Source organism: Mustela lutreola, chromosome 1 (assembly GCF_030435805.1).
Source record: "Mustela lutreola isolate mMusLut2 chromosome 1, mMusLut2.pri, whole genome shotgun sequence".
In the NCBI taxonomy this organism is placed as follows: domain Eukaryota; kingdom Metazoa; phylum Chordata; class Mammalia; order Carnivora; family Mustelidae; genus Mustela; species Mustela lutreola.
Window position 1 is genome coordinate 283,415,774 of NC_081290.1, and position 60,948 is coordinate 283,476,721.

Genomic DNA, 60,948 nt, shown 5'->3' on the forward strand with positions numbered 1-60,948 from the left:
CTGACTTGGGCTGTGACAGTGGACTCCAGGGCCCTCCCATCCGCCATCTCTCCCAGCTCAGCTGGGCACAGCCCACACGACTTCCCAGGGCCCCGGCCTCTCCCAGTTCAGAGAGGCCCAAAGAGCAGAGTCCAGCCTCCTCCTCCAGGTCACTGAAGCCCTGCCAGCGCTCACTCCTGTCTCCCTTTGGTGCCCCCCCCTGCTTTCTAGTGAGTTCCGGTGCCCTAATGAGCCTCAGGGCCTATTCTAGCTCCATCACCATTGGCTCCCCTGTCCCATGAGCGTCAGAGAAGGACCTGCAAGGCCACAGGCTTCTGCTTTCACCTGGCCTGTGCTGAAAAATACACCTCAGGAGAAGTTCCTGGGACAGGGTGACCTCTGCCCCCTTGTTCCACAGAACCTGTCTTTCTGGGGGGCAGGCCACAGCTGTGCAGAGGACGAAGGGCACACCCAGTGTGCGTGTGTGCGGGTACAGGCGGAAGGTGTGAAATGTTTAACAAGCATCGTGCTGGGTATGCGGTGTGGACCCAAACACCCGCCTGGGGCCTCAGGCCGGTGACTGCATAGATCAGAGACCCGAGAACGTGGACAGACTCCTCGTTCCTTCAGGCTGTTTCTGAAGGTCCACAGGACAGGCCTCAGGGGCTGAGTAAGCAGAGATCCCAGCATGGATGAGGCTTGACTGGGGCCTCCCAGGGTGGTGGGTCACACACACGGGAGCAACAGGGAGGCCCGAGCCTTTGGCGCTGCTCCCCTCGCTCTGGAGCCTGAGTGTTCAGCAGGCGCTCCCTGGAGAGAGACCAAAGGTGGCCTCTGGGTTTCTTCCCTGTGGCTTTGTCTGTCAGGAAGTTCCCCGAAGAGGGAAGTGGGTCCCGGTTTCTTCCTGCTGCCCACAACTGCACCGCACCCGATGGGCATTCTTGTCTCTGTCAATTCCAGACGCCATTTTCCCTCTCACAGCACGTTGTGTCTCATCCCTTCTTGCTTCCTTCCTAACACCCCTCCCCTCCGCACTCGCACAGCGGAACTAACTGCTGGAAGCCTCACAGGGTGACTGAGCTTATTTTTCACAAGTGACTCTGGCTGGGGTGTTCCAGGTCTGGGACCCCTTGGTCCTTCACAGCCTGTCCTGGGCTTGGTGGTCAGTCAGTCAGTCAGTTCAGCTCTTGCTGAACATGGGCCACACGTGCCCCTTCCCTACTCCGTTGGGGTTTTAACTCCAAAAGAGATGTTTTCAGATGCATTCATGTAGTCATTGCTCAGGAGACACACATGGAGCTTCTGTTGTGTGTCAGGCACTAGTGGTGGCGAGGGAGACGTTCTGGGCCTCAGTTTCCTCCTTAGTCTCAGGGGCCGCAGCAGCGTCTCCCTCACAGGGAAATGGGGTGAGAACTAGAAGGTCATGGAAAGTGTGCAGCCCAGCGCTCAGTAGGAGTCACAGAACAAAAAGCCGTGTGCTGTGGTTACCATCCTGCGGACATATCCGGGACAACGAGGGGACCACGGAGAGCACAGCAGACTGTTCTCGGCCCAGCAGAGGTGGTCCGAGGAAAATCTCCCCTGAGGATTAACTGGGACAAGAGGAGTGGCCAGAGGAAGGAGGACAGTGTCGGGAGAGAAGGTCTAGACACGCTGGGGGTGAAGCCTGTGAGGGGCCCCGCGGAGCTCTTAAATTAGGGAGATGAAGCTGAAGCAGCCCCCTCAGAGAGCCATGTTCTGCCCTTTGTTGTCACTCTGTCCTCCAACAGCCCGTGGTGCTACAGCTGGTGGGCTTCCATTGCCAGGCCTTCCAGAAAGATCTGCAAACAGGCTGCCGGGCCCGAGTGCCAAGGACATTATGTGGCGAATAAACTAAAGAAGGGAACGAGCAGCAGGGAGCTCATGGGCTGGGGGTGGGAGAAATGTCCTTCCAAGATACCTTCTTTGTTCCCCTCAGAGAGGGGATTCTATCTCAAACGGAATCTTCTACGTCTACATCGTAGAGGAGGGTACAGAGAGATGATGGAGGCTTCTCTCAGGAAGACAGCAGGAGAGCGTTTCCCTTACTTTTCTGTCTTCGGGTGTTCAGTGCCTGAGAGGGAAGAGCCCGGGGCTGCCTCTTCTGACAGCTTTCTGGGGAAGGCCAATGACATGGCTGCCTGTAGTTTTGCTAACTTGTTTTTGCTGGAATTGCCCTCAGCTCTCTGCAGGGTAATAGTGTGTCTGGCGGGTGTCAGGGGTTGGTTTCATACCTTCTCCGCTGTACGTTTCTAGCTGTTCAAAATCCCCTAGAAAACAGCGATCTCTCTTCCCTTCGATGGAACCCTGAGCTGTGTCACCTCTGTGCGACCTCCCAGCGGCCGGAGCTGACCACTGTGCAAAAACCGCCAAACGTTTGCACCATCATTGTTCCAGAGATCAGCCCAGGGAAAGTGGGGGGGGGGGGCAGCAGGAGGGGGCCAGGAACTGCAAATTCCTAGAGTCTTTAGGGGAAAAAAAAAAAGTTGTTTTTTGGGGACTCCCCTTGCCTTTTCTTTTTGATCTGCATTTCCAGAGCAGTCTTGGGTAACGCAGTATTAGATAAAAATCACAGGATTAGATAAAATCGAACAAAAGAGGTGTAGGGGGAGTCTTACCCGGACTGAACCCTGGACCCCAGACCCAGAAATGAAGGCCATTGATAGCTTCTCTCTTGAGTAAGCGTCACTGGCCTTGCTTAAAAGGGGAGGAGGTGGAGTGGATTCCAGCATTCTCTGGAGATTTCTGGCCTGACGTGAGTCTGGAGGAATAGATCCGGCCTTGCTGAGGACAGGCCTGGAGGCCGAACCTTAAATTTTTGCTCCTTTAGTCCTTTGCAGTGCCCCGCCTCCTTGAAGGCCCAGCCAGGAGGCCTCAAACCTTTGCGACTCCCTTCTTTCCTCTGTTTACTGCGTTTTACAGAATTAGCATCATCACTCCTTTCATCTAACCTCCTCATTTTACACTGGAGGAAACTGCCACTGCGAAGGTATTTGGGTGAGTGCCCAAGGTCACACGGGTGTTTGTCAGTGGAGTGACTGCCACAAACAGACCAAGGGCCACCTATTTTTAGCCAGGGCTTTTATGAGGGCGGGGGCATGAAACCACTCGCTAAAATGGAGTTGCCCTCTTATATTTGAGTCCTTAGGCCCAGATGAAGGCTAGATTTCAGATGGCGGTGATGCAGGATATGGAAGCATCAGTGGAGAGAGCAGCTGCCATCAGACGTTCTGACTAAAAGGAACAGGAATGCAGGCCAGAGAAGAGGTGCTTTGAAAATAGGCAGTTTTGGGGTGCCTGGGTGGCTTTAGTTATTGGGCATCTGCCTTCGGCTGTGGTCAGGATCCTGGGATCAAGCCCCACATTGGGTGCCCTGTTCTGCAGGAAGCCGGCTTCTCCCTCTCCCACTCCCTGTGCTTGTGTGCTCTCTCTCTGTCAAATAAATAAAATCTTAAAAAAAAAAAAAAGAAAAAAAGAAAAAATGCAGTTTTATGTTAAAGGAATCCTCAAGGAGTTGAAGGGCACATAATCAAATGTATTATTAATATCCTCACCAAGGAACATGGTGCTTTGGGGCCAATTTGTTTATTTATTATCATTATTTTTAAAGATCTTATTTTTTATCTGATATATAGAGAGACCACAAGGAGGTGGACCGGAGGAGCAGGCCGAGGGAGAGGGAGAAGCAGGCTCCCCATTGAGGAAGGAGCCCATTGTGGGGCTCCATCCCAGGACCCTGGGATCATAACCTGAGCCGAAGGCAGATGCTTAACCAACTGAGCTACCCAGGCGGTCCCAACTTGTTTAAATACGTTTTCCAGAAAAGAAGGGACTCACTATATAAAGAGGAGAAATGAATGTCAAACAAAAGCTAGGAGAGATGAAGTCAGTAAATGTTTGGGCCTACACAGTAAAAACAAGGGTTAGCATCCGTATTCTCTTCCAAAATATCATTCACTTACTAACTAGTGCAATTTCTTTCTGGCCTTAGCAACTCATCTCTTTCAGTTCAACAGACTCCTGAGTCCTGACCTTTCATTCAAATCTCTATTTCTTTCCCCAAGCCCATGGAGAATTAACCAAATAACACACGGCCATTTTAGAACAGTATGAGGAAAAAGCTGCAATCTGTAAAGAGAATGGAAATGACTAGGTTTGCAACACTGACAGCTTTTTATTTTTTTTTTATTTTTATTTTTATTTTTTAAGATTTTATTTATTTATTTGTAAGAGAGAGAGAGAGAGTGAGAGCAAGCACAGGCAGACAGAGTGGAAGGCAGAGTCAGAGGGAGAAGCAGGCTCCCTGCGGAGCAAGGAGCCCGATGTGGGACTCGATCCCAGGACGCTGGGATCATGACCTGAGCCGAAGGCAGCTGCTTAACCAACTGAGCCACCCAGGCGTCCCCACTGACAGCTTTTTAAAGCACTTTAAAGTTCTTCATCTCTACAGTAGGAGACGCAGAGTGGATGGCACAGGAGGTGGGGGGCGGGGCGCTCTGCCACCCCTGGAGAAAATGGCAGCAGAGGCTGAAAGACACCCGGGGAGAGGGCGCTTCAGGGGAGGGAGGCAGCTCGAGGTCGACTTCGGGGATTCAAGAATAGATTCTGGTACTAATTAGCCGTGTCTGATTTTAGGCAGATCGCAAACTCCCCAGGCTCCCAGCTCCCCGTTTGTAAAATGAGGTGACCCAACTCAGTTTTCCTCCTTCCAGCGCTAAAATCCCACTAAAAATTTTCCAGTCCAGAGCAAACATCAAGCCTGTGTCTGGAGGGAACCATCTGCATCTCAGTAATATTCCGTCCTTAAAAGTGGGGAAGAAGGATTGAAGTCAAACAGCTCATGGCAGGGGTGGGGTGGGAGGGGTGGTGATGGGATGCGGGCGGGGAGGGGGGCGAAAAGGGAGGGCCAGTACCTGCTCCCCGATGCCTTCACAACCACTGTCATTTACAGGAGCCAAAGGGGTTTTGAAAAGTACCAAGTTTCTTCAATTCCCATGTCACTATTTAGCTGCCACTCATTAACCTCCCTTATCCTCTCCGAATTCACTTCCCTTTTGTAGGTTTCACAATAAAGCCCCTGGAAGTCAGAGAGGACGAGTGTGACCACCCAGTCGTGGGGTCCAGGCTTTACTTATTTATTTATTTTTAAGATTTTATTCATTTATTTGACAGAGAAAGACCACAAATAGGCAGAGAGAGGGAGGGAAGCAGGCTCCCTGCTGAGCAGAGAGCCTGATGCGGGGTTCCATCCCAGGACCCTGAAATCATGACCTGAGCCGAAGGCAGCAGCTTAAACCACTGAGCCACCCAGGTGCCCCGGGTCCAGGCTTTAAACCACGGTGTCCCGCCACTCCTCACTGTCTCTGCTTGTTTCCCTTCCAAAAAGTGAGGCATCTGCTAGGTCAGTCTGGGGAGCCCCTCTTCCACCTCGCGCATTCTAGACTAGTAAGACCCGGGGCATGCAAGCACCCCAAGTGTGTTCCAGTAAAGAAAGAGCATTTGATAATTACAAGGGGATCCGGCACGAATTTTCAATTAATGGGTGACTTTGACACAATACGGAGGAATGACAAAGCACAGGAAAGGGGAAAAAAAGGCAGACCTGGGCTGTAAACGGGAGGGAGGGAGGCGAGAAGCCCCCGAAAGGGAAGAGCCGCCCGAGTTAGGTGAAAGAGCGGAGGGACTGCCACGAAGGCCGCGACCCAAACCCAGCTACCCCATCCCCCCACGCCATTCCCTGGCACAGCACAGGGGTTGGGGGCGGGGTGCGCATGCGTGCTGGCGCTCTGCGCCAACCGCCACCGCTCGCGGAGGCGGCCAGGACCGGCTGGATCCGGTTAGAGCCAGCGGTGCCCGCCCGCGAGCCGGCGCCTCACAAAGGGAGGCGGCGGCTCACGGCCCGCGTATTCCTACGCCGGGCGGGTGTGGGGAATGCGCTTATGGCGCACCCTGCCCCCATCCTGCAGCTTCGGGCCGTTTGGGGCCGCCGGGTAGGCGGCTTTCCGCAGCCCTCCCCGCGCCCCGGAGGGTCTGGACGCGGAGCAGAGTTTGGCCGAGCGGAGACGGGGTGGACGCGCCCCCTTTCCCCAACCCACCTCGCCAGATTCCGCTTTAGCCGCGTGGAACCCCGGGTCGGGAATCCCCCGGCGCCATTGTTTCTTAAGTTCTTCCGCCTCGCCCGGCGTCAAATTCCCCCTCCGCCGCCCCGAGAAACGAGGTTTTTCTCAGAAACCCTGTCATCCAGTGCTTAGTCAGCTTTCCCTGTAGTTGGGAGACTCCAGGGGGTGCTTTGGAAGCAAAACTACAGAACTACAGAAGGGAAAAGCTTTGGGTTTGGAGAAGAGCTTTTGTTCCCCTGCAACTCCAGTTTGAAACACCTCGGGAGTGGAGCCAAGCCAGAGATCATTAATACGGACCCTAAAAACACAAACTGTAGAAAAGCAAACCCATAAGGAGAGTTTCATGGCTAATTCAGGAAGTGTTGCAGGACAGGCTGCCTAAGGTCGTTGTGTCTTTGGAGGCAAAACCTTTGGCGTTTGGGGATCAAAGAGGACCCTTAAACTTGGTTTTGACAGATTGGAATTTTGAGAACTTTAATGAGAAGAATTGAGAAGAATCTTAGTTTAGAAACGTTCACTATGGACAGAACAGAAAATGTAAGCATGGTCTGAAAAAGGCAACCAAAAATGTGGGGGGTCTAGCTAGTGACTGCAAAGACGGGGACATTCAGCGCACAAAGTAACTAACACAAGTCGTGTCCCCCCCCCCCCCCATGCGTCGTCAGGTCGCAGCAAGCCCCCAAGTTAGCCCTCCAGCTCCGATGCAGGGGACAGCCGTGCATTGTGGCTTCTTGAGCCATTTTCTAGAAGTGGATTTCCCCATTTAGTACAATTCTTGAGCAGATAACCCGGAACATTTGGGCTTCTCCTAGAACAGGAAAACCAGAACTTGTCCAGTATAACCTGAGAACCAGCTCTCAGGACCTGAGGCGGTTTGAGAGGGACAGACGGACGCTTTGCTTAGCTAAGATGGCTGCGGTCTGTTGGTCAGGCTGATGCTCGGTTATATAATGGCAACGAAGGCCGTCCGCAAACCCATTTTCACCTCCATTCAAAAAGCACTAACTAGTACCTCCTGCACTCCCGAGAAATTATAAAAGGTATTTGAAAAGCTACTAAAAAAAAATTCCCAAGTAATGGCTGAGTTTAGGGGAGCCGTTTGCTCTACTTCAATGTGACTTTTGTTTTTGCTTAGATCTTCAGCTGACATCTGGCTACCAACTTTTGAATATTTCCGGGTACACAGTCGGTAATCAGGCTGCCTGAACTGTCACGAAAAATCTAGAAAGCCTTGTAAAGCTTGATTCTATTTTTAACCCGTCCGAGGAACTATTTTTGCTTCCCTCACAAAGGCGGCGGAGGGTTATTGAGATTGCGGCGTGAGGCGACCATGGGCTATAAATACGCCTCTCGGGAGCGGTGCGGCAGGCATTCAGGCAGCGAGAGCAGGAGCGCCTGGGCAGGCAGGAGGCACAGCTTGAGGAGACTGCAGATAAGTTTTTCTCTTAAATAAAAGCTAGGAATGACTAGGATTCTTAAGGAAATGTAAATAGCGATAATACTGAGATACTGCTTAGTTTTAAATTCTTAGATTAATTTTTTAAAAACGTAAACGGAAGATCTTAAAGAACAGTTTTAGAAATAAAAAGCTCTTTATAGAACCAGACGGAGGTTAGGAGGTGAAGCTTCTTAATGGAGTGGAGTAAACCTAATTTTTTAAAAAAATAGCTAAAAGGACGGCAAAGTCCGACATTCAGAGAATCTTTAAATCGAAGGGCAGCCTTTTAGGTTGAAGTTAAAATGTAAATTATCTAAATAGAGCTTAAATGTTCCTTTAAAAAAGTTATAGACGCTTAAAACTAAAAGATGTCTTTTAAAAAGGTTAAAGGCGTTATAAAAGTCCTTCATGGCGCCGCGAGCTCGGTTGCGTCATTTGAAACGTACATGTTAAGGTATGGCTTGCTAAAAACTAGCGGCAGGATGGATGGAAATTTGGAGATTAGAAAATTGGAGACCTCAGAAGACAGAAGTACAGGAAGGTGAAGACATACAGAACTACAGGAAGGTGAAGAAATTTAGAGAAGATAGGAAAATTGGAAGAAAAACGTCTTTTAGAAGACAGAAAAATAGACCTTGAAGGCAGGAAGAAGAAGAAAAGGAAACTAGAAAAAGAAGGCATCTCAGGTCTCAGTTACAAGTTGAGAAGTAAGGTGGAAAATACGGTCAGGAAAGGTATTTCAGGTAGAAAAAGGAAAATAAGCTAGGACAGCTACTGAATACAAGCGCACGAGATAGACGTCAAAAAGAAGATAGAAAAGGTTAATCCAGAAAATTCGCTAAAGCTCAAGAACAGGAAAACTAAGGAAATTAGTTTATAAAATTCTTACTGGAATTTCTGCTAAAAGCCCAGGAGTTCGATTTCTGGTGGTGCAGAAGCTAGCTTGGAGAAGATGAGGGGGTCAGTACTGTAGCCCGGGACCGGCTTAGAAGAATTATCCCGAAGCTAGAGGGAAGGTTAAAAAAAACCGCTCTTGACAGCTTTTGCTACTAAAAGGACTGAAGTTACTTAAGAATTCAGGCAGAATATTTTTGGAGAGTTAACGTGAGTTTAAATGCAGTAGCGTTTAGTGTCCTGGCGAATTTAAAGATTCATAACCAGTTAATTCAAGATCAAGAGTAACCAGCAGCTTAACATTTCCCCATTGGACTTGAGCTGAGATGGTCTCAATGCCGAGGACTAGCGTAAATTGGCAGCGGACCCAGGGACTGCGCAGACGTGGAAGCAGTGATCTAGGAAGAGAGGAGCGGCAGACAGGATCCGGGCGCCGGCGCCGGCGAAGCTAGGACTGAGCAGCGAGCAGCAGTTCAGCAGTTCGTGGTGAAGATAGGAAGGAAAGCGGAGTCCGGGAGCCGGTGCGGTTTGGTGAAGGAAGGAAGGAAGGAAGCAAGCTAGGAAGACAGACGGAGCCCGGCCCGTGCGGAGGTGGAGCTAGGCGAGGAGCCCGCGGGGCGGCGGCAGGCCGAGGAGGAGGCTAGCTAGCGCGTCCCAGCGCCGCGCCCGGGGCGCCCGGCCGCAGGGAGAGCCAGTGGTGTGGGGAAAACCCGAGAGGTCGGCTCGCGGGGTGTTTGGATCCGCAGTGTGGTAACCTTTCCTTCGCCTTGACGGTAACGGGGAGTTGCGGCCCGAAGCGCTGAGGGTCGGTGGGGTGTAGGCCGGTCGGGTGTTGCAGGTTTCTCTTTTTTTCAGGCTTGTTTTCTCATCTTGTCTGAAGCTTATGAGGGCAGACTCCTGGCCCGGAGGAATGGTAGATGGCAAGTTTTTGGTCTTAACCAACATGAATGCGATAGAACAAACGAGACAAGTTTCTGAGTTTTTACTTGTAGCTTGGGGTGTGAAGCCTTTCAGTGTGATGACTAGATGACCTATTTCTTCCCTTACCCTGTGAAGTTTACTAAATGCGGAGTTTGGGTGTGTAATTATGGGGGGAAAAGTTTTTTTGTGTGGGCATGGGGGGGGCAAAATATGTTTGAGTTCTTTTCCCCTTAGGTCTGTCTAGAGTCCCAAAGGCAAGTGACTCAAGGTAACAGAAAAAAAGAAAATCCAGTATCAGGATAATCAGAACACCACAGGTTTACAGTTTCTAGAAACTAGAGCACGAGCAGCTCTCTCTTTTCAGTTCTGTGGCGGAGCTGTCCATTGGAGAAATGGCTGGTAGTTACTTTTTTTTTCCACCCCTTTATCAGAATTTTAATATGTAACCCCTTAAATTTGTTACATTATTTTGGGGTGGCCTTTCCAGGGAAGAGGGTGGGGGAGAAATTTTTCTTTCTAAGATTTTCCACAGATGCTCTAGTACTATTGACAAACTGGGGTAGAGGAGGATTATACTGCTATGCTGTTGGCACGAACACCTTCAGGGATTGGAGCTGCTTTTTTCCTTGGAAGAGTATTTCCAGTTGAAGCTGAAATGGTACAGCACAGTGCAGCTTTGGTTCATAATCAGTCTTCTCAGGAGCACTTCAGAAGATGGGCGCCTGGGTGGCTCAGAAGAGCTTGACTAGGCCAAATGTTGAAGTTAAGTTTTCAAGTAACGTGACCTTTACAATTTTATTAAAGGGGAGGGGAGAATTTTGGCAGTTGGCAGTGGCCTGTTAATGGTTGGGATTTGGGAGGGTGGGGGTTAGGTAATTGTTTAGTTTATGATTTCAGATAACTCATGCCAGAGAACTTAAATACTTAGGATGGAAAAACTAAAGAAATCTCAACTTCCAAGTTGGCAAGTAACTCCCAATCCTCTAGTTTTTGTTCCCCCCCAATTTTTTAAATTGGGCAGCTGGGGAAGTTCATGAAGATCCACTGGGTTCAGAGTGTAGGGCCTGGGGGAAGAACAGTAAGGAGGACTTGGGGTTGGTTTAGCCCACTGGCTGACTTAGGGAATATTTTGGGAATTTTTAAAAAAATGGCTAAAGTTGTTTGGATATGGTAGTGTGCGGTTCTCTTTTGGAATTTTTTTCAGGTGATTTAATATAACTTAATACTACTATAGGAGCTTCAGAGCAAAGGAAGTGGCTTAATGATCCTGAAGGGATTTCTTCTGATGGTAGCTTTTATATTCTCAAGTAAGATTCTATTTTCAGTTGTGTATAAGCAAGTGTGTTTTTTTTTTTAGTGTAGGAAAAGTATTTTTCCTTTGTATAACTGCAAACAAGATGTTAAGGTATGCTTCAAAATTACTGTATGTAAATTGTTTAATTTCTGAAAAAGAGGGTGGGGCTTTGTGGATGAGGGAGGGGAAACCTTTTTTTTTCTGTAGACTTTTTTCAGATAACAACTTCTGAGTCATAACCAGCCTGGCAGTATGATGGCCTAGATGAGAGGGATCAATCAGCTCCTTGGTGAATGATAAGTAAAGGCAGAAAAGATTATATTTCATACCTCCATGGGGGAAAAAGCATAACCCTGAGATCCTTACTACTGATGAACGCAATTGTCTGCATATGCAAAAAAAAAAAAATACAAAAAATGAAACTACCAATTTAAAGTTAATGGAAAAAAAAGAAAAAATAAAGTTAATGGAATCTACCACTTAAAAAGTTAATGGCCTATCAAGCTATACCCACAAAAAAGAAATGATGAGAAATAATAAAATGAATTATGAGAAAAACAACGAAGATCAAATGTCCATCTCAAAATACTGCTTTTACAAAAGCAGAATGAAATGAAATGAAACGAAAATAAATCCTGGAATAAAAGAAGCTGAAATAATTCAGAGTGGGATCAAGTGGATTGAAAGGAGGCTGTGCTGTTTGCCAATCTTTCGTTTGCCTCAGACAGGTTTCTCTTCGTTATCAGAAGAGTTGCTTCATTTCATCTGGGAGCAGAAAACAGCAGGCAGCTGTTAACAGATAAGTTTAACTTGAATATGCAGTATTGCATGTTAGGAATAAGTATTTATTCTTAAGAGCTGTGGAGGTCTTCAGTATTGAATGTGGCGGTTTTCCTGACCCTTTCCTAAGGGATTCCAGGATTATGAGGGCTTTTCCCATCTAGCCTTTAACATTAAGCAGGACTTCGACCTGTGGCTTCCACGATGGGATAGCACCCCTCACTCGGGCAAGTAATCGTTAAAAGCCTTGAAAAGTAGTGCCTTAATACGTTTATAAAATTAAATTTGTTGAGCATTAAGTCCTACAAAAGGCTAGCATACTGTGCTGTTAAAAATCTGATGTTGTTAAGCTTGCTAAAATTTAAATGTGTCGTTATGTACGTTGTGCAGAAAACATTAAATCATGCAAAATAAAAACATTTTAATATAGAGAATGTATGTTTTTAGAAAGCGGTCTCCTCATTTAAAGTGTTTGTTTGTTTGTAGTTAGTGTTGGGCAATCTTGGGGGGATTCTTCTCTAATCTTTCAGAAACTTTGTCTGCGAACACTCTTTAATGGACAAGATCAGGAATGAGCGGAAGAACGAATTTAACTTTAAGGCAGGAAAAATCTTTTATCCTTCGTAAAGTGATGAGCATTTAATAATTCCAGGCACATGGCAGTAGAGGCCCTCTAAATAAAGAATAAAATACCTCTTAGACAGGTGGGAGATAATGATCAAAATAACAGGTAACTGCACCTAACACTATTTCCAGAAAGTTAGGGATCTTTCAGTTCACAGTGGTAGAGTAGTAAGTATACTGTCCACATATCCAGAGTTTGCATGTTAACTTTAAATGCTAATAATCTCAGCTGGTGTTAAGCCAGTGTTTATACACAGCTGGCCTTTCCTGTAGGTACTGGTGGGGGGCATGTTGGTTTTTAAAGAATTTTCCTTTGCAGAGGCTTCATTTCATCCATCATGAAGCTGTTCAGGACTTTGACTTGCATATAAGCGCTTGGCTCTGCCTTCTGTTCTCCTAGGGAGTGTGTGAGACCTTGCAGTGTATCAGCATACAACTCAAGTAAACTTTTCCACCTGATTTTGGAGGGAAGGGAGGAGGGGGGGGGCTTACTTGTTTTAGCTTTTTTTTTTACAGACCGCACAGAGAATGCAGTTGTCTTGACCTCAGGTCTGTCTGTTCTGTTGGCAAGTAACGCAGTACTGTTCTGATCTGCTGCTATTAGAATGCATTGTGAAGCGACTGGAGTATGATTAAAAGTTGTTCCCCCCAATGCTTGGAGTAGTGATTGTTGAAGGAAAATCCAGCTGAGTGATAAAGGCTGAGTGTTGAGGAAATTTCTGCAGCTTTAAGCATTCGTGTTTGTGATTGAAGCCAAATACCTTTTGCTGTGCTTTTTAGGTAAAATGCTTTTTGTTCACTTCTGGTAGGGGGGTGGGGAGGGCACTGAAGCCTTTAGTCTTTTCCAGATGGAACCTTAAAATCAGTGACAAGACTAAATTCCAAACAAGCAACAGTCTTCGAGAAATGTAACTGGCAAGTGGAAATGTTTATCAGTTCAGTGGTCTTAGTGCATTGTCTTTGTGTGGGTTTTTTCTCTCCCCTCCCTTGGTCTTAATTCTTATACGCAGGAACATTCAGAACAGCAGACGTATGCGAAGGGCCAGAGAAGCCAGACCAGTAAGGAAAAAAAAATAGCTTACTTATTTAAATAAACATTCCATTGTAAATGTGGGGATTGGGAACCACTAGTTCTTTCAGATGTATTCTTCAGACTATAGAAGGAGCTTCCAGTTGAATTCACCAGTGGACAAAATGAGGACAACAGGTGAACAAGTTTTTTTCTATATTTACATACCAAGTCAGATCCATTACGAATAAATAATTTAGTGTTAAATAGACTTTCGGCTTTATGCTGGAATAAATAGCATGTGAGCAAGCTGTTTGTTGGCCTGGGGGTGGAGGGGTGAGGTGGGCGCTAAGCCTTTTTTTAAGATTTTTCAGGTACCCCTCCCTAAAGGCACCCGAAGGCTTAAAGTAGGACAACCACGGAGCCTTCCTGTGGCAAGAGAGACAACAAAGCGCTATTACACTAAGGTCAATAAAAGTGATGTCGGCCTTATAAACCCCATCTTCTGTTAGAAATGAGGACTTGCCTCAACAGCCTTGGCAGACATGCACTGAGGCTCTCTTCGGGGGTTGGAGCATCTGAAGGGGTGTTTCGAGTACCTTCTGTACCCCTGGGCTTGTTTGTCCTGCCCTTCAATTACGCTGCTTTTACAGCAGCTCTTCGAACAGCGCAGACCTCAAGTGATGGTCGCAGGGGAGGGAAACGGGGAAAGCGGGCAACCACTTCTCCCTAGCTTTTCCAGAAGCCTGGTAAATGCAAGGTCTCCCCTCAAGTGACTTCTCTGCCACATCGCCACTCCCTGCCTTTGGCCTAGCGCAGACCCTTCACCCCTCACCTCGATGCTGCCGGTAGCTTGGATCCTTGAGGGTATGATCCGTAATCGGTTTCCAGGTAACCGTGCTGCTGAGGTCTTCTGGTGGGTCGCAGTACTAGAAAGGCCGTGAATTTGCCTGTAAATGGTTATTAAAACCACAACTAAAACCTTTATGATTAAATACATGACACCATTATCCTGTGATTAAAACACCTAAGCCAGTAAGTGGAGAAATGACGTTTGGAGACTGTGATGCTGGGTGGGAAAGTAACACCGTAAAAACGGAAGAAGTAGGCATTGGAGTGTGGAGGACTGTTGGGGTGGGATTGCAAAAATTCTCTGCTAAGACTTTTTCAGGTGAACATAACAGACTTGGCCAAGCTAGCATCTTAGCTGAAGCAGATTCTCCAGTGTTCTTCAGTAGGGTCGTAAAGGTTTTTCTTTTCCTGAGAAAACAAAATTTTGTTTTCTCAGGTTTTGCTTTTTGGCCTTTTCTTAGCTTTAAAAAAAAAAGCAAAAGATGCTGGTGGTTGGCACTCCTGATTCCCAGGACGGGGTTCAAATCCCTGCGGTGTCTTTGCTTGACTAATCTTGTCTTCAGGCCTCTTCGTTTCCCTCTTCTCTTGAGGTGCTTGGCTTTGGGGTTTGGGGACAGGTGGAAAAGAACATCGCTGAAGTTGTCGGAAACCTAAATCCATTTGTATTTATGTGGGAACCTAATGAGAACTGCTTGTTTCTTAATTTTCAGGTAGTCCCCGTGCATCTAGTGTTTGGAGAAGCCTTGCTATTGCAAACTTTAAAATTTCATGTTAATAAAAGTAAAATTAAATTTCTTCATTGGTGTGATTCTTTTTGTATATAAACCAAACTTCTGTCCATGAGTAGCTGAGGGAAGGCGGGGTGTTTTGCGGTAGGGGGCAGACTGGTTCTGCACCTCCTAGCTAGTTACCATGACATCGGCAAGAGGAACTTGGGAAGTGGTACAGTGTCAGCAACTTAAGGGACTGGGGACTTCCTGCACACAGGAAGTGATCTGCTGTGTACTGAGCAGTTGCCGAGTTGGGCCGGGGTACGAGCACCCCAGAGACCCCGTTGCTTCCAAGAAAGTCCTTGCAGGCCTAGGGGCACTTGGTCCCAGTAAAACAAGGTCTGTATGGTGGTTCTTGGGTTACCCCTGATCACAAAACCTGTTCCCAGTTCGGGAAACAAGCTGGTCCTGTGGTCCTGTCGTGTGGATGTTTCGGATGCCCTCCGTGGCAGCTAGGTTGAGAAGTGTGCGTGCACACTTGGCGGGCAGTGCACACACGGACCTGCAATGCGATACTGGTCTTAGCTGGCAGGTAATCCCTGAAGTGGCCCTGCTTGTACCCCCAACCAGCCGCATTCCACCCAGCCAGACCTAGGAGGGGGGAGCCCATCGGAACAAGGTGCCACACCCAGCAGAGCCCTCCCAGCCGGACACCTGAGGGCCACAGTTAGCCCAGCGCAGGCGCTTCAGTGAACAGCTCTTAGCACTTTTTTTCCTCCTACGTTACAATTCAGGAAGGTGTTACAGAGAAGCAGGCTTTGGGTCTCTGCCAAAGCAGTGGCGCTGGGATTTGATCCCTGGTCTACGTTACAATTCAGGAAGGTGTTACAGAGAAGCAGGCTTTGGGTCTCTGCCAAAGCAGTGGCGCTGGGATTTGATCCCTGGTCTGTCTCCCAACACTTCAACTGTTTCTTCGGCTCATGAACATCTGCCATGAAACCACGGTCCAGGTGGATCAGCAGCACACAGCCCCCGCCCTGCCCATCCTGTGCTGGTGGAGGGGCTTTCTCTTCCCTTAAGTGATCTAACAGGCCGGGGATAGGGAGAGGCTGAGCCTGATTAAGTCCCTCTTCTGCTGTCCTTTTTTTTTTTTTTTTTTTTAAAGATTTTATTTATTTGACAGACAAGAGATCACAAGTCCGCAGAGAGGCAGGCAGAGAGAGAAGAGGAAGCAGGCTCCCTGTTGAGCAGAGAGCCTGATGTGGGGCTCGATCCCAGGACCCTGGGATCATGACCTGAGCCGAAGGCAGAGGCTTTAACCCACTGAGCCACCCAGGCGCCCCTGAACTGCTGTGTTAATGTTGGGAGAAAGGTCTTCCGTGTTCTTCCAGAGTTGAAAGTCTCCCCGGAAGCACAAGACTTCACTGGAGAGCAAAGTAGTAAGACGCCTCGTAGGCAGTTGCTAGCGGCTACGTGGTTCGTGGTGCTGGGCAGGTTTTAAATTGGCCAGGACTGGTAATGTAAAGACCAGAGTCGGTGACAGGAAGGTAGAAAAGCTGCCCAGAAGCCGCTTCTTACCCTCTCTGAGCACGAAACGAATATGCAGAGGCCAACATGATGTTCCCCAAAAGGTTGCGTCCAAGTTAAGGGGCTGGGTCATGATCACAGGCAAACCGCAGGCATTTAGATCCAGCTGTACCAAGGAGTCTCCTACCAGGTGTTTTGGATTTCATCATCTTGGCAATCCTGTTACGGGCTAGAACCCACCTGAGTTCAAGGGGTAGCCCTTACATTTCTCACCCTCACAATCTTCCCCTCAGGCCTCCCAGGCCCAGTGCTAGCTGGTAGGATGCAGGCAGCAGATTTCTGACTTCACTACAGGGGTGATGGTTAGGAGAGAGAGCTCTTGGGGTGGGGGGTAGAGCAGGGGAGGGGGACCGGTCTGCTGACCTAGGTGTGGGAGTATCTCTATGGGTTTTCGATGCAGAAGCCCAGAAAGTCCAGAAAGTGGAGGCCAAATCCTGGGTCCTGGCTCTGGCAGGATGGCAAACTTGTCACCTGCCCTCCCCAGTCCTTTGTTTTCCCACCAGTTAAATGGGGTTAATGCCAAGTCATGGAACTGGAAGTGAGTGGGCTCTTGCTGCCATCTAGTGGATGAATGTAACATTGCAGACACTGTCTTGAAATACTTCCTAACACTTGTGTGTGTGTTCAACAAACATTTTTATTGCTTAATGGAGTAGTATTCCATTGTATGGATATTTGAGTTATTACCACTTTTTTGAAATTAGGAATCAAGCTTCTGTAAGCATTTGTATACAAGTCTGTGTGGATATATGCTTTGCTTTTTCTTGGTATGTTGTTGTATGATAGGTGTATGCAGGAATTTTAAAAAAGGTTTTATTTATTTGAAAGAGAGAGGGAGAGAGAGGAGGGAGGGGCAGAGGGAGAAAGAAGCAGACTCCCTGCTCAGCAAGGAGCCTGACATGGGACTCCATCCCAGGACCCTGAGATCAGGACCTCAGCCGAAGGCAGGTGCCCAACCAACTGAGCCACCCAGGTGAACTTAAATTGCATTTTTCTTTCTTTTTTAAAAAGCTCTTATTTATTTATTTGACAGACAGAGATCACAAGTAGGCAGAGAGGCAGGCAGAGAGAGAGGAGGAAGCAGGCTCCCTGCTGAGCAGAGAGCCGGATGGATGCGGGGCTCCATCCCAGGACCCTGGGATCATGACCCCAGCTGAAGGCAGAGGCTATGTGCTTACTTTCCAATTATACATCTTTTTTGGTTAAGTATTCAGGGTTTTTTTGCCAAAGTAGTTACTAGGTTGTTTATCTTTTTATTGTTGAGTTGTAAGAGCTTCTACACATACTAGATAGGAGTCCTTTGTCTATGTATGTTTTAAATATATTTCTCCCTCTATGTGCTTTGCCTTTTTATTTTTTGTCTTTAAAGAGTAGAAGTCTTAAATCTTACTTGACCCGTTTATTTACACAATAACACAAAGGAATTTCAAAATAACTCTGTTGAGAGAGAAAAGCCAGTTTAAAAAAAAAGATTTTATTTATTAGAGAGAGAAAAAGAGTGAGCAAGCATGAGCTGGGTGAAGGGGAGAGGGAAAAGCAGGCTCTCCATTAAGCAGGGAGTCCGATGCGGGGCTGGATCCTGGAATTCCGGGATCACGACCTGAGCCAAAGGCAGAAGCTCAACCGACTGAGCCACCCAAGTGCCCCCAAAAGCCAGTTTTTAGAAAGTCCATACACTTTGGGAGCATCTGGTGGCTCAGTCAGTTGGGTGTCCAACTCTTGATTTTGGCTCGGGGGGGTCGAGCCCTGCATTGGGGTCTGCACACTTGGGATGGCGTCTACTTGGGATTCTCTCCCTCTCCCTCTGCTCCTCCCCACACGTGCACTGTCTAAACAAACAAACAAACAAATAAAATGCAGTCTTGCTCCATTTACTTAAAATTCTCAAAAAATGAAAACTAACCCTGAAATAACAGCAGATCAGGAGTTGCCGAGGGGCACAAGGAGAGCTTTCCGGCCATGAACATGCTGGTTGCCTTGATTGTGGCGTTAGTTTCATAGATGTGCGCTGATGTCAAAACTCATCAAATTATACACTTCAGATACTTTGTTGTAACAAATAAAGCTGTAAAAGGAAAGATATGCACATACAAGGGGAAGCACCTTTTTTTTTTTTTTTCTAAAGATTTTATTCATTTGACAGAGAGAGAGAGATCACAGGTAGGCAGAGAGGCAGGCAGAGGTGGGGGAGCAGACTGCCTACCAAGCAGAGAGCCGGATGCAGGGCTGGATCCCAGGACCCTGAGCTCATGACCTGAACCAAAGGCAGAGGCTTAACCCACTGAGCCACCCAGGCGCTCCCTGCAGCTCCAAGTCTTAAAGCAGAGCGATTTAAAGAAATGACGAGGGGAGCCTAGGTGGCTCAGTCAGTTAGGCATCTGCCTTTGGTTTGGGTCATGATCTCGGGGTCCTGGGATTGAGCCCTGTATCAGGCTCCCTGCTCACTGGGGATTCTGCTTCTCCCTCTGCCCCTCCCTCACTCGTGCTCTCTTTCTGAAATAAAGAAATAAAATCAAGAAAAGAAAAGATGGTACACCTCCACACAGCAGTGTGAAACTCCAGCTCCAGTCCTGATTCCTGAACCCACTGGCCGTGCACACTTGGGAAAGTTACTCACCCCCTTTAAGCCTTGTTTTATTCTCCTGTCAAATGGCCGTAATAACTAACCCAGGATGCTGTCACGAAGAACAGGCTATGTGTATCACATATCTAGGGCTCCCCGGAGAGCACAGAGGCGGTGCTCTCATCCAGAAGAATTCAGGGAGGGCTGGAGAAGGGCAGGGGCATGTGGGCAGGGCCTCAAAGAATGAATAGGAGTTTGCCGGTTGGACAGAGAAGAGAAACCTTCATCTGGAGAGAGGAGCCCGGTGCTCTAGGGTAGGAAAATGCAGGGCACTGGCAACCCAGTGTGGCTCGTGGGGGAGTCTGGAGGTAGGGGAGAGGGAGAAGCTGGGGTGGCTGGTGGAAAGCTGGTGGTTAAGGCCCTGGAAGGCCCGAGAAGTTCGGGCTTTGCCCTGGGGAACAGATGATGGAACACGATTCTGGCCTCAAGGTCAGTGAGCAGAGACTGGAGGTCTGTGGACCAGGGCGTTGAGGGAGTGAGATGCTTAGGCTGGGACTGAGGGGCACAGCGGTTTTGAGGGTCCTGGTTTCTGGGGACAGATGTGTTGGCCACGAGAGGGACAGAACGGGGCAGGAGGGGAGGTTCTGGGGCAGGTGATGACAAGGAGGCGAGTGTTGCTAGACGGTTCTGTCCGAGGGGCCTGGGGATGTCCGGGGGAAGACTGGGTCCGGGTGGTCAGAGGGGGTGAGCTGGAGTCCAGCTACCAGGGACCGCCCTGCCTGTGACGTCAGAGGGGGTCCCTTGAGGACACGTGCGGGAGGGGCCAGAGAGAGCTTTCTGGCTTCTCTGTGCAGTTCAGTTGGCTTCGGGCTCCGCTTCTCTTCCTCCCGCCTGATGAGGGCAGTTCCGTGAGTTTCCTCCTTCATGCACACAGTCAGCCCTTCCCAGCCGGCTGGGAGCCAGGCCCCGTCCAAGGCCTGGAGACACTGCGAGGAACCAGCCGTCAAGGGCTGTGCCCTCGTGGAGCCAGCACCCCGAGGACCGCCAGCTGACAGGGACTGTTCCACGGTCACCGCCCCCAGAAGGAAAGAAAGCAGGACTGGGGATGGAGCCTTGGGAGGTAGGCAAAGCAGGGCCATTGGACCTCCCCCTCTCTCCCTCCGCCGGAAGCTTGGGCGTGTGATATGTCCCCCTTGGAGAGTCTCGAACCCCCATTTCGGTTCGGGACCGGACACCTCCAGGTGGGTGCTCTCCTCCCCACACCTGTTCCGTTTCTCTCCCTCCGACCCGCGTCCCGGCTTACCCCGCAGTCCCTTCCTGCCCCCTGGGAGAACCATTTTCTCCCCGCACGTAGCCCCTCCCTGACCCCTGTCTGGCCTTCCCTCGTGCCTTTCCCCCCTTCTGGTATCTTTTCCGTCCAGCTTCTCCGGGCGTGTAACTCCCTCTCCTCCTTCCAGGGCCAGCTCAGAGGCTCCCTCGGTGATGGAAACTTTCCTGCCGGTCCCCCGCCCTCGCGTCTCCCATCCTCCTGCGCGCGCCCACCCCCATCTCGGAGCCTCCCGGACACCTGTGTTCCGGTTTCCCACCCAAGCGTTAGCACGGGTCACCCCGCTGGACGGTCACATCCCGCACCTGCTCCTTCTCTCATGGCAGTAGCACACGGATCACCGAGAGTCCGCGCCCGAGACTTGAAGCCCCGCGCCCACACACACTCTCTGCACACATCCGGCCCCTAGTGAAATGTTGGGGCTCACACGTACGGGGCAGATCACCCCAAGGGAGGGGCACAGCATGAGCCCAGAGGGCTATCCGGCTGTGGGGTCACACCCTCAATTCCAGGCGGTCCTCCGTCCTGAGCTGCTCCCCCCCGGCTGAGCTGTAGGTCCCTCCAGCTCCGGCTCTGCCTCCTTCCCCCAACCCCTACCTTCACCTCCTCTTGATTCCTTGGTCTCTTTTCATGGCTTTGAAACTCACACTGTTTCTAATCTTTCCATATCCCCTTGTGTTTGGAAGCAGGGCACTGAGAACCACAGCTATCTGAAGGCTCTGTACCCTTCGCCCAAGCACAAGAACCCCAGCACGTCCCTGACTGCTATTGCTGAGGACCCAGCAACCGCCTTGTCTTCCCATGTCCTCCCCACATGAGTGCTAATCATTGTCCTTTCCGCCTGACCCACTCTGGTCCCTTTCTCTGCTCTGGTCCCTTTGAATCATCTTCCTTCCTTCTGGGCTCAAGACCCTTGCTCATAAGGCACACGTATCTTCTGGAAATTCTTTCAGTGAGGGTTTCTGAGGGGTCAATCCTTGGAGCCTGTATGAGAAACATGTATTCTACCCTCTGTTTTCTTTTTCTTTCTTTCTTTCTTTTTTTTTTTTTTTTTTTAAGATTTTATTTATTTGACAGACAGAGATCACAAGTAGGCAGAGAGGCAGGCAGAGAGAGAGGAGGAAGCAGGCTCCCCGCAGAGCCGAGAGCCCAATGCAGGGCTCAGGGCTCGATCCCAGGACGCTGGGAACATGACCTGAGCTGAAGGCAGTGGCTTTAACCCACTGAGCCACCCAGGCGCCCCCTACCCTCTGTTTTCATTCCTGCCTCTCCACCCCAGGTTCTGCACTGCCCACTACCCCCGCCCAGGCCCAACCCCAGCTCCTCTCGCTGGAGCACCACAACCCCTCCTGACCTGACGGCGCTCTAGAAGATTCTTTTATTCCTTCCAGTCTTTTCCCCAGGATGCAGCCTGATGGATGTTTCTAATGTGCACTCTGTGCCCCTGCCTCAATGGCCCCTGTCTTCTTCCAGGCTGTTAACCATCATAATCGGACTAAGGGGCCTTGAATATCTATCTGTCCACCTCCTGCCTCCATCTTCCCCATCTCAAACCAAGGGTGCCTTCCCCTTCTCCCCGTAGGAATCATTGGTTGGGAAAGATTGTTCTCTACAGACAAGCATCCTCAGAAAATCCAGAAGCAGAGAAGCTGGCACATTGTCAGACACCACAGTCTGCTGCGAGTAGATCCTCTGGGCCGAGTAGATCCGGCTGCTTGTGGGTCCCCTGGTCCGCACTAGGTGTGTACTTTGTCAAGGTTCCACTGTACTTTGGCTTGACTCTTTGAGTCAGGAAGCGTTTTTCTTAAAATAAAAAAAATTCTAACCAGGTATAATTTATTTATTTATTTTTTTAAAAAAGATTTTATTTATTTATTTGTAGGCAGAGAGGCAGGCAGAGGGAGACGGGAAGCAGGCTCCCTGCTGAGCAGGGAGCGCAACGTGGGGCTCGAACCCAGGACCCTGAGATCATGACCTGAGCGAAAGGCAGTTGCTTAACCAACCGAGCCACCCAGGCACCCCACCAGGTATAATTTATATGGAACAGAATTCACAGCTTTTTAGTGGACAGGTAAATGGGTTCTGACAAATGTATGTCCCCACGTAATTACTATCAGAGTCGAGATATTTTAGAACTCTTAATTCTATTCTGTTTCTCTATATGTTTATTATTATTATTATTTTTTAAGTTGTAAGATTTCATTCATTTATTTGAGAGGGAGAGAACATGAAGAGGGGAAGGGGCAGAGGGAGAAGCAGACTCTCGCCTGAGCAGGGGCCCAATGTGGGGTTTGATCTCAAGACCCCGGATCATGACCCAAGTCAAAGGCAGGCGCTTAATCGACTGAGACACACAGGCGACCCTTCCATGTGAATTTAAAAACCAGCTTATCAATTTCCACAAAAGAGCCAGCTGGAATTTTGATAAAGATTGTATTGATCTATAGATCCATTAGGGGGAATATCACCATCTTCATATCAGGTTCTCGATCTGTCAGTGTCGGATGTCTTCCCTTTGACTTAGACACTCTTCAGTGTCACTCAACAATGTTTTTGTACTTATTGGAGTATAAATTTTGTATTTCTTTTGTCAAATTTATTCCCAAATATTTTATTCTTTTGATGCTATTGTAAATGGAATTGTTTTCTTTTATTTTTATTTATTTATTTGACAGAGAGAGACACACAGCGAGAGAGGGAACACAAGCAGTGGGAGAGCGAGAGGGAGAAGCAGGCTTCCCACCGAGCAGGGAGCCTGATGCAGGGCTCGATCCCAGGACCCTGGGATGATGACGTGAGCGCAACCAACTGAGCCACCTAGGTGCCTCTTTTCTATTATCTTTCTTTCTTTTTGAAAGAGTTTATTCATTCATTAGAGAGAGACAGAGACAGAGAGAGCACAAGCAGGGGGAACACCAGAGAGAGAGGAAAAGCAGACTCCTTGCTGAGCATGGAGCCTTATGCCGGGCTCAATCCCAGGACCTTGGGATCATGACCTGAGCCAAAGGCAGTTAGATGCTTAACTGTTTGAGCCACCCAGGCACCCCTGGAATTGTTTTCTTAATTTCTTAAAAAAAATTTTTTTTTAAAAGATTTTGTTTATTTATTTGACAGAGAAAGGCAGGCACAGAGAGAGAGAGGAAGGGAAGCAGGCTCCCTGCTGAGCAGAGAGCCCTATGTGGGGCTCGATCCCAGGACCCTGGCATCAGGACCTGAGCCCTAGGCAGAAACTTTAACCCACTGAGCCACCCAGGTGCCCCCCCCCCTTAGCTTTTTTTTATATACAAGATCATGTCTTCTGCAAATAGAGCTTTACTTCTTCCTTTCCAATATAGATGTTTTTTTTTTTCTTCTGGCTAATTTCCCTGACCCGAATCTCTAGTACAATGTTGAATGGAGGTGGTGAAGTGGACATCTTTGTTTTGTTCCTGACCTTACAAGGAAAGTATTCAATCTTTCACCTTAAGTGTGATACCAGCTGTGAGTTTTTCATAGACGCCCTCTTCAGGGCAAGGAAGTTGCATTCTATTCCTGTGTGTTGAGAGCTTTTTAAATTTTTATTATTTTTAATTTTTAAAAAAGATTTTATTGATTGATTGATTTATCTCAGAGAGAGAGAGCGAGTGAGCACAAGTTGGGGAGGGGGCGGCAGGCAGAGGGAGAAACACGCTCCCCAGTGACCAAGGAGCCCAACGTGGGACTCAATCCCAGGAACCGGGGGTTACAACTTGAGCCAAAGGCAGATGCACAACCGACTGATCCACCCAGGCGTCCCTGTTGAGAATTTTTATTATAAAAGTGTGTTGGATTTTGTCAAATGCTTTTTCTGCATTTATTGAGATGATCATGTGTTTGTTTTTTATTCTATTAATATGAGTATTGTACTGGCACGGTGTTTTTATATTACATATTACATTAATTATCACATGTTAAACCGACTTTGCATCCTTAGGATAAATCCTACTTGGTCATGGTCTTTTTAATGCTGCTAGATTTGGCTTACTGATTTGGCGATTTTTGCATTCATATTCATAGACGTTTTAGTTTATAGTTTTCTTGTGAAAGTTCATAGTTTTTTTTTTTTTAAGATTTTATTTATTTGAGAGAGAGAGAGAGAGAGAGAGTGAGAAAGCACGAGATGGGGAGGGTCAGAGGGAGCAGCAGGCTCCCCGCCAAGCCGCGAGTCCGATGCGGGACTCGATGGTGGGACTTCAGGATCATGACCTGAGCTCAAGGCAGTCGCTTAACCAACTCAGCCACTCAGGCGCCCGTGAAAGTTTATAGCTTTGTCTGATTTTGGTAGAGGGTAATATTGGCCTGATATAATGGGTTGGGAAGTGTTCCCTCCTCTTCTATTTTGTGGAAATATTTGTGAAAAACTGGTATTATTTCTTCTTTAAACGTTTGGTGGCAGTCACCACTGAAGTCTTCTGGGCCAGGACTCTGTGGGTGGTGTTACTGATTACTAATTCAATCTCGTTATGTGTTAGAGACGTATCCAGATGGTCTGTTTCTTCTTGAGTCAGTTTTGGTAGTTTGTATCTTTCTAGGAAGGTGTCCCTTTTATCTAAGTTACCTAGTTTATCAGTGTTCAACTACTTATAGTATTTCTTCCCCCCCCCTTTTTTTTTTAAGATTTTATTTATTTATTTCACAGAGATCACAAGTAGGCAGAGCAGCAGGCAGGGGGTGGGGTGGGGTGGGGGAGCAGACTCCCTGCTGAGCAGAGAGGCTGACCCGGGGCTCGATCCCAGGACCCTGAGATCATGACCTGAGCCGAAGGCAGAGGCTTAACCCTCTGAGCCACCCAGGCACCCCTACTTCTGTACTTGTATATTTACTGAGGTTTAGTTTTTGGCTTGCCAAGTGGCTTATCCTGAACGCCATTCCATGTATATTTGAGAAGAATGTATCTTCTGCTGCGTTTGGTCTCTTTCATTTTCAAGGACTCTTCTAATTAAACCGGGCCCAGCCGGATAATCTAGGACAATCTGTCTTAAACTCAGCCTATTAGTAAACTTAATCCTATCTGCATCCTTTGTTCACAGGTTTTGTGGATTGAGATATGGTCCTTTGGGGGAGGGGTGGGGCCATTATTCTGCTTAACACAACAGGAAAGATCCACGAGAAGCTTCTTCATTGAGTGTCATGTTTGCCAAAACAAAAATAAACCCCCCATAACCATTTTGGGGGAAGGCCTTAGTGTGGAGGCAAAGTAACTTTTGCCTTAAAGTTATTCTCACATTTTTGCAGACAATGAAGTGTCTTCTTTAATTCTCAATATTTGAGTTTTTAAAATTTTAGATTTTATTTATTTGAGACAGACAGAGAATGAGGGAGCATGAAGAGGGGGAGCAGGAAATGGAGAGGGAGAAGCAGTCTCCCCCCTCCCCTCCACCATGAGCAGGGAGCCTGGGGGCTGGATCTTAGAAGCCTGGGATCATGACCTGAGCTGAAAGCAGCTTAACTGGCTGAACCACCAGGTACCCCAATTGTCAATATTTTAGACTTAGAACAAAGCACAATTTAAATCCTTTATTCTCATTTTTTAAAAGATTTTATTTATTTATTTATTTATTTGACCGGGGAGGTGGGGGGAGAGAGAGATCACAAGTAGGCAGAGAGGCAGGCAGAGGGAGAGGGGGAAGCAGGCTCCTGGTCGAGCAGAAAGCCTGATGGTGGGGCTCGATCCCAGGACCCCGGGATCATGACCTGAGCCGAAGGCAGAGGCTTAACGCACTGACTACCCAGGCACCCACAATTTAAATATTTTCTAAAATGAAATGTGATGGGGCGCCTGGGTGGCTCAGTGGGTTAAGCCGCTGCCTTCGGCTCGGGTCATGATCTCGGGGTACTGGGATCGAGTCCCGCATCGGGCTCTCTGCTCAGCGGGAGCCTGCTTCCTCCTCTCTCTCTCTCTGCCTGCCTCTCTGCCTACTCGTGTTCTCTCTCTATCAAATAAATAAATAAAATCTTTAAAAAAAAATGAAATGTGATTAACTGTCACATAAGACCCACCATTGTTTAACAGCAGTTTTTCTGTTTCATGACTTAACTATCGTAAAAGAAGTAGGAAGAACACAAATGACAAGTTCCCCACACGGAAAGTTGTTGAGAAATAAAGGCTGGCGCGCCTGGGGCGGCTCAGTCAGTTGAGTGTCCAGCTCTTGGTCTCCGCTCAGGTTTTGATCTCAGGATTGTGAGTTTCAACCCTGCACTGGGCTCCATGCTGGGCAAGGGACCTACTTAACAAAGAAAAGAAAAAAGAAAAGAAAAGAAATAAAGCTTGAACCATTAGCCAGTAGCTCTTGAAACCACTCAGTAGGTTGAACAACAAATTATTTTCCCCTGAAGTCTTTGGGTCCCTTTTAGCTAAGCTTAAAGTTTCTATTTTATTGAAAGGAAAGATGCCACTGCAGGCAAGACAGCGGAAGGACTTTCCAAAGCACATACATATGTTTACTATGTATATTTATGTGTGTGTGTGTAAGTATATGCGTGCATATGTGTATATATATAATTTTCTGTTTATAAAAGTAATTCACACTCATAAAAACTTCAAACATCACATCACAGAAGTACTATGCTGAGGGGCTCCTGGGTGGCTCAGTTGGTTAAGCATCTGCCTCCAGGTCTGGTCATGATCCCAGGGTCCTGGGATCGAGCCCCAGGTCTCTCCCCCTGCTCAGCTGGGAGCCTGCTTCTCCCTCTCCCTCTGCCTGCTGCTCCCCCTGCTTGTGCTCACTCTCTCTGTCAAGCGAATAAATAAAAATCTTTAAAAAGTACTATGCTGAGTTGTATGAAATTTCAATATTTTACTATTTTTTGACCTACAAACAGCGATTTCTTACTGTTCAACCTAATAATATAGCAGGGAGAATCCCCTGTAATCTGCACGCCCTGGAGGGAACCACTGGCAAGTGGTGTGTATTTCTCCAGGCTGGAGAGTGTGTCTGTGCACGTTCATGGTCAGTGAACTTATCACCACGATGATGAAGCAAGGATGTTGCAACCTGCTTTCTAAACGCTTTGTAGAGCAAAGCAAATCCTCGGACTGCTTGTGCGGCTTCCCCTCTCTGCGGCCTCCATTTCCTTATCTGTAAACATGGAACCCCTGTTCTGTGCCAGTTAGTTATTGCCTCTCAGCTCCAAATTCGTTGTATTTGTCTGCTCTGTGAAAAATGGATCTGGGCCCTTTAAATATTTTCCTTAGCCACGTGGAACAACGCTAAACTTTGCCGGTAGAGGGCGCCGGCAGCCATTTCTTGCGGCAGAGGATTTGGTTTCTGGTAGTGATGAGCTTCTCTCCTCTGGCCCATGCGGCAGGTCCAGCTTCTGCAGCTCAGCTCCAGCCACGGGTACAAGCTCCTTCCTCGCAGGAAGCCTGCAGCACCTACCATCAGCCTCTTCCCCCAGGCCCATCCTGGGAGCAGCGGAATGCCTCTTCCCCAGCCCCTTAAAGCATGACGTTCCAGCAAGTTCCACGGGACCTGCGTGGGACTTTAGCAACGTCTCTACTATCCAATGAGTTACAGCCATTCCCTTTCCAGCCAGGTCTGGAGCTCAGACCCTGGGCTGGATGGAGGTCCTTGGCGAGGGCGGGGTTGGGGGGGGGATGTGGTAGTGGGGTAGTGCTCTATCTCAGCCCTGGGGATGAAGGGTGCTCCCTACATCTGCTATTCCGATATTCTTTTTAGAGCCCTCTTTATTATTTTTATTATTTCTCCTCCTCCTCCTCCTTCTTCTTCAAGATTTTATTTGTTTATTTGACAGAGATTACAAGTAGACAGAGAGAGGAAGGGAAGCAGGCTCCCCGCTGAGCAGAGAGCTCGGTGCGGGGCTTGATCCCAGGACCCTGGGACCATGACCTGAGCCGAAGGCAGAGGCTTAACCCACTGAGCCACCCAGGTGCCCCAGGAGCCCTCTTTACTCCTTACCGGCCAATCCCTTGGTACTCCAATCCCTGTCACAGTTAATAATAATAATAATTATTTTTTTTTAAGATTTTATTTATTTGACAGAGAGAGCACGAGAGGGAGAAGGTCAGAGGGAGAAGCAGACTCCCGCGGAGCTGGGAGCCTGATGCGATGCGGGACTCCATCCGGGAACTCCGGGATCATGACTTGAGCCCAAGGCAGTGGCTTGACCAACGGAGCCACCCAGGAGCCCCCAGTTAATAATTCTTTATGTCAGACTTCTCCAGTCCAAATGGCTTTGTGGTTTCGCTCGGACTGAAAGAGATCCCGCGTATCCTTATGAGGATCAGAAGGAGGGAGAGCGCTTAGCTCAGTGCCTGACGGGCAGGGAGGTTGCAGAAAACAGCAGTGACGTCATCGTCCTCCTCCTGTCCGTGTCACCCGCTGGTCTCCACGCCGATGCCTACGGAACAGCCACTTCTTTATTAGCCATTGCTGTGGCTTCGCGGTATGCATGGAGTTTTGAATCCCTCCACTCCTGCGGACTCCTCCCCGTCGCCCCGATTACCAGCGGCCCTCTGAGCCCCGTCCACCAAGCACCAACTGCGCTAGGCACTGAAGCTGTTACCTACAGTAACTCACAAATTCTCATCCTGTGCCTATTGTATTAATTTCCACAAATTTAGTGGCCTAAAACCACGCTGATTTATTACCTTATGCTTCCGGGTACCGGAGATCTAAAATGAAGGGGTCAGCACTGCCATGTCCCTTCTGAGGGCTGCAGGAGAGAGGCTGAGTTTTCCAGCTTCTAGAAAGCGGCCTCCTTCCTTGGCTCACGACCCCTCCCTCACAAGACACGTGCTCCTGCTGGCACACCTACTACTCACTGTGGTCCGCCTACATCATCGGGCCTACGGGGATAATCCAGGGTGACTTACCCATCTCCAGATCCGTGACTAGATTGCAACAGGGAAGCCCCTTTTACCGTGTAAGGCAACATATTCACAGAGTCCTGGGATTAAGAGGTGGACATAGGTGAGCTTTGTTCAGCCTACCTTCCCCGTGGAATAAATACTATTGCTCTACCCATTTCACAGATGTAAAAACTGAGGTGCAAGGAGAGTAAGTAACTTGCCCACGGTCGCACGACTCATAAGGAACAGAGCTGGGAAACAGGCAGTCTGACTCAGCTACACAGCGTTGTGTAAATCTTTGCATACCAGAATGAGGCTTTGTGTAGCATACATTTCTAGAAGCAGAATTACTGGGGTGAAGTTTAGTCGGTGTTGCTGAGCTGTCCTTTGCTACAGCTGCATCATTTCATGTCCACCAGCAGCACTGAAAATCCAGATGCTTTGAGGGCAGAATAAGACTTGAATACACAAAGGACTTTTACAGCTTATCAACTTGGTGACTGAGAAATGTTTCTCTTTCGTGAAAGGAGAAGAACAGTATTCTCTCACTCATCAAAAAACATTATAGTGGAAATAAGGAGTTCTCAGTTTCCTGGGAAAAAAATTAAAAATTCTTGATTACCTTCATATATTGCGAGACCGAAAACACGGTCCTAACCTTGACTGTGACCCCAGCCTGTCTCCTTCTGCCTCGCCTTGTCAGAGGCACCGTTTTTGAGGGTTTGATTTTCCCACCTTGGTGGATTGCTTTTGTCTCCAGTGACATCTGAAGATCCCTAGTTAATAGATCACTTCCATCGCTTTCCAGTTTCCCCCTCTTTTATTTTGGATCTATGCCACAAAGCTTATCTACAACTTCCTTTTCAACGCCTTCCATGTCCCTTGTCGGCGGCTGTTTATTTGGGGCCAAGTACCCCTGTTAACCGCAGAGGCGAATGTTTCATTACTCTGAGAGTCGTCCATTTACAGGCAAGGAATAAGCATGAAGTGACTTCCCAAGATCCTATAGACGTGGCATTCAACCCGAGGCACCTGCCTCCAGGTTCCCCCTGCTTGACATCCCACTGTACCTGCTGGGGAGCGGCTGGCCCCCTGGTACCCCGCAGAATGCACGTGTGCCTGCCGCACCATTTCTCCAGGTCCTTGCGGGTCCTGGTGGGCTGCTTGGATTTGTCCCAGCTGGGCTGCCACTTTCTTTCTTTCTTTCTTTTTTTAATATTTTATTCATTTATTTAACAGAGAGAGAGAGAGATATCACAAGTAGGCAGAGAGAAAGGCAGAGAGAGAGGGAGAAGCAGGCTCCCCACTGAGCAGAGGGCCTGAGGTGGGGCTTGATCCCAGGACTCTGGGATCATGACCTGAGCCAAAGGCAGAGGCTTAACCCACTGAGCCACCCAGGCGCCCCTGGGCTGCCACTTTCTATGTGTGAGCATTTAGAGCTTGGGTTCCTCACCTGTAAGATGGGAAGAACACCAGTCCTCCCTCATAGGGCAGTGAACTTGTATTACCTCCGCTTTGCAGCTGACGATGTGGAGGCTCAATGTTAGGGCAAGGTGGGCACAAAGAGAACCGGGGAAAGGGATGCTGTCCTCTTCTGAAGACGGTAGCCCCTCCGTGCTGAGTTCCACTGTAGAAGCAGGTTAGTTAACAGAGAATCTGTAAGGAAGCTCCCTTTCCTGATTCTTCATTTGTAACTCTGATTTCTGGTGTGATCTGCTCAGCCTGTGCTAGGCTTGGCTCCTACCTCCCTGCTGTCCCTCTGTGCACTGGGGACTCCCCGATCTCCCCCAGCCCAGTGGCCTTCCCTTTCTGCACCTGTTTCTTCTCCAGGAGAGGCCCCCATGCACTGCACAGACCAAACACTTGGTAGGGGCTAAGACAACAGGCACTGACTGAATGCTAACACATGACTCCTATTTTCTTGAATCATCCCCTTTACCATGGCTCCAAAGTGTCCTATCATTTCAAACTCACAAGCACACAGCTCAGCACTGGCTTACTTACCTCCCTGGTATGAAAAACATTTCTAGGCTCTGTGTTTAGGCATTCAAGACTCCTACTTGCCATTCCCCATCCCCCCACCCTGTGACTTTAACTCCCCACCCTCCAATATTGCAAATTCCATATTCACAGTGTTGTCACTATCTTCCTAACAGAAGCTACACAGGAAAATCTCTAGTATTTACTTCTATTCTGCTCTGAGCAGCCAACACCCTGTCCAACCCTCCCTCTGGGTGACCAACCCTCACAGGTGCTTGGACAAGGAAAGGGAGACAATGAGTGCTGTGCTGAGTGACTGTTCTCTGTCAGGTGGTACTGAACAGAGTACTGTTCATTCCAATTTACAGATAAGGGAAGCAAGGTTTCCAGAGGATAAGGTGGTTCCCACAGCCGGTGATAGGGCCTGACCAGGGATTTGAACCCAGCTCTGCTGACCTTGGCATCCCCCACTCTCCAGTCTGCTCTCAAAGGCCTCCCAACTAACATATAATAGGTTCTAGGATTTCACCCACGCTCCATAGAGATGACTACAGGACTGTCCCCAACCCTGGGTCCCCTGAGACCCTACCTGAAGAGGGGGGTCATTGCCAATCAGTCTCTCCTGGACACTGGACTCCATCCAGCTAAGGGGCTCCATCCACCAACATTGATGCCTCATTGGATCCTGGAGTTGCCTACTGGCAAGTGGGAGAGAACATCTGGCTTGGGGACAATCGTCCTCCCTAAGCCTCTGTCTATACCCCACTTCTCTCCTTCACGTCTGTCTACGACTTACTTCCTCTTCCGTCCCGCTAGCTCTGCTCTTCTATGCCTCGGTTTCTCCATCACTTCTTCCTTCTCAAGTTCTCATCCCCTTAATAACGCAGGGAGGTAGACTCTACTACCACCCACATTTTAGATGTAAGGACACAGAGGCTCAGAGAGTTTGGGTGACCTGCCAGGCCCATACAGTAACTGGTAGGTAACTGGTGGCGCCTGTCCAGCAGGTGCTTGGCCAGGTTGCCAGGAAGCTGGTCTCTGCGCCGCCGGCCCCGCCCCCGATCCCGCCCGCGCCCCGCCCCCATCTGCTCCGCCCACCGACTCAGGCCCCGCCCTCGCCCCGCCCCGCTCGGCGGCCGGAGGATTCGGAGGAGAGGCGTCCCCAGCCTGCGGCGGCGGTGGGGACAATGTGGTTCTTTGCCCGGGACCCGGTCCGGGACTTCCCGTTCGAGCTCAGCCCGGACCCTCCCGAGGGCGGCCCGCCCGGGCCCTGGGTCCTGCACCGCGGCCGCAAGAAGGTGAGCGCCGCCCCGCTCCACAGGCCGCGGCCGACCTCGGCCTCGCCTAGTCAGCGCCGCCGGCCCCGCCGCGTCGCGCCCCGCCTGACGTGGCTGCGGAGCCTCCGGGGCGACGGGCCGGGGGAGGGGGCCGGGCAGTGCCGACGTGGCGGGCGGAAGGACCGAGGGACGACAGGCGGACGGAACCGGGGTCACGTGGGCCCGGCTCCTTGTCGAGGGCTGACCTGGGGAGAGGCCGGCGGTGACCCTTTCCTCCCCGCACTGAGCAGCTCTGCGACCCTCTGGGAGCTGGAGTGGTCGCTGGGGCCCGGCCCACATCCCTCAGGTCCCTCTGCCCTCCCCTCAGGCCACAGGCAGCCCTGTGTCCATCTTCGTGTACGATGTGAAGCCCGGTGCGGACGAGCAGACCCAGGTGGCCAAAGCTGCCTTCAAGCGCCTCAAAACTCTCCGGCACCCCAACATTCTGGCCTACATCGATGGGCTGGAGGTACCTGCCTCCCAGGCTGCCCCATCTCCGCCCCGCGCTTTCTCCCAGTCTCCCCGTTGTGTCTTCTGTCTTCCTGCCCCTCAGTTTCCACCCCTTCTGCCTGGGCACCCCCACATTTGATACCCCTCCTCCACCTGTCTCCCTGGGCCTCTCATCTCCCCTTCCTCTCCTGCCATGTCCCCCCTTCAGACAGAAAAATGCCTCCATGTAGTGACAGAGGCAGTGACCCCACTGAAAATGTACCTCAAGGAGCGAGCCGAGGCCGGTGGCCTGAAGGAGCTGGAGCTCTCCTGGGGGCTACACCAGATTGTGGTGAGGTGGGGGGCAATGGTGATGAGAGCGGGGTGGGGGCCTCGGGTTGCGGGGGTGTGATGGCTCCTTCTGCCCCCAGAAAGCCCTCAGCTTCCTGGTCAATGACTGCAGCCTCATCCACAACAACATCTGCATGGCTGCTGTGTTCGTGGACCGCGCCGGCGAGTGGAAGCTGGGGGGCCTGGACTACATGTACTCGTCCCAGGGCAATGGTGGGGGGCCCCCCCGGAAGGGGGTCCCTGAACTTGAGCAGTATGACCCCCCGGAGTTGGCTGATGGCAGTGGCAGAGCAGTCAGAGAGAAATGGTGGGTGACTGGCCGTGGCATGTCCCAGCCTGCCCTATTCTGGAAGCTCCTGCAGCCTCGGGACCCCTCAGCTAGCTGGCACGCCGCCCCTGTCCCCGGCTGCACAGCTGGGGAGGGCACTGGGGTCCTCCGGGAGGTAGGGCGGTTTAAACACAGGCTTTGAGTGTGTTTTGGTGGTTCTGAGGTTGAAAGGTGTGTGACTTGCTTTCCTGAGCCTCACTTTCTTTATCTGTCCAATGGGACTAATGAACCTGCACCCTGCTTCTCAGGGTTCTCCCTTCCTGATGGGAGGGTCAGCTGAGGGACATAGCTCAGCGTCTGCCATGCAGTGAGGGTCTGGTGCCCAAGGCAGGTAGGAGGCCTGTGCTAGCAGGTGGCAGGGCCTTGAGCAGCTCTGGTCACTGCCCTGCCTCAGGTCGGCTGACATGTGGCGCTTGGGCTGCCTCATCTGGGAAGTCTTCAATGGGTCCCTACCTCGGGCGGCTGCCCTGCGCAATCCTGGGAAGGTGAGTGTCTGACCGAGTCCCAGCTCCTGTCTGCCGGCCAGCCAGCCCTGCCCTGACACTGACCCTTCTCCCACAGATCCCCAAATCGCTGGTCCCCCATTACTGCGAGCTAGTCGGCGCCAACCCCAAGGTGCGTCCCAATCCAGCCCGCTTCCTGCAGAACTGCCGGGCGCCGGGGGGCTTCATGAACAACCGCTTTGTGGAGACCAACCTCTTCTTGGAAGAGATCCAGGTGAACCCCCCAGTCCCCCCGGCCCCCCTCCCCGGGCTTTGTTCCTGTGTTCTTCACCCCGGCCCCCGCTCCCCACTTTCCACAAAGTGGAATTAGACCCTGGGAGACAAGGAGGGACTATGGAGCCAGGCTCTCTGGGCCTGAATCCTGGCTCCAACTCTGCTGTGTGACTTGTCTGACACATGTTACTAATGACAGTCCCTACTTCAGGGGACTCTCACTGGTAGAGAGTGACAAAAAATACATAAAAGGAAATGTGTACTCCCCGGGACAGGGGTAAATACCAGGAAGGAAAATAGTGGGTCAGGGTGCTCAGGGAAGGCCTCTCTCAGGGCTGACATCTGAGCTGAGACCCAAAGACTGGGAGACATGGGGATGGTGACTGGGTAGGAATGTTCCAGGCAGGGGGAACAGCAAATGGAAAAGTGTGAGGAAGGGATTCTTGGCTTAATCTCCTTGAGCCTCAGTTTCCATATCTGTATATTGGGGGCAATAGTAGTCTCTGCGGGCCCATAGGTTGTTGTAGGGAATGAAGGAGAAAGGCTCGGCCTGGATACCTGCTCTGACCCGGCCATGGGGGGGCACACAGAAAGGTGACTGAGAATCTGGAGTTGGGGAGGAGTGACAGACACTGGCACAGACCTTGATGGAGCAGGGGCCGAGGACTCTTCCGAGCATGGGGAACCGGGGCTGTGTCTTGAGGCAGAAGCGCTGGAAACACTGAGCCCTGTGCCTCCTGGACCATTTGGGGGCAGCAGGAACTTTGTTATGAGACATTCTCCTCTCCTCACGGGGCTGACTGGGCCCAGCTGCCCTGCTTAAAATGTGCTCCACAGGCGATGGCTGTTTCTGGCCAGTCCCAGGAGACTGTGGGAGGGCAGGGCCTAGAGGCCCCTCTTCCTGTCACTGGGCAGACTAGGGGAGAGAGCCCAGCTAGGCAGCCTGGAGTGTGGTTGAGTCTTCCTCTGGGCCCCGGTGCCCCATGAGTGCTGTCAGAGCACGAAGCCTGCCTCCTGCGCTCACCTGAGTTGCTCTCGCACCAGCCAGGTCCTCCTCATCCCCAGCCAGAGGTCAGCTCTTCCCGGCCAGGCAGCAGCTTGGGAAACGAAGTTACAGTAGTGACCACAGGAACTTTGGAAGCAGCCTGGACTATGTCATACTCCCTGCCCCATCACTCCTGGCTGGTGACCTTGAACCTCAGCCTCCTTGTCTATACTTGAGGGGGTGAGCACCTCATCCTTGGGGGCAGCACCGTGGAGGGACCAGACCCCTGAGATACACTTTCCCCTGACTGCTTTTTAGCTGTGTGGCTTTGGGCCAATTCCTTGCCCTCTCTGGGCATCAGTTTCCTTGGTGGAGTAAATGCGGATTATGTTAGCACCTGTCTCATAAAGTTGCGGGGGGATGATTTAAGCTGCATAAAGGTTTCGGTATATAACTCTGGCTGGGCTGTTGTCTGTCCTCAGGGAATGTGAATTTGTGCGGATGACGGCCTTAGAGGGAGGTTGGCGGGATCATTGAGCTGGCAGCCTGGTCTGTCCGGCTTCAGTGCGGGGACCAGGTCTGGGGGTCAGCTGTACCTGATCCCTGCCTTCCCCACAGCTTGCCAGGAACGCCCGCCCAGCTGGGGCCCGGGCGATGGGCTAAGCCCCCTCCCCTGTCTGAGCCTTCGTGTCCTCCTCTGTGTGCAGGGGTTAATGGTCCTCACACCTTGGGTTATGGTGAGGAGGAGAGGCAAGGCCGACAAACGGCCTGCTGTCCCCAGCGGCTGCTTCCCCAGCAGCAGGTCGGCGGGTGATGGCAATGACGATGGTGTGTCAGGCTGTGAGCCGACGGGTTTCCTGCGCATGACAGCTCTGTGAGGTGGCATAGTTGTTAGCGCGTCTCACAGATGGAGGCACTCACCCAAGGTCACGTGGCTACTGAAAGGGGGAGCTGGGATTTGAAGGCAGCCCCGTGGGCTCCCGCAGCCACGCGCTTCAGTTGTCTTTCAGGCAGGGTTGGAGGACGACCCCCTGTCCTTGCCTGTAGCTGAGGAATGGCGTGACTAGGCTGATGTCCTACCTGTAACCTGTCCTTGTTCCCCCAGATCAAAGAGCCAGCTGAGAAGCAAAAGTTCTTCCAAGAGCTGAGCAAGAGCCTAGACTCGTTCCCCGAGGACTTCTGCCGGCACAAGGTGCTGCCCCAGCTGCTGACCGCCTTCGAGTTCGGCAGCGCAGGAGCGGTCGTCCTCACACCCCTCTTCAAGGTGGGTGGGGGCGGTGGAGCCCAGACTCTGGCTGGGGGGGGGGTCTGAGTGGCAAAAGAGAGGGCTCTGGGGGAGGGATGGACCGGTGAGGGCAGACCCACACTGACATTCATACACACACTCATACACACACACACGCACACGCACAGCCGCCTGCGTGCTTGAGGAGCTCACCGCCGAGAGTCCCTCGGTTCAGCTCTCCAGGGCCACCTGATCGGCCGTTTGGGAGGCTGCAGGGACTTCTCGTCCTTGGGGGGAGGAAACCCTGTGCCTCTAAATTCTTTTCCCGCAGACCCCTTACTCAGAGCCTGTAGACCTTTTTCCGTTTCCCCAAGACAGCAGCCTTGGTCTGACTTGTGCACCCGGTTTCCAGGGCCCAGGAGATCGCCGGCTCACCGCCCCACTTGGTAGCCTCCCTCCTGACCTCTTGGCACCCTGTTCTTTTGGCAACTAGCGGGTGGATCCTCTCCGCCTTCCCCAGACCCCAGCCTGCCCTTACCTGGGCACCTGCCGTTCCCCACTCTGTCCACTTTTCCACGAAGGGGGAAGACAGCAAGCAAATCCCATATGGCTGGCAATCTCCAGAAGTGATAGAATTATAGTTAGAATTCTGTGTGCACGTGTGTCCATGTGGTGTACTGGGGCCTGATTGTACGGAGGGGCACAGACCTTTCATCGGCCTCCCGAGAGGCTGCCTTGACCCAAAAAGGTGTTACGGGCAGAGGACAGGCAGAAGGGCTGCTGGAGAAGGGCCCTCCTCCCTCCCACATCACCCCATCCCCAGCCTGGGAAATAAGCAGGGAGCCCAAGGAAAATGAATGAGCCCAGTAAGGTCACCCCACTTCCACGGAGGCAGCTGAGCCCCATCTCCTGCTCTTTCCCGAAGGTGGGCAAGTTTCTCAACGCGGAGGAGTACCAGCAGAAGATCATCCCTGTCGTGGTCAAGATGTTCTCGTCCACTGACCGGGCCATGCGCATCCGCCTTCTACAGCAGGTGGGGGCTGTGGTTAGACCCTGTCCCCCTCTACCCAACCCGGACCCCACCTTGGCTGCTGGGGAGACCCCCTGCCTCACCTCCAGTCCCAGGCCGGTGGCAGGAGGTGGCACCCTGGAAACTTCTCCAAACACACACTAGGGCTGGTAATCCTATGCTCTTAGGAAATCGAGACTATCATGGGCCTCAACCGCAGCTTTGAGAAGGTACAGCCCTCCCAGACTGCAGGCCTTCCCCCTGCAACCCAATCTCTTCGCTTGGTCACCAGAGCCGTTTAGAGTGGGGATAGTGTCTCTCCTGCCAACCCCAAGGCAGCCAGGAGCATCAGACATGATCTCTGGGATCATGGCCAGCCCTCCCTGAGCCACTTTCCGGATGGGGGCGATAATCCCTTTTAAAGAAGAGGCAGTGGAGGCTCTAAGAAAGGACGTGGTGCAGGGCCACAGGCCGGACCCTCCCGCTCCCAGTCCTTGGTTCTTCTCAGCACCGTCCTAGCCTCTCATCACTGCATGTGGACCTAAGGCCAGAGAAAGGCCAGCTGTGAGGTAGAGGGCTCAGGAGACTCACCTGGTTGGTCAGTGCCTGTGTAGGGGAAATAACCAAGCCACAAAATGGGCCGGTGACTGTGGTCAGGCAAGGAGGGGCTGACTATGTTCTCACCAACCCCCCCGCCAACACCGGGCCACAGATGGAACAGTTTATTCAGTACCTGGATGAGCCAACAGTCAACACGCAGATCTTTCCCCACGTCGTACACGGCTTCTTGGACACCAACCCTGCCATCCGAGAGCAGACAGTCAAGGTAGGTGTGCCCTGGTTTTCCGAGGCTCGGAGGGGGCTCACACGAGGACAGAGGTCTTGGTTTGGGCCTGTGCGTCTGAGAAGGTTAGGGGAGGGGCAGGCACCATCCTGCATATAGGCCCAGGCCCCGAGTGCAGCTCAATAGCTGGTGGGAGGGCAGCACGGGCATGGCCTATATCCTCCATGCAGTAGACACTGGCTGAGGCTCTCTCAGTGCCCAACCTTGTGGCCTGTGCTTGGATGCAGGGTCTCTCATGGAGCTGCTTTTTGAGGTGATGGAGAGTGGGCTTGCCAGACAGGAAACAGAATTAGAAAAGATATGTTAGGGGGAGCCTGGGTGGCTCAGTAGGTTGACTGAGTCCTGATCTCAGCTCAGGTCATGATCTCAGGGTCCTGGGATCGAGCCCTGAGCGGGTCTCTGCGCTCAGCATGGCGTCTGCTTCTCCCTCTCCCTCTATTCTTCCCCCTGCTCAAGTGCACGCATGACTGCTCTCTTTCTAAAATAAATAAAGTCTTAAAAAAAAAAAAAGAAAAGAAAAACTGTGTTGGAAAGTCACAGAGTGTGAAGAGAAGGGTTTGCAGTTTGAGAACAGCAGTCAGGGAAGCCTTTGCTAGGGAGCTGTCACTAAAGGGAAGGAGGCAAGGGTCGGGCTGCAGGGAGATGGCGAGGAAACGTGCTCTGTGCAGAGGGACTGTGCCCAGAGGTCTGGAGGCCAGCAGGAGGGTTATCGTGGCTGAAGGGGCCCCCCAGTCATGGGGGCTCAGATCTGAAAGGCAGTAGTGGGTGGACAGAAGGGGCCACGTTCCAAAGAGGGTGGGCAGACGGGATGTGCCCGTGGGTGGCTGTGAAGCCAAGTATGGCTCCGAGGTTTCCGGCCTGGGCAGCTGGAAGGTTAAGTTGCCATTTACCGAGAAGACTGGGAGCAGCAGTTTTGCGGGAAGAGGTCGGTCTGCTCTTGGCCACGTCTGTTAGGCAGGTGCAGGTGTCTGTTCGGCCGCTGGTTATACATGTGTATAGTTTAAGGAAGAAGCCGGGGCCGGAGGTGCGCACCTGGGCATTGTCCACTACTCAGGGCATTCAAAGCCACGAAGGGGTAAGGACACCTAGGGTCACCTAGGGCCTGGGGAGCCGCCCTGGGGCTCTGAACAGTGAGATCTCGGCCACAGGAGACTGAGAAGGAGTGGCCAGTGAGGTCTGAGGAGAACCAGGAGAGGGCAGGGGCCTGGAGGACCAGAGATGGAAGTCTCCAGGAGGGAGAGCTTGGGGATGTCACAGCGCTGAGGGGTTGGGTTTGGTTTGATGGAGAATTGGCGGTTGGACTTAGCAACACAGAGGTCCCTGGTGATCTCCCCTCCAGCCAGTTAGTAGAGTGTGGTGGGGGTGTTTCTGTGGACATCTGAGTCGAGCGCACGCAAGAGAGAGCAGAAGGAGAAAGACGGGAGACAGGAGCGTGAGCAAACCTCGGAGGTTATGGGGTGAAGGGGACAGAGAAGTGTCCCATTGCTCAGCATTCCGGGTAGGGGCCAGGACCTGCTGGGGAGGCAGGTTTGGGAGGGCCTCGGCCGGTCCTGTCGGAGCCCAGTGTCTCTGTCGGCCTCCACACCCTCCCAGGAGGCCACTCCTCCCCGTGGTGCTTTGCTGGCTGTGACCCCCCAATTTCCACCCCGCCCTGACCCCCGCAGTCCATGCTGCTCTTGGCCCCGAAGCTGAACGAGGCCAACCTCAACGTGGAGCTGATGAAGCACTTCGCGCGGCTGCAGGCCAAGGACGAGCAGGGCCCCATTCGCTGCAACACCACCGTCTGCCTGGGCAAGATCGGCTCCTACCTCAGTGCCAGTGTGAGTGCCCAGCCGGCCGCCTGGGGCTTCTGTCGCTGCCTTGGGGCCCAGCGTCCTCCAGGGCCAGGCCTCCTTGTGCGGTCATGCTCCCAGCCCCAGCGTCGGTGAGCTGATGGTGCTGGATCTGGGAACCGAACTCCGGCTTGCTTGGCCCCGAGGCCATGGGCAGCCCCTCAGCCAGGGTTTGCAAATGCAGACACATAGCAGGAATGAATGAGTGAGTGAGTGAATGAATGAATGTCAGTGCACAGGTCGGGAGAGAGGTGCAGGCCCTAGCCCCAAGGCAGCTACTGCTCCAGCCCCCGCTGTCTGAGGCAGCAGGAACCCACCGATCTGAGAGGAGAAGCCAAGATTGGGTTTTCAGTAAAAAGTCTCCCCATTTGTCGGTGATTAGCTCACATTTTTCTGACTTGGGGGCGGGAGCATCCGTGGATGGCTCTGCTCTGGGAAGCAGGTCTGGCAGTCCTGGGTCCCAGTATGGACCCTGCACTCAGGAGTGTTCTCCCCCGGCCCTCCCCAGACCAGGCACAGGGTCCTCACCTCTGCCTTCAGCCGGGCCACTAAGGACCCATTCGCACCTTCCCGGGTGGCGGGCGTCCTGGGCTTTGCGGCCACCCACAACCTCTACTCGATGAACGACTGTGCCCATAAGATCCTGCCTGTGCTCTGCGGCCTCACTGTGGATCCCGAGAAATCTGTGCGAGACCAGGTGAGGCACAGCTGGGCCTGGGCTCAAGCTGGGGCTCCGGGGGTTAGCTGGGCCCTGGCTGGCCCCGTGGGGTCACAGGAACCCTGGAGGCCCCAGCTCTGCCCCTTCCTCCCCCACAGGCCTTCAAGGCCATTCGAAGCTTCCTGTCCAAACTGGAGTCTGTGTCCGAGGACCCCACCCAGCTGGCTGAAGTGGGTGAGTGGCCCACACTCCTGTTCTCTTTCCCTCCCACCACATCTTTAACTGTCATCTTTCATGGCCCCCTTGCCCCTCACTGGAGTATCTGGAAGCTAGAACCGCAGGGAGCAGACCTGACACCACGGCTCCCCGCCGCCCCCATCCCGCCCATGGGAGAGCACAGGCCTGGAGAAGGGGGGCCACTACAAGTTGCTCCGTGTTAGTTCCTGCCTTCCTGTCACCTTCCCCATAGAGAGCCTGGGGTGACTGTCCCTGTCTCTGCCTTCTGTCACTGCCCAGAGAAGGATGTCCACGCAGCATCCAGCCCCGGCATGGGAGGGGCGGCAGCCAGCTGGGCAGGCTGGGCTGTGACAGGGGTTTCCTCGCTCACCTCCAAGCTGATCCGTGCACACCCAGCAGCCGCCCCGGCTGAGACCAACGTCCCCCAGAGACCCACGCCTGAGGGTGAGTGTCCCAGAGTGGCCGTGTCGGTGATTCAGAGGGCTCCGGGGTGCCGGCACCCAGGAGCTGTTCTGTCTGGCTTCCCCTGGCGTGGCGGTGGGGATGCACGGTCAGGGCAGAGTCTAGTCCCCTCATGAGCCTTCCCTCCCTACACCTCCCCCCACCCCCCACGACCTCTCCCTGTTTTGAGACCTTCCTGGGTCCCAGTGTATGGGAGCTCAGTGAGCCTCTGCTCCTCAGGACTTCCTGCCCCGGCCCCCACCCTCGTCCCTGCCACGCCCGCACCCCCAGGCGCCTGGGAGACGCAAGAGGAGGGCACAGACCTGGCAGAGGACAGCAGCGCTGCCGACAGACAGGACGACGAAGACTGGGGCAGCCTGGAGGTGAGGGGGGCGCGCGGGCTCTCCCTGGGCGACCCCAGCTCAAAGCTTGAAGCCTGCCTTCAAGGAGCCTGGGTGGCCTTGGCTGGCGTCGCTGGTGAGGCGGCGTCCTGGAGTAGCTCTGGTGGGTAAGAGATGGCAGCGGACACCCACTCAGCTCCAAGGGCTCCGGGGAGCAGGGCTGGGAATGGGAGTCCAGGTGGGCGGTTTGCGGGGCAGCCCCTTGGTCTTCCTCACTCTCTTCTGGTCCCTGTCCTTTGCCCACTGGCTCCACTGGTCAGCGAGGAGCGGCCATTCCCAGGCCCATGGAGAGGGGGTTGCTGAGGATGGAGTGAGGCTACGTGAAGGGAATGGGGCAGGCCTCTGGGCCCGATTTCTCCACCTGCTGCCAGCAGCGTCTGGCCTGGGGCTGTGGGGAGGGGTGTGGACCAGCTCGACCTTACTCCCCAGCCTCAGAGTGATGGCACGTGCACTCTGGATGGGAAACAAGGCTCGAGGAGCAAATGAGATGGAATGCAAAAGAAGAAAGGGTAGAGCCCATGGCTGGGAAGGGGCTAGCAGGCTTCCTGGCCCTTCGGGTGCGGGCTGGCGTGTCTACGGCCGTCCTCTCCTTCCCACACTGCAGCAGGAGGCCGAAGCGGTGTTGGTCCAGCAGGAAGACTGGAGTGCTGGGGGCCAGGCTAGCCGTGCTGGGCAGGTAAACAGAGTGGGACACGGGTGTTTCTGTGGGGGGTGGGGCCAGCTCCCCCACCCCATCGGGCACGACCTCCCCACCTTCTGCAGACCAGCAGCCTGGATGTCAAATCCCCCGAGTCAGACTGGAGCAGCTGGGATGTGGAAGGCTCATGGGAGCCCCGCTGGCAGGACCCAAGTCCCCCAGAGCCGCCCCCTGAGGGCACACGGCTGGCCAGTGAATATAACTGGGGTGGCCCGGAGCCCAGCGACAAAGGCGATCCCTTTGCTGCCCTGTCGGCACGACGGGAGACTGGTGCGCAGGTACGTGGCACCCGTCTGGGGGAGGGTACAGACTGGGGTCGACCTCAGCTGGGAGTCCATGCCCACTCGCCATGCTTTCGTTTCAGCTGAGACCTGATTCGTGGGGCGATGACAACTGGGAGGGTCTGGAGACAGAGAGCCGTAAGTGCTTCCCCTGGGACAGCTGGTGGACTAGGGCTATTGACTTGGGGGCAGGTGCAGGCTGGGCAGCTGAGCCCCCTGTGCTCCTGAAGCCCTCAGCCCACCTCCTCCTGCTCCCAGGGCAAGGGAAGGCCGAGCTGGCCCGGAAGAAGCGTGAGGAGCGTAGGCGGGAGATGGAGGCCAAACGCGCCGAGAAGAAGGCAGCCAAGGGCCCCATGAAGCTGGGCACCCGGAAGCTGGACTGAACTGCAGGTGCGGGCGCTTGTAGCCGCGGAGAGCGGGCCCCGCGGATGTATTTATTGTACAAACCATGCAGCCCGGCCAGTCTGGCCAGGCACATCTCACGTGTACATAATCAGAGCCACAATAAATTCTATTTCACACCCCGGTGCTGGGCTCAGTGTAGCCCCTCCCAGGAGGCTCAGGTCTGGCGCAGCCCTGTGGAGTCCACGCCCACCACAGACATGAACATCAATTTGCTTGGAAAACCAAGAGTAAAGAGGCACGATCTGATTTATCGGTTGCCAGGAAATGCCCTTTGGGAGGAAGGCCGCCAGTGCCAGAGACCCAGTCTCTTCCTGTAAACTGGGCGGCGCTGCTGGGCGCAGGGAGGGGTCCGAGGACCCTGGAGAGTTCCTGGGTCCGAGCCCCGAGTTGGGGCAGGCAGCAGAGGCTGAGCTCGCCCAGAGGCTCAGGCAGAAACCCCACGCTGATGGCCGAGGTCAGGGCTCCGCGTCAGCGGCGGCGCTGGGGCACGCAGGCCCCGTGCGGGCGGCTGCGCGCGAAGCCAGCTTTGCAGACGCAGCGGAAGGAGCCGCTCGTGTTCACGCAGCGCTCGCTCTTGCACAGCAGCCCGCGCTGGTTCAGCTCCCGGCACTCGTCGATGTCTGGGGGTGGGGGCGACAGGTGCATCTTCACCGGGACGCCGGAGTACGAAGCCCCCTTTGCTTGCACACCTCCCTCTGGCCGCGCCCCCACCCCGCCCCTGGCTCACCCACACAGCGCGCGCGAGAGGCATCGAGCTGGAAGCCTCCAGGACACTCGCACACGGCGCCACCGGGTCGGGGCACGCAGCGGCCACTCACGCAGCGACACTCGTCCGAATCCTCCTCTGAGCTGTCCTCTTCTGCGCAGGCCGGGAGAATGTCGACATTAACCTCCACCTCCACCACCTGCAGCCCGACTGGAACCCCCGCCGATCACCACCACGCCTTGCCCTCCTGCTACACTCACCTCGAGGGGGCTTCCCCAGCAGCAGGGGACTCGCGTCCCAGAAAGAATTGCTCTCACTCTGCGACGTCGGGCACTGGGACCCTGGGAGGGACAGGGGCGGTCAGCGACAGGGATGCACCCAGCTCCGGCCCCAACCGCTCCGGGGGTGGCCGGCGGTTTGGCTCACCGGAGCTGCGCGGCGGGCAGGGGCGGCACTGCGCTCCCCAGCCGCGGCCCTGGCGACAGCAGCAGTCGTCGAAGGTGAGGGTTGGCCCGGCTAGGGGCCCCGCGCACATGCCGTCTTCTCCACGCTGGGCCCAGCACACGTCCCGCCGCTCTGGGGCACGCTCTGTGGAGGGAGACCCGGCATCAGCTAGGCGCCACAAGGCGGGGGTGGGGGGCAATCGGCTCCCCCGTTCCCACCCACCCTCGCAGGGGCCGCGACCCCGGGGCTCCACACAGCGGACCGGGCCCTCGGACTGGCCCAGGACAACTCTCGCCCTCACCGGCTGGGCTCTCCGGGAGCTGGCAATCGCGGCCGGAGGGCCCGGGCACCCAGGGCGGGCGGCACTCGCAGCGGTAGGAGCCCGGCAGGTTGACGCAGCGACCAGGGCGGCAGGCTGCCGGGTCCTGGCACTCGTCTACGTCTACGGGTAGCGAGGGCATGTGCGGGGGTGGTGGTCACGGCTCGGCCCGGTCCCCGCCCCCCTCCTGTTTCCCCAGCCAGCAGGCCCGGGCCTCACCCATCTCCTCTGGGCTCAGACACTGGCGCTGCGCTGGGCTGTACTCGGCCGGGGGCGTGCAGGCACAGCGGTAGCCGCCGCGCGTGTTCTCACACACTCCGTTCCGGCAGTTGGACTCGTCCAGGCACTCGTCCACGTCTGCGGGGAGGAAAAGCGCCAGTGGAGGGAAATGGCCCGAAGTAGGGTGGTTGTGTGTGTCTCCCGGCCGCGGTCCCGCGGCCGCGGAGATCGCCTGCACTCACCCACGCACTCCAATAGGTTCCCGTCGTAGTAGAAGCCTTGCTTGCAATAGCACTCGTAACCCGGCTGCGTATTCACGCACTTGCCCTCCTTGCAGATCTCCGCCCCAAACAATATGCACTCGTCGATATCTGCGGAGGGACAAGCCGTGGCCGCCCGCTGGTCTTTACCTGCGGGGCGGCTCGGGCCAGCAGCTAGGGAAGTGGGGGCGGAGCTCACCGCGGGAGCCGAGCGAACTCGGCAGGAGAGAATTTTCCGGACCCGGAAGTATGCGTGCTAGGGGCGGGGCAGACGCTGAAGATGTGGGCGGGGCTTACCCCAGGGCCGGCAACAGACCTAGCGGGCACGGGCGGGGTCGGGGCGGTCCGAACCTCGGTGGGCGGAGCGGGGCTGCCCGGTGGGCGGAGCCGTGTCGGGGCTTACCACGGTGGGCTGGGATGCCGTAGTTGACAATGTTGTTGTCTTGGGTGTAGCCCTTCCCGTCTGGGCAGAGACTGTGGAACTCAGCTGCGGGGAGAGAGCGGCCGTGGGGAAGAAAGGAGGCACGACTGAGCGCGCGCGCACTAGCCGCTGGGCTCAGGTCGGAGCTCTCCGCCCATTTCCCACCGACCCAGGAATGGGCCGTCTCCCCCAGCACATTTCCAAAAATGAAGAAACTGAGACTCCTGACCTGAGCTGTAGACTGGGCAGGGATAGATCTCACAGTGGTCTCCCCAGCCAGCTCCCAGCGAACAGCAGCATTCTTGCTGGGTGACATTGGTGGCCAGTACACTGTCGCAGAACACCGTGTCATCGAAGTTAAGGTAGCACTCCTTCTTGTGGTGGGGCGGCTCCACCTCTGAGGGGAGAGGAGGGAAGCTCAGGGTCCTGCAAACAATCCTGCCAACCCACGCTCCCCACCAATCTCGTTCCTCTGCTCCCTCACCTTCCCTGGCTCTCCTCAGCCACCCTGTCAGAGCCAAGTTCCAACCTCAAAGTGGCATTCAGGACCCTCCTGCAAGGTCCAGCCCCCCTACCCCCATCCCCAGACTCTCAGGCAAAAGGGATTTCTCCTTGTTCCCCCTGATTCCAGAGGCTGGAACAAGCACCCATCTCTGAACCCAGGCCACTCACCCTCACAGCCGTGGTGGTCCTGGGTGGGCGTGAACCCCTCATCACAGATGCAAGCGTAGGAGCCCTGCAGGTTCTCACAGGCCCCGTGAGGAAGGCACAGGCCAGGGTCCTGGCTGCATTCATCTATGTCTGTGGCCAGCAAGAGAAGCAGGAAGAGTTGCTCCAAGGAAACCAGCCCCTCCTTCCCTGCGGGGTGTGCCTCCAGGGACTCACACAAGCTCAGAACCCAAACTTCCACTTTGATCTCAAAGTGCACACAACCCGATGTCCACTCGGGTCTGTCTGTGCGTGTGACTAGAGGTGAGCACATTCACTGTCTTCTGCCATTCATATGGCAGGTTTTAGGTGCCACGGCTGTCACCAGCAACAAATGGAGTCCTAACTCTTAGCCCGCATCTGGGGACTTTTGGTTTGGCCTCCTGATACATTTCAGTTTCATCCTTTATTCTAAATACTGGCACCCCCAAATCTATGTTTGGGGCACTCTCCCCTAAAAACACAACTGATTCCTCCCAGATCTCTGTGCTTTGCACACCCTGTTCTTCGGGCCTGGAATACCATGCCTGCTTCTCTCTGCATGGGGACTTTATTTATGCCTTAGGAAACCATCCTTAGGGGCGCCTGGGTGGTTCAGTGATTAAGCATCTGCCTTCAGCTCAGGTCGTGATCCCAGGGTCCTGGTATGGAGCCCCATGTCGGGGTCTCTGCTCGCCAGGGAGCCTGTTTCCTTCTCTCTCTCCACCTGCCTGTTACTTGTGATCTCTGTCAAATACATAAATAAAAATCTTTTTTGTTTAAAGATTTTATTTATGTATTTGACAGAGAGAGATCACAAGTAGGCAGCGAGGCAGGCAGAGAGAGAGGGGGAAGCAGGCTCCCCGCTGAGCAGAGAGCCCGATGTGGGCTCGATCCCAGGACCCTGGGATCATGACCTGAGCTGAAGGAAGAGGCTTTAACCCACTGAGCCACCCAGGCGCCCCAATAAATAAAAATCTTTAAAAAAAAAAAAAAAGAAACCATCTTTTTGCTCCAAGTTCTAGTTCAATAGTCCCCTCTCTGTTGCCAATTAATCACTTATGCAGACCTCTTCTGGCACCCTGTGGTAGGAATCAACTCACATGTCAGCCTCCCCTAGTGGGGGCCCTGGGTTGTCGCTCCCTACCTGGCACATAGTGCAGAAGCTGGCAAATAGCCCGTTCTCAGTAAATTGCTGTCTACCGCACATATGGCGAGCGGGCACCCAGTAGGCACCCTGTAATTACTTTCATTACTTTTGCTACTGTAGGTGAAGGAGTTGAAGGGGGAGTGAATGTGGATGGATGGATGGATGGAAAGACAGATTGACAGGGAGTCTAGATTCCTGCCATTCCCTGCCAGCCCTCCTTGGTGACTCTCAGCCAATCCCCCATACCTTGGCACTTCCTGCCGCCTACCAGCCGATGCCCTTGGGGACAGAGACATCGGTAGGAGCCATTGGTGTTGATGCAGTCACCGCCAATGCAGGCTGCGGGGAAGTCACACTCATCGATGTCTGCAGAGGGTCAGAGAGGTGGGGAACCTCAGGGGCTCACCCAGCTCAGAAAGCCTAGCCGGAGGCTGCGAAGGCTTCCCCCAGAGCCCCGGGCCGGGCCCACACCCCAGACCCGATGTTGGATCTGGAGGGGGCGCTGGACAGGGGAGTGCCTGGCTTGGAGCCCAGCCTGGGGCAGCCCTGGGGTAGAGAGGAACAGGCTAACTCCCAGCCCTCTGCCCCGCTTACCCTCGCATCGGCTCCGGTCTCTTGACAGATGGTAGCCAGAGAGGCACTGACACTGGAAGGATCCTGGTGTGTTGGTGCAGATGCCGTTGTCACACACATCCCCCGCCTCACACTCATCCACATCTGTGGGGCACAAGGGGGGTCAGAGGGCCAGCGTGGGATGGTCTCAGGCCTCTGCTACCCTTTTCCCACTAGCGCCTAAGACGTGGAGTTGAGGCTAATATTGCTTAAGGGAAGCAGAGGCCCCTCACCCCCTCCGTGCAGCACACCATGCTCTGGGGAGCGGGCCAGGTGCTGCCAGGGAGCCTGGGCCATGGCTGATTCCAAAGAGCTCAAGCCTCAATCTTCGTCGTTCTCACCAAACAAGGGCACCCTCCCCGCCCCCTCTCGCATCCTGCCCGGATCTCCCTCGCCCAGCTGCTCTCCCCTTCCCCCCACCTACCATGGCTCCCTTTCTGCCCCCAGAAATAAGCTCCTGTCTTTGTCCTTCTGGCAGAATAATGTCTTCTGCGTGCACAGTAAAGGAACTTGAATTTGGCCTTCCCCTGAGAGCATGCTTCTTTGCAGTCCTTTCTGGCAGAAGCTGGTTCTTGGCCCTTGACTCTGCCTCTGAGGTGCACCGGGCCCCCCTGCCAGCCTCCCCCTCCTCTCCTGCTGTCAGCACTCACCCCCACAGTCCCCCCTCCTCTATCCTGTTCCCCACCCTAGGACTTTTCAGCATCCAAATGGTCAGCCAGGCCCAGCCTCTGACCTTACACCCTGGATCAGTTTCTGTGACCTTCACTTTGGTGGCAGTCACTCAAAGGACGACGGCCTGGGAGCTGCCCCACCGTGGGCATCTCAGATGCTGCTGCTTTCCCACTGCCTTTGCTGCTCTCAAGGCCTCCAGCCCACCCTCTCTCCCGGGGGCCCCACGACCCCTCTCCTTCCTGCGTGCCAGTCTGGGAGGCCATGCCTGCCCCTGGCCTCCAGATCCTGGGTGCTGGCACCCACTAGGCTGAGCACCCTGGGTCACAGCCACTCCCTCTGGCCTCGGGCCCTGCCTGATCCTCAGCTGGCACCACCCTATCCCTCCTCCTCAGACTGGACTTCTGGAAAGTCCCTAGGCAGCTCCCACGCCCTTGGGCAGTCCCAACCCTCTACCGGTCATTACAAGTCCCCCACTGGACTCAGGCCCTTTATTGCTCATTGAGAAAATTAAGGGTAATCTTTACCCTCCCCAAATCATTACATCCCTTAGGGCAAGAGATGTCCCTTCTGTCTGTGGCTCCTCTCCCCGCTGCCCTTGTCATCCCCGAGCCCCCTTTCCTGGCATCTCCTCAGCCTACATCCCCAAACCCCATCGGGCAGAGCCCCAGGTCTCACTCTTCCCCACTCACCGCCTGCCTCTCCTGGCCCCCTCACACCACAGAAGCCACCCTACCAAGGTCACCAGGGACTTTCTTATCTCACCACTCAGTTCTTACTTTCCAAGGACCTCTCAGTTACGTTGGGCTCATGGTCTTCTACCCTGGTTTCTCAGCCGGGACTCCCTGAGCCTCCTTCCACACCCCCCCCCCATCTCCCACTCCTGCTCCCCTACCTTCCACTGATGTGGCTTTGCCCACAAGGCTCTGCTGAGGCTCCCCTCCCTGGGCCCACCCTCCTTGGCTGGGCAGGTGCATCCCAAGGTTCCACGGCCCCCCGCAGTCCACAGTTCCCGTGTGTGTGTGTGTGTGTGTGTGTGTGTGTGTGTCTGGCCCAAAGCTTCCAATCTGTACGGCCCACCCTCTGCCAGCATCAGCCAGCACAGCCACCCAACTGGTCCAGCATGAAACTTGGTGTCTTCCTTCTCCAATCTGCACCACCCCAGAGACCCTGTCCCAGTGAACAGCACAACCACAGTTACCCAGGCCAGAAAGTTGGAGGGTCCCTCGCTCACCCCCCTCACCCGGACATCCAGTTAATAAGCTCAGGGAATGTGCCTTAACCTTTCCCTACTCCCACGCCATCCCCAGACCATTCTGGGGCCGCTGCTCCCATCACTGTCATCACCATCTGTGCCCTGGGTCTCCAGGGGACCTCCGGCTACTCGCCACACTCAGCAGCAAGAAACTTTCCAAAACAAATGGTGACTCTTGTCACTCTTCCCCTTAAAAGCCAGACCTCCTGGGCAGGGCAGGGGGTGGGTGGGTGAGTGGGGCCCTGCCCCTCACCCTCTGGCTTACACCTTACAGTTTGCAGCACATTCTGAGCTGGTTTGCACTTCTAAGTCTGCTGATGCTGCCTTTCTTTGCTCAGCTAATTCCTACTGGCCCTTTAAGACGATTCAGGCCTGGCACCCACCTTCCAGCCAGGCCCACAGCCCTATGCTCTCCACTCCGGTCTGTGTGTAACGTTCCTAAGTTTCTCTCCTAAGTTTCTCGGAATCCCAGCCCACAGCGGGGCTACTAGCGCCCCTCCCCCTTCTTTTATGTTTCCCCCTCACACACCTTAAATTTAAGTAACGTGCTTTGCAGAAGCAAAGAAACCAGAAGCCTTGGGTCCCTAAGACCCTTCTTCCATAGAAATTCTGGTGGCCTTTCATCGGCCAGAAACGAGTGGATGGGTCCGTGACCTGAGGGGTGGATCAGCTACCTCCTGCCCCCCGTGGGACGGACGGGGTGGCCGGGTCCCCAGCTTCCACGCGTGAGTGGGTGCGGGGGCGTTGGAGGGAGGAGGGCTGGGGCTCACCCTGGCAGCTGCGGCCATCGGGCGCAGGCGCGTAGCCCTGGGCGCACGTGCAGCGGAAGGAGCCTGGGAGGTTCTCGCACCAGCCGGGCGAGCAGGGGCTGCCCTCGGCGCACTCGTTCACGTCTGCAGCGGCGAAGGCTCGCCTCGGTAGCCGCCCCACTGCACACGGCGCGGTACCGGGGTGGGGGTCTCCTCGGCCCAGGACAGGGGAGGCCCCACCGGCCAGGCGCCTCTCACAGCCATCAGCCCCACCCCTGCCCTCACCGGATCCCGAAACTGCCGGGTCGCGGGACGGCTCCCTCATGGGCCCCCGCCCATTTGCGGTCCAACCTTCCCTTCCCGCCCCGCATCCGGGACTCGGCCGCCGCCCCCGGACCCCTGCTCTCACCGCGGCAGGCCCCGCCCCCCTGGCTGCGGTAGCCGGGCTGACAGGCAATGCACTTGAAGCTCCCGGGTTTGTTCTCGCATTTGCTGTCCGGGCAGGAGCTAGGGTCTCGGCACTCGTCGATGTCTGCGGGGGGGGGGGGGGGGGGGGGTGCGGAGAAGGAGGGAGATCCGTTCGAGGACAACGTGGCGGGCCAGGCGTTCAGTGTCCTCAGCAGGGCCTCCTTCGGTTACAGATCAGCAAGCCGAACCCGGCCCTCGGGGCTCCCGCAGCCCAACCTCGGGGAGGCCCAGGCCCCTAGCCCAGGTCGAGAACAACTGAGGACCCCCTGTGGGCCTGGATGGGGCCTCCCCCACCTTCGCACACCGGCGGTCGTGAGGCCTTGAGCCGGTAGCCGGGGTAGCAGTTGCACTTGTAGTGGCCGGGGAAGTTGAGGCAGAAGCCGCCGTCGCCGCACAGGTGGGGCTTGGCGCACTCGTTCAGGTCTGCGCGGGAGGCGGGGAGCGCGAGGAGCGCACCGGGGGCGGCGGAGGCGGTTAGTCTGCGCGCCGGAGGGGAGACCCCCCATCCCCCCCCATCCCCCCATCACCCACCCCGTCCCCCCATCCCCTCTTCCCGCGCCGCCCGCGCCGCGCTCACCCACGCACGAGCGCCCCCCGGCGCCGACGTGCAGGCGGTAGCCGCGGTTGCAGTGGCAGTTGTAGGAGCCGCCGGTGTTCATGCAGACGCCCCTCCCCGCGCCGCACGGCTCCGCCTCGCACTCGTTCACGTCTGAGAAGGGCGCGCGGGCGGGGAGACGTCACAGGGGCGTTGGGACCCACGGCCGCCCCCGGGCCACCCGCCCGCCCGCGCTCACCCACGCAGTAGCGGTGCTGCGGGTGCGACCGGTAGCCCGGGTTGCAATGGCAGGAGTAGTCCGAGGGGCCCGGGACGCACTCCCCGTGGCCACAGATGTTCTGGTTCAGGCGACACTCGTCTGTCTCTGGGAGCGGTGGGGGGGAGGGAGATGGTCGATGAGGGGGCTGAGTGGGAAACACTTTCTGCCACGTTCCCCCTCCCCCCGCCCCTCCATTATCCCAATACCCCTACCAATGGGCTTTGAGACACCGCCCTCCAGTCACCTCAATATTTAAAACCCTGCATTGGTAGACACTCCCTTATCCTCTAGCCCAGTGACCCCAACACCCTTGCCTCAGGGACCTGGGCCCCCCATTCTACAATGGTTGATTTCCTCCCCCTCCCAAGGCAGGCAGGAACTCATTTCCTGGGAATCTGCTTGCCCCCTGGTTGTGCCTTAGCGGTCAGATCTAGAACGCCCTTCACCACTGTCTTTGTCACCAGTCTTGAACTCCCTGCCTCCCACCACTCCCTCCTTTAGGTCCCCAACACCCCCACCCCCACCCCAGCAGCAGCCCTGACCTGTTCTAGAGCTCCACCTCACCCTAAACAGGCAGGCTGTTCTTTTCTCCTAGAGTATCTCTCCCTGGAGCTCCTTAACACACCCCCCTCGCAGAAGCCTCCCCAGGTGCCTCTTCCCCCACCTTCCCACAGCTCCCAGGGCTGTCATCGCATTGTCCCAGCCTGGACAAGCCTCCAGGTTGGCCACCTTCCCCCTGGGTCCTCAACCCCAGAGCACATCCAGCGTCCTAGATTTCAGTCGGGCTGGTGGCTCCCTTGCAGCTTAGGGAGTCCACACAGACTGGGACTAGGACCTGGCTCCAGGTTGTGATGAGGGGTGGGGGGCAAGCTGCTGAACCATGAAGCTAAGCGCACACACTTTCACGGTTTGAAAAGGTGAAATGATACTTAGTATGTAAAACCCTCTAGTCAGTGCCTGGCACAAGGCAACTGCTCAGCCATAGCTAGCAATTATCATGATGACCCAAACCCCACAGACACTTCCCACAGCCTTTGGGATCAAACCCAAGCCTCTTAACAAGGCTCTGTGCATTGGCCCTTCCTGGGTTCAACAACACTTGGTCCGCGTGTGGTTTTCCCTCCTCCACCAGTGTTTCGTGCCCTTTGCCTGGGCTTCACTTGGAGTGTCCCTTTTCCCAACCTGCACACCCCTTCCTTCCCCACTTCGTGTTCATTTCTAACACTCTCTAAAGCCTGGCCCAGGAAGCCACCTTTCGTTGCCAGGCTACGTATTATCACAACCACCAGACTTCTTTCCTTCTCTGATTAATTTTTGTATGACATTTACGAGACATACTCGATTTTTAGTCACTAATCTGTTGCTTGTTTACTCTGCAAGAACGGAGATTTTCTGGCTTTAGTTTGCTACTGTATCCCCAGCACCTAAACTGTGCCTGGCACATAGTAGGTGCTCAATAAATATTTGTTGAATCAATGAACGAATGAATAAAGTGTCTTAAGACTGGACAGAGCTCCACAATACCCAGAATGGGGTCTCTGTTGCACACAATGGCTTCCCCAGGGCCCAGTCCAGGGCCCGGCACCCAGCAAGCCCAGGATAAGTGTTAGTGCTCAGGAACGACTGGGTGGAGATGGGTAAGGGAGGAGAAAAATGAAGCCAGGCACGTGGCTTCTCTCAGTTGTGGCCTCAGCGGGCAGGTCTTACCTGTGACCTGAGTAGGAGCGATCTCCACCGCACTGCGGGATGGCGGCAGGTCTGGCAGGAACCAGCGCACAGTGGGTGGCGAGGGCCGGGAGATCAACTCTGTAGGCAGCAGTGTACACCCATGAGGGGGTGTGGGGGATGGGAAAGGAACCCCCCTCCTGGCGCACCGGCTTCACAATCCCCTGATGGCCAGGCTGTCCACCACCCCTGGGGACAGCCCTTGAGGACTGGTCCCTGCAGTGAGCAGCTCACCCGGGTAGGGCCTGGCAGGAGACGTGGTGGCAGTCGGGTGGCTCTGGGCTGCTGACTGCTCCTCGACCAGTGGCTATGAGTAACAGCAGCATGAGCCCACTGTCGCCTTCGCTTCCCTGCCCCTCCCACCCAGGCTTTCATACTCACTGAGTCCGTGCTCACCCCTAAAAGGGAAGAAGATGGGGCATTAGTGCAGGGCTGGCGGAAGGGGGGAAGGAATTAAGACTGGGATGGGCAGTTGGTGTTTGTGGTCAGGGTCTGAGAGTCCGACGATTGTGTCTCTGGGTCAAGTGTCAAGAGTTAGATCCTGGGGTCAGGGAGTGTGTGCATCACGGGTCAGGGGAATAGGTTTAGGGTGCAATGGTTGGTCAAGGGCCTTGGATTATAGCTAGGGTCCAAGTCCTTGGGTCGGGAGTCAGAAGGCCAGATCTAAGGACACCATTTGGGCTGGTTCAATGCCCTGGTCTGGAAATCAAAGGGGTTCCAGGGCCAGATCTGGAGAGTGGTGGTCAGATTCTGCTGATCAGGGGATAGATCCTGGGGTTACAACCTTGGTTAGGGATGAGATGGCCAATTCTGGGGGCCTGTGGTTAGGTCGAGGATTAAGGGTTGGGGATTAGACTCTGGGCATCAGGAGTCAAGGGGTCAGGTGTAGGCGTTTCACATCTGTCAGGGAATGGAAAGGCTCAGGCCAGACCTCGTTCTTCCTCCGTGTCCTCAGGTGGTGGCGCCCGGCTGGGGCTCTCCGGGAGCTGCTGGGGCTTGGGTGGCCCGTCGGGGTGCAGGAAAAGGGAAAAGTCACTTTCGCCCTGAATGGTGAGGGTCTGGTGGGAAGTGAGGATGTGGTACCCCTTCCCGGCTGGACAGATCTCCTTGAAGGCAGCTGCGGCCAGAGCAAGGGGCAGAGAAGTGAGTGTTTCCCGGATGGGCGCGTGGACGGCCCCTCAGCCCCATGCGCCGCAGCTCACCAGTGCCATCGGCGGGGCAGCGCTGGCACCTTGCGCCCCAGGCCTTGCCCACGCTGCAGCAGCAGAGCTGGCGGGTGAGGCGCGTGGCCAGTGGGTGCTGGCACTGGTGCTCAGGGCTCACCAGGCGGAAACACAGGCTCTTCTCCTCTGGCTTGTCCGCTGCAGGGGGCCATGGGCGGGCATGGGCATCTGCACTTAAATGCGGCCTGTGTCCCTCCTCCCAGCTTCTTCAGACCTGGCCTCTTGGGCTCAGACAACCCTTGATCCTCATGTGGCCTCTGACCTCAGGCGACCCTGAGTTCATGTGATCGGTGAACCTGTGTCTCTCTGACCTCACATAACCCCTGAAATCTCTGTGACCACTGGCCCCACTGACCCCTGACTTGGCTGCTCTAGACTTCATCCCTCCTACCCATCAAGCCCATGATTTCATATGACCCTCACTCTATATAGTCCTTGACCCCATGTAACCTCCAACCAGATCTCCTGTGACTCCTGATCCCACTAATCCCTGATCCTATCAGCTCTGGGCCTTACTCCTCCTGCAATCAACCCTTGACCCCACTCTGACCTCTGATCCTTGCTGCTTGGAGACTTGCCTCTCCTGTCCATGCCTTGTGACCTCCCAGGGACCTGAGACCCCTCGTTCTCACCTATGCACTGTGTTCGGGAGGGGCCCAAGCTATGGCCAGGTGGGCAGACGCAGCGATAGGAGCCCGGGTTGTTGAGGCAGTCCCCATGGCGACACATGCCTGGCATCGCGCACTCGTTGATGTCTGCGGTAAGCGGAAGTGTGACCCTCTAGTGTGCGGTCCCAGGGTGACAGCCAGCTTCTCCAAGAACCTCACCCACCTTGGGGCCTCCCCCAGTGACAAGGGGCTTCAGACTCTACTGGTGGGCCATACCCTGGCAGTGGGTGCTGTTGAGTCTCTTGTAGCCCTGGGGGCAGTCAGTGCCCACCTCCCCACGTAGAGGTCCTGGTTTTTGCACCCCTGTGTCTGCAGAGAGAGGACAGCATGGCAGAGGAGGACACTGGTGGGGGGGTCCCGTGGGGAGTGAAAGGAGGGCACAGCGGGGGAGCACAGCGGGAGGCTGCAGGGAATCTGGTGCGCAGTGAGAGGCTCAGGCCTGGCGGGTCTGACCCCTGCAGGGGAGGAAGGGGTGGGCGTGGGTCCAGCCTGCGGTGGCGCGAACCCCTGGGCCCCAGCACTCACACTGCAGCTGGGGGCACTTATGGCACTTGCTCTGGCCCCAGGCGGTGCCGATGCTCCCGCAGCAGTCTTCCTGCTTGGTGAGGCCCGGGAGGGGATTGCTGCCGCACTAGGGGAAGTTGGGATGGGGGGATCACAGAGCGCCCAGCCCCACCTGGGCCTTCCTTCCTCCTAGGGGCCTTTTCCTCCCCTGTCAGCCCACGGACCCCTGTTTTGCACAATCCCCCTTGGAATGGGGATAGGGCAACCCTGAGACCCAAGGGCCGGTCCAGCTGTGGATTCACTCACGGGCTGCTTGGGCAGTGTGTCCTGGAAGCAGCGGCCCAGGGGCTTCTGGGTGGGTGGCCGGGGGTGCTGGGGCTTGGGGTGCGGCAGCAGGTGCTGCGAGGGGGCGGGGCCCTCAGCATTCGGCCCCTCGATGCGGTGCACTTGGACGGATGCCTCGGGCGGATGGTGGACGCGCACGTTCACCACGGGGGGCGGGGCCTGCACTGGGGGCGGGGCAGGGTGGCTTCAGGGCTGCCCCCGACCACAGGTAGTCCTGCAGGTTGGGGGATGGGAGTGGGCGGGGCTCCTCGAGGTCCCGCCGCCCAAGTGCCCGCCCACTTCGGCCTCCCCGGGTCTGCCTCGTGGTCCGGTACCTTCTGCTGAGATCTGTCCCGGCCCGAGGGGCACCAGGAAGGCTGCATGCTGGGCAGGGGGCCCCTCCCCGGGCCCGGGCGGATCCGCGATCACCTGGACCGCGTAGATGGCGTGCTTGCTGGCCACAGACTCGCTCTCTGGAGCCAGGGGCGACAGCGCGCCTGTGGACAGGGTCGCGGCCCGGCCCAGCCCAGGGCCTGAGCCGCCGGTGCCCCCGCCAGCTCCTCCAGCGGGCACCTGGCAGAAGCGGCCGGTGAAGTCCGGGGGACACAGGCACTGGTTTCTGGAGGAGCACTGGCCACCGTTCATGCAGGGCAGAGGGCACACCACTGAGGAGGGGACGTGCATCAGGGACCAGGCCCAGTCCCCACACACATCCTGTCTCTTTCCCTCCTCCTTACTTCCTTGCCACCCACTGACTCTGTCCCCCTTGGGAAGCTCGGTTTTGGAACCCGCAGAAGCTGATCTCTAGGTCCTCCAACAGCCTTCTAACCATGTAGGCTTCTGGAGTCTGAAGTCCTGGACTTAAAATCCTCGCTCAAAGGCCATGTGGTGGCTTGTGGCACTTTGCTCCCGCTCCCTGTGCCTCAGTGTTCCCGTCTGTAGGGATGTTTGTCGTGTCTATTGAATGAGGTGATGCCTGTACAGATAGTTAGCACAGTGCCTGGCCCACGGAGGGTGTTTAATAAGTAGTATTGAATGATGATGGTGATCACGGTGCCGGAACAGCCGTTTTCTCCTCTGGCTTTCCCCTCCAGACTCTCCTGGGAATATGATCTCTATCTGGCACTTTCACCTCTTCCAAATTCCCTCCCATTCAGACCTCAGCCCTCTCTGAGCTCTCCCCTTGCCCCCAATCTCCCTTTGTCCGGCCAACCTGGGCTCACACCTCACCACTATCAGCGATGCCCTTGGGCACCTCAACCCTGGGGAGATGTGCCTCATGCTTCCCTCACTCCTCCTCATACGATGGACTACCACCGGGAAATCCCTGACTGCCTAGATCATTCTACTGAGCCTCAGAGGCCCCATCTCTCCCGGTCCCACTCTACCCAGTTCTGGCCTCTGTACAGTCTCATGAATCCACCTCCCCTCCTCCTCATGCCCTCTGCCCCTCCCGTGCCTTGAGCCTTGCCACCAATGCTCCTTGCTGGCTTCCTGCCTGTCCACAGCCCAGCACCCCCAGAGAAACCCGCCTCCGGCAAAGCCCTGGCATGTCACACCCCTGCCTGCTGCTTGCTTCCCTGCCCAAACATTTAAGGCTCTCCATGGCCCAGAATGAATCTTCTATAAGCCGATGCCCCTCTGCTCCTTCCACGCACACGCTGCACCCTCGCGCTCCTCTCCCTGCTCCCCCAGCTCTGCCCCATCTCCTGCCTCCATGGTTTTATTCATGCCTTCCCCTCCCCTTCAGGGCCTTGTCCCTCCACCTCTCCACATTCAAATAGTTCCAGCCTCAGCTTCTCCTCCAGGAAGGGAGCCTTTCCTTGCCTTACACTTGACTTGTTATATTTATGTCTGTCTCCCACACTGCAAAGGGTGATTTGGAGGGGCTGTGTCTGCCTCGGTTCTGGGATCCAGAGGAGGTTCGGGGGCATAAATGAAGGAGTGACTGAGAGGCTGGGACCTATGTCTTTCTGTGACACGCACTCACAACCCACATCCAGCCTTGGGGCCCTGAGCTCACACACCAGACCCAGCCTCTCTCCTACCTGCCCCCTCCCCCCACCCAGCTGCCCTCACTTCCCAGAAGGGAAAGGTGGGGATGATGCTCTTCTGGACACCTGCACGGCCTCAGAGGGACAACCCACAGCATGGCCACCAGGGCCTGGGGAATAGCGTCCCAGGCCAGCTCATCCTGCCAGGACTCTCAGCGCAGGAGGGGTGTGTCCCGGGCTGGGGGAGGCAGGATCCTCTCCTTCCTGCTTCCCAGTGAGTCACCCATAGCGGTGAGGGTGACCTCTCAATGACACCCGCCCACTGTGGCCTGGGCACCGAGCCTGGGGATGTGGGCAACACAGATGGAGACAGCAGCCTGGGCAGGATGGCCAGGGGGTCTGGGAGGCTGGGCCCACATACACTCACATGCATGGTCATTTTCTTTCTCTCTCTCTTTCTCATACACACACACACACATTCATTCTGGCACCAACACAAGCTCACAGAAACACTCCCATAGTGACTGGAGACATGCACCCAAGACAACACAAAGAAACATGTAATTAATCAGAGAGTGTCACTGTAAAGCCCATGCATGTACACAAGCGTGCGCGCACACACACACACACACACACACACATCTCATGAGAACTAAGAACCACATCAGGGAGGTTCCTCAGGTCTGTGAGTTGGTATGTGAGTAGGAATGTGTAAGAGGGGCCGTCTTGCTGGTGCCATCCTGGGCCCAGCCTAATTACCCTGTCCAGGAGGGTAATTACTGCCAGGACACCTCCCCCAGCCTGGCCCACAGGGCCCTAGCGGGAGGCAAGCCGGACTCCAGGCCTAGCTCTTTGAAGAGAGATGCTGGGGAAGGGGTAGGTTCCAAGTGGAACTGGGGAGTCATGAGGGCTTGTTGGGGAGGGGAGACTCTGAGGCAGAGCTCTTGAGAGCTTATGGGGAAGGCAAAGAAGGGACAGCAGGATAAAGAGGGACTGAGGACCCAAACCAGCCCCCGCCTCCAGGCCTGCACTCCTCTCTAGGCCTAAGCATCTCTTCCTCCCAGAACTTGCCAATATCTAACCTCTTCACCCCCCCCCACCCCCCCACCCCCCCCCCCCCCCCCGCCCTGGCCTTGGCTCCTCCTGAAGCATGCAGGTGTCTACCCCTGGCAGTCCCTGCTGTAGACATTTTGAAAGGACTTTTCCTATTTCTTCCAGCAAATCTGTTTCTTAGGGGAATATCTACTCCTTCTCTTTGACCTCCGGGCCCCAGCTGACATCCTGCAAAAGCCCCTGTGTGCTGAACCTGATTCCCTCTCAGAACCCAGAGACTTCCCAGAGGCCTGTGTCATCCGGGACCCCAGCAGGACCCCACATCTGAGGCCTCAACCCTAATGCAAAGCGGTGAAGCTCTGGTCCACGTAGCCCTGCCGCTGCTGCCTGCCCCAGGACTCCAGCCTCCCAAGCCCCTCGGGTCCCTGGAGCCCCAGGAGCCCCAGGCCCCCAGAGCTCAGCTTTCTGCACTCCCCCGGCCCCCCAGCGTCCTATACCCTACTCCGCCCTGTCTCCCCTATTTGTCGGGGTTTCTGCCTTCCCGCTCCCCCGGCCCGTGCCCCCGGCCCTCACCCACGCGGAAGCCGGAGCCCGTGAGCGTATCGGTGCTGTGGCCGTTCTCTCCGATGAGCGTCATGTTGGAGCCCTGCTGACAACTGTCCCGACACTGGCCCTTGAGACAGGTCCGCTTGCAGATCACCGGCGCAAAGACCACCTTGAAGCGCTCGCGGGCCAGCGCCCCGCCCCCGCCGGCGCCCCGCTCGCCCGCCGGCCCCCCCTCGGCCCCGCCGCCCGGGCCCAGCGGCAGCAGCAGCAGCAGCAGCGCCAGCAGCCCCGCCGCCCCCGCCCCGCGCATCTCAGGGGCCAGGCCGCCAGCAGCCCCGCGGGGCCCGGGCATCCGGGGCCGCAGGACCCGGGGGGTGCGCCCGGGCCGGGGCTATGGTCGCGGCGCCCGGGCGCGGGGAGGGGGGAGGAGTTGGGGTAGCAAGCCGGGAGCCCCGGGAGAGGGGAGAGAGGGCAGCAGGGGAAAGGAACGGAGGAGGCGCGCAGGGAGGGGACGGCAGGCGCGGGCGGGGGGCCCGCTGCAAGGCAAAGAGATGGAGGCTGGACTGCGGGGAGCCCAGAAACTTCCAGAGCCCCGGGAAGGAGCCCCGCCACGAGCCGGGGCCGGGGATTGGGGCGGGGGGACGCCTGCGAAGGCCCCAAACTGAGGCGGCCGCGCGGAGGCCGAGCGAGTTGAGGCGGAGAGGAGGAGCGAGGGGAGAGGAAGGCCGGGCGGCCGGCCCGCTCCGCGCCTCCCCCGGCCGGGCTGGGCTCCCGCGGCCGCCGGGAAGCAGGGAGCGCGCGGGGCGGACGCAGGGAGAAGTGAGCAGTTGTTTTCCCTGGCTGCGGCGCGGCGGCGGCGGCGAGGGGGGCTGGGACGCTGGCCCCGGGCCAGGGAGACAGTTTTTTTTTTTTTTTTTTTTCCTGTTTCAAGCGTCGCCGCGGCCGCCCGGAGGAGCGAGGGCGTGCGGGCGGGCGGAGGCCGGGGGCGGTCCCCGCCCCAGATGCCCGCCCCGCCGGAACCCGCCGCTGCCGCCGCCGCGCTGGGCGCTTTCCAGGG

The 60,948-nt window shown here is 54.9% G+C and overlaps 2 protein-coding genes and 1 long non-coding RNA gene across 14 annotated transcripts; 1 reads left to right on the forward strand and 2 right to left on the reverse strand.

The window, feature by feature from the left end:
• Window positions 1-28,103: 28,103 nt before the first annotated feature.
• LOC131815405 (uncharacterized) lies at window positions 28,104-35,559 on the reverse strand. Of its 5 annotated transcripts, none has more exons than XR_009347740.1 (5): window positions 35,090-35,559; window positions 31,515-31,623; window positions 30,454-30,572; window positions 30,016-30,147; window positions 28,104-29,043 (listed from the first exon to the last, which is right to left on the reverse strand). It is a non-coding gene; the product is annotated as an uncharacterized LOC131815405 (long non-coding RNA). The 5 variants fall into 5 exon arrangements; XR_009347737.1 differs by lacking the exon at window positions 35,090-35,559 and adding an exon at window positions 31,722-32,002 and having other exon boundaries at window positions 30,399-30,572; XR_009347726.1 differs by lacking the exon at window positions 35,090-35,559 and adding an exon at window positions 31,722-31,998 and having other exon boundaries at window positions 30,016-30,143.
• On the forward strand, window positions 32,044-43,196 carry SCYL1 (SCY1 like pseudokinase 1). Of its 4 annotated transcripts, none has more exons than XM_059147169.1 (18): window positions 32,044-32,223; window positions 32,570-32,710; window positions 32,900-33,022; window positions 33,102-33,328; window positions 33,744-33,834; window positions 33,911-34,066; window positions 36,156-36,314; window positions 37,201-37,308; window positions 37,997-38,110; window positions 39,793-39,948; window positions 40,469-40,657; window positions 40,777-40,852; window positions 41,135-41,299; window positions 41,537-41,679; window positions 42,302-42,373; window positions 42,460-42,672; window positions 42,759-42,813; window positions 42,934-43,196. In XM_059147169.1, exons 1-18 carry the CDS (start codon window positions 32,113-32,115, stop codon window positions 43,056-43,058), a joined length of 2,424 nt encoding a protein of 807 aa, XP_059003152.1. In that variant the 5' UTR covers window positions 32,044-32,112; the 3' UTR covers window positions 43,059-43,196. The 4 variants fall into 4 exon arrangements, with proteins under 4 accessions (XP_059003152.1, XP_059003153.1, XP_059003154.1 ...); XM_059147170.1 differs by having other exon boundaries at window positions 42,305-42,373; XM_059147171.1 differs by lacking the exon at window positions 32,900-33,022.
• Window positions 43,067-60,717, reverse strand: LTBP3 (latent transforming growth factor beta binding protein 3). Of its 5 annotated transcripts, XM_059147130.1 has the most exons (28): window positions 59,919-60,716; window positions 56,634-56,963; window positions 56,281-56,483; window positions 55,996-56,101; window positions 55,687-55,779; window positions 55,435-55,557; window positions 54,782-54,940; window positions 54,511-54,696; window positions 53,961-53,977; window positions 53,814-53,886; window positions 53,562-53,660; window positions 51,834-51,959; window positions 51,617-51,748; window positions 51,334-51,462; window positions 50,981-51,103; window positions 50,593-50,715; window positions 47,881-48,003; window positions 47,533-47,652; window positions 46,122-46,250; window positions 45,679-45,846; window positions 45,432-45,515; window positions 45,011-45,139; window positions 44,769-44,906; window positions 44,532-44,672; window positions 44,213-44,374; window positions 44,047-44,127; window positions 43,808-43,939; window positions 43,067-43,700 (listed from the first exon to the last, which is right to left on the reverse strand). In XM_059147130.1, the coding sequence occupies exons 1-28, from the start codon at window positions 60,241-60,243 to the stop codon at window positions 43,549-43,551; spliced, it is 3,906 nt and encodes a 1,301-aa protein (XP_059003113.1). In that variant the 5' UTR covers window positions 60,244-60,716; the 3' UTR covers window positions 43,067-43,548. The 5 variants fall into 5 exon arrangements, with proteins under 5 accessions (XP_059003113.1, XP_059003124.1, XP_059003138.1 ...); XM_059147141.1 differs by lacking the exon at window positions 53,961-53,977 and having other exon boundaries at window positions 53,814-53,887; window positions 54,510-54,696; window positions 59,919-60,717; XM_059147155.1 differs by lacking the exon at window positions 44,532-44,672.
• Window positions 60,718-60,948: the final 231 nt, after the last annotated feature.

Excerpts from the sequence above, each read along its gene's own strand:
- SCYL1 (XM_059147169.1), top strand. The coding sequence starts at position 32,113 with ATGTGGTTCTTTGCCCGGGACCCGGTCCGGGACTTCCCGTTCGAGCTC. Across the intron at positions 38,111-39,792 it reads TCCGAGAGCAGACAGTCAAG|TCCATGCTGCTCTTGGCCCC; the intron begins GTAGGTGTGCCC and ends TGACCCCCGCAG. Across the intron at positions 41,300-41,536 it reads CCAGAGACCCACGCCTGAGG|GACTTCCTGCCCCGGCCCCC; the intron begins GTGAGTGTCCCA and ends TCTGCTCCTCAG.
- LTBP3 (XM_059147130.1), bottom strand. The coding sequence starts at position 60,243 with ATGCCCGGGCCCCGCGGGGCTGCTGGCGGCCTGGCCCCTGAGATGCGC. Across the intron at positions 55,780-55,995 it reads TAAGTGCCCCCAGCTGCAGT|ACACAGGGGTGCAAAAACCA; the intron begins GTGAGTGCTGGG and ends CTCTCTCTGCAG. Across the intron at positions 44,375-44,531 it reads GCTCCCGGAGAGCCCAGCCG|AGCGTGCCCCAGAGCGGCGG; the intron begins GTGAGGGCGAGA and ends CTCCCTCCACAG.